The 72,089-nt window shown below is 45.3% G+C and overlaps 1 protein-coding gene across 1 annotated transcript; it reads left to right on the forward strand.

Annotated features, from left to right (window-relative positions):
• Positions 1-15,213: 15,213 nt before the first annotated feature.
• Positions 15,214-53,143, forward strand: LOC139262165 (sodium-dependent phosphate transport protein 2A-like). Its single transcript, XM_070877309.1, has 12 exons — positions 15,214-15,331; positions 17,225-17,422; positions 19,140-19,268; positions 24,782-24,925; positions 32,889-33,000; positions 34,002-34,197; positions 35,381-35,476; positions 39,311-39,431; positions 41,310-41,477; positions 43,019-43,135; positions 45,841-45,965; positions 52,574-53,143. The coding sequence occupies exons 1-12, from the start codon at positions 15,214-15,216 to the stop codon at positions 53,141-53,143; spliced, it is 2,094 nt and encodes a 697-aa protein (XP_070733410.1).
• Positions 53,144-72,089: the final 18,946 nt, after the last annotated feature.

Genomic DNA, 72,089 nt, shown 5'->3' on the forward strand with positions numbered 1-72,089 from the left:
TTGGGATGTCCTGGGGTCATGATAGATGCGATATAAATGCACGGATTTCGTTCTTTCACCTGTTTCAAAATCAGAACAGGTACCTTTCGGCCAAAGTGCTTTGAGCATTCAAATCAACTCCAGCTGAATTAAACAAAAGCTTGGAAAAATGCCAAGGATCCATGCCAAAGTACTGCTTATACAGCAAGAAGGGTGATCTTGTGCCCAGCACACTACCTCATGATCACATTTCTACAACTTGTGGAAGAGTACAGAATGTTGATTTATTTTATGATTCAATCATCCTTCATTATTAAAGTTATTTAGGTGTACAGACCTGGGACTGGGTTCTAACTCCACACAGACCCAGAACTGCCTCGGGTAATAATACTTTCAAGTGTTTTTTTTCTTTTTTGTTGTGTTCCAAGCCCACTCCCTCAAAGGTGCTGACTCACACTGGGGTATGGGACAAACAGGGACTGCAAGTCCTCCAATATCGCATTCAATCTACCCTATACAAATCAGCTCTTGTATCTTCGATCGCACCAAGTCCTGTTCACTAATAACCCCTGTGCTTGCTGACCTATATTAAAATCTTGGGACCGATAATTGCTCTTAGCAAGAAATTGGGGTGGGCACTTCAATATATCCGGAAATTTAGCACTCGGCAGGAGTCGGATGGAAGAGCCAGAAAATTCGTCTCTTTAACTCTGACACCACCTCCCTACGCTTTGGGCTGTTGTTGGAGGAGGTATCGGGTCAGGAGCGGGGCGGTGTCCATCACCGTCACGCTGACCATGTCAGCGCGGTATGATACTGTCAGCGCGATGTGAACAAGCTGCGTCGCGTTGATGCATCGCAATATCCATACCCTTCACTTAAAGGGAAGGGGCACTGGGAGGCCTACGTGAAGCCCACTGGGACACCAGGGAGGGTTTCGGCCATGCTAGTGGCCGGCACCCAAGAGGAGGTGCCAAGCTGCCTGTTGGCGGCCTGGCCGAACAAGTGCCCGCCATTGTTGGGCCGACTCAGTGCAGTACAAGTCAGTCAGGTCAATACTGAGAGGATCTAAATAACCGTACAGTGCGTACATGCCACCATTGTAAGCCTTTCGACCATGGTGGAGATACCAACCAAGAACAGTCCTGCCCTCCCTTGACAACCACGCACATGTACTTTCCAATAGGGATGGCTGTATGTCAATCAGGAGTCGGATTGCTGCCTAATTTTTCCCTCTCTTTGCCAAAAGACCCCTGAAGCCATTGTAGCAGCTCTTACAACTGTCCTCCTGAGATCAGTTATGAGAAATACAGTTTGGAACACATTAAATAAAAAGGCCCATTCCAAATCTTTCCGGCTGGGACAAAAACGATAGCCCAGAAATTCTGTTCCTTCTTGAACAGGAAGTTAGCAAATGGATTGGAAGTTTGGGCAGAATCGGGATCCTCCAATTTTCTGCCCAATTGATTTCACAATGACAAATTCTTTCCACCCGCCTGTGCCGTGGCCTCAGTTTGGGGTTAGGGCATATCTTGGCAGCATTCCTAGACGGTGCCTGACAATCCCACCAATCACACCACCGCAAGGCCCAACAGCACTGTTGCTCGCAGATATCAGCTGTAGGCGCTATGCTGGCCTGCAGGTGGGGTTCACCTGGACTAAATTGGTTTTGAGTTTGCTCACCGCAGTTGGGGGTCAAGTAAGGTTTAATGTACAGAAGGTTTGGAAAGAAAACTGCCCCAACGTCCCAACCATCTGACCAAATTCTTTCCAAGAAGAGAGTGAAATTTCTGAGCTTTAATTTAAATACGTGGCAGACAATTATTTTGAATCTGACTGTCCAAAGAACAGAACGATGGAGGGCTGCTGTGCACTCTGCAAGGCCTCTGATGGCCTCCGCTGGACCACCAGGGCAGCGTGGTACTGGCCTGCAGCCCGGCACCCAAAACGGGGTGCTGTGCTGCACGATGGCGATCCGGACCACGCAAAAATAAGGTAAGTGAGCCAACCCGAGAGTCGGCAAAAATTGTAAGATGGTGGCGCAGGGCACTGGCGACCACCCCTTCAACTTACGCCCCACAGGCAGCTGTCGGCCAGCGCCACTTGACCCGCGAAGTTGCCATTGACATCCGCTCGCACTAGCCTTGCGGACCTTGGAGCAATTTCCCCCGTGGGGCAGTGAGGGGTCAGCGCATGGCACTGAGCATTGCTCCCTTGGGGTTAAAGAGACAGAAAAAGGGGTGAGAGGTGGTGGAAGTCTCTGTCTGTGAGGTACTTCACAGGGTTGCCAGGGTGACAATGAAGGTTCTCAGTTACAATCCTAGTGCCAGCACGATGCCACCAAGCCTGCTTTCTCCCATGACAAGAACAAAGTGGGAGCCCACTGGCTCCGTGGTCTTCACCTCAAAGCTGTCGAGGGGTTTCGTGGTGGTGTTGGCACCTCTGGTGGACTGCCTTGAGTGGGCATTGTGCGCCAATTTGTCCTGCAAGAGGGTAGAGTAAATGAGGGTAATGCAACAGTTGAGGATTATGTGGCAAGTGGCATGGGTGTACAAGGTTGGTAAATTGGAGGAAAAGGTTTTATGGTTGTGCATGCAAGTAATTGGTATAGTTATAATATAGTTTACTGAGTTAGAACCTCTCTTAACCAGAGAGCCCTGTGCAGGGCTAGTTGTGCAGTTGCTTCTTTAAGAGTGTGAAGAATGTGTCTGTGCCCAGGATGGGCAAGAAAGATGAGGAGAGTGCCCAGTGTGTTACCTTGTCATAAAAACAGAACATTCTGGAAATACTCAGCAGGTCAGGCAATGTCCATGGAGAGAGAAACAAAGTTAACATTTCAGATATTAATATTTTGCTTTTGTAATATTTCAGGTCAATGACCTTTCAATAGAACTGGAAAAAGTTAGAAAAGTACAGAAACAGGGAAAGGGGGGAGGGGAGGAAATAACAAAATAAAAGGTCTGCGATAGGGTGGAAGGTAGGAGAGATTAAATGACAGGAGGAATGATGTCGTAAGGCAAAAGAGGGCTGTCATGGGCCAATTAAAGAAACTAATGATGGGCCTAGAGGAGGTGTAATTGGGAATGGCAGAACCATTACCAACAGCTGCTGTCTAAAGAATTGGGAGCTCTGGTTATGATCTGAAATTGTTGAACACAATGTTGAGTCCAGAAGGCTGTAAAATGCATCATCCAAAGATGAGGTATTGTTCCTCAAACTTCATTAGAACAGTGTAAGAGGCCAAGGACAGAGAGGTCAGAGTGGGTGCGGAGCAGAGAATTAAACGGGCAGGCGACCAGAAGCTCGGGGTCATGCTTGTGGACTGAACGGAGATGTTCCGCAAAGCAGTCACTCAATCTGAATTTGGTCTCCCCAATGTAAAGGAGACCCTATCATAAGCAGTGAATACAATATACTAAATTGAAAGAAGTACCAGTAAATCCATGCTTCACCTGGAAGGAGTGTTTGAGCCCTGGATGGTGAGAAGGGAGGAGATAAAAGGGCAGGTGTTACATCTCCTGCACTTGCATGAGAAGGTGTCATGGGAAGGGGAGCAGGTGTTGGGGGTGATTGAAGAGTAGTCCAGGTTGTCACCATGGGAACGATCTGTTAATTCTGTTTCTCTCGCCACAGATGCTGCCTGACCTGCTGAGTGTTTCCAGCATTCCTGTTTTACTTCAGAATTCCAGCATCCACAGTATTTTGCTTTATTATTAATATAACCTTGCCAGTCTGGTGAGGTTGTTGAACTGTGTGGGGCACTGGTCTGCACACATTGGGGGATGGAGGGGCGGGGTTGAGGCAGATAGCCCTCAGTGGCTATGCCACCTCATTGCAGGTGGCATGAGTTCCTGCTAGGTCCCCTGCAGTCAGAATCAGGGGAAGTCATAACGGGGAACAAAGAAATGGCGGACCAATTGAACAAGTACTTTGGTTCGGTATTCACGAAGGAGGACACAAACAACCTTCCGGTTATAAAAGGGGTCGGGGGGTCTAGTAAGGAGGAGGAACTGAGGGAAATCCTTATTAGCCGGGAAATTGTGTTGGGGAAATTGATGGGATTGAAGGCCGATAAATCCCCAGGGCCTGATGGACTGCATCCCAGAGTACTTAAGGAGGTGGCCTTGGAAATAGTGGATGCATTGACAGTCATTTTCCAACATTCCATTGACTCTGCATCAGTTCCTATAGAGTGGAGGGTAGCCAATGTAACCCCACTTTTTAAAAAAGGAGGGAGAGAGAAAACAGGGAATTATAGACCGGTCAGCCTGACATCGGTAGTGGGTAAAATGATGGAATCAATTATTAAGGATGTCATAGCAGTGCATTTGGAAAGAGGTGACATGATAGGTCCAAGTCAGCATGGATTTGTGAAAGGGAAATCATGCTTGACAAATCTTCTGGAATTTTTTGAGGATGTTTCCAGTAGAGTGGACAAGGGAGAACCAGTTGATGTGGTATATTTGGACTTTCAGAAGGCGTTCGACAAGGTCCCACACAAGAGATTGATGTGCAAAGTTAGAGCACATGGGATTGGGGGTAGTGTGCTGACATGGATTGAGAACTGGTTGTCAGACAGGAAGCAAAGAGTAGGAGTAAATGGGTACTTTTCAGAATGGCAGGCAGTGACTAGTGGGGTACCGCAAGGTTCTCTGCTGGGACCCCAGCTGTTTACACTGTACATTAATGATTTAGATGAGGGGATTAAATGTAGTATCTCCAAATTTGCGGATGACACTAAGTTGGGTGGCAGTGTGAGCTGCGAGGAGGATGCTGTGAGGCTGCAGAGAGACTTGGATAGGTTAGGTGAGTGGGCAAATGCATGGCAGATGAAGTATAATGTGGATAAATGTGAGGTTATCCACTTTGGTGGTAAAAACAGAGAGACAGACTATTATCTGAATGGTGACAGATTAGGAAAAGGGGAGGTGCAAAGAGACCTGGGTGTCGTGGTACATCAGTCATTGAAGGTTGGCATGCAGGTGCAGCAGGCGGTTAAGAAAGCAAATGGCATGTTGGCCTTCATAGCAAGGGGATTTGAGTAAAGGGGCAGGGAGGTGTTGCTACAGTTGTACAGGGCATTGGTGAGGCCACACCTGGAGTATTGTGTACAGTTTTGGTCTCCTAACTTGAGGAAGGACATTCTTGCTATTGAGGGAGTGCAGCGAAGGTTCACCAGACTGATTCCCGGGATGGCGGGACTGACCTATCAAGAAAGACTGGATCAACTGGGCTTGTATTCACTGGAGTTCAGAAGAATGAGAGGGGACCTCATAGAAACATTTAAAATTCTGACGGGGTTAGACAGGTTAGATGCAGTTTCTATGTTTCTATTTTCTATGTTTCTATGTTTCTATGTATAAGTGGTCCCCCCACACAAAGGATTCTGTGCCTTCTGCCTTCAATCTCCTTGAGGAAGGCTTCATCAGTGATGTTCTGCGCTCTTCTCCTGGATGGGGTCCTGCCTGACTGCCCTCTGGTACAGATGATGCTTGAGTGGACAGCATTGTGTAAAAGATAATAAAAATATTGGTAAGGCATGTAGTAAAGTTATTGGAGATTGAAGTGTGAGAGTCAAGCACTGTTCCTCTCTTGTCTGGTTATCCTTTTAACATAGAAACATTGAAAATAGGTGCAGGAGTAGGCCATTCGGCCCTTCGAGCCTGCACTGCCATTCAATGAGTTCATGGCTGAACATTCAACTTCAGTATCCCATTCCTGCTTTCTCGCCATACCCCTTGATCCCCTTGGTAGTAAGGACTACATCTAACTCCTTTTTGAATATATTTAGTGAATTGGCCTCAACAACTTTCTGTGGTAGAGAATTCCACAGGTTCACCACTCTCTGGGTGAAGAAGTTTCTCCTCATCTCGGTCCTAAATGGCTTACCCCTTATCCTTAGACTGTGACCCCTGGTTCTGGACTTCCCCAACATTGGGAACATTCTTCCTGCATCTAACCTGTCTAAACCCATCAGAATTTTAAACGTTTCTATGAGATCCCCTCTCATTCTTCTGAACTCCAGTGAATACAAGCCCAGTTGGTCCAGTCTTTCTTGATATGTCAGTCCCGCCATCCCGGGAATCAGTCTGGTGAACCTTCACTGCACTCCCTCAATAGCAAGAATGTCCTTCCTCAAGTTAGGAGACCAAAACTGTGCACAATTCTCCAGGTGTGGCCTCACCAAGGCCCTGTACAACTGTAGCAACACCTCCCTGCCCCTGTACTCAAATCCCCTCGCTATGAAGGCCAACATGCCATTTGCTTTCTTAATCGCCTGCTGTACCTGCATGCCAACCTTCAATGACTGATGTACCATGACACCCAGGTCTCGTTGCACCTCCCCTTTTCCTAATCTGTCACCATTCAGATAATAGTCTGTTTCTCTGTTTTTACCACCAAAGTGGTAATTTTGATGTAGTTCTTGGTCCTGAGCTCCGATTCTCCTTATTGGGTGACCATGGTGGCATTGAACCTACTGTATGGCTATTGCACTCTTTCAATATTGACCTGATTGCCTTGAACTGTATTGTATTGAATGCAGACTACGTGACCCAGAGATTTGCTTACTAACAAGATCTGGCAAGATTCACCAGTTATAGGTAATAGTGCAACCAGAGAAACTGTGCTCTGATGTGGGCCTTCTAATAATGAAGTACAACAACAACTCACATTTAAATAGCACCTATAACATAATAAAACGTCCCAAAGCGCTTCACAGGAACGATTTAACACCAAGCCACATAAGGAGATATTCAGACAGGTACCAAAAACTTGGTCTAGGTTTTAAGGAGCTTCTTAAAGGAGAGAGAGCTAGAGAGGCAGAATGATTTAAGGATGGAATTCCAGAAATTAAGGCCTAGATAGCTGAATGCATGACCGCCAATGGTGGGCCAAAGGAGGTCAGGGTGCCTTAAACGAACACTTTCATAGGAATAACCTGCTAATTTAGAGCTAATTTACAGCTGACCAACTAAAATTATTTGTAAACTTCCAAACTCCAAAAGTAGAATGGTTTTTAACTTCATTCTCTGATGCAACCTAGCGCTCTACCCATCCTCTAATATGTAATTGGCATAATTAACCTTAATCATTGATGTCACAGCTTACCTCAGAGCTGATGCAATGAGTAGAGTTCACATTTTTATCGGCTAACTCAAGAGAGTTCATACTCATGTGTTTTTCCTGGGATTTAGGGAGGCCTTGGTTAATTAAAAAGAATGTTTTAAATTCATATGCATTTTTTTATGATCTCAGGCTATCCCAAAGTGCTTTACAGCTATTTAAGTCATTTTGAAGTGCTGTCACTATTGTAATGTCGGAAATTTGGCAGCAAATTTGTGCACAGCAAGGTCCCACAAACAGCAGTATGATCATGACCAGAAAATGTGTTTGAGTGATATTGGTTGAGGGATAAATATTGTCCAGGACACTGGGAAGAACTCCCTTGCTCTTCATTGAATCGTGCCATGAGATCTTATACATCCATGGGAGAGGGCTGACTGGGCCTCAGTTTAATGTCTCATCCAAAAAACGGAACTTCTGACAGTGCAGCACTCCCTCATGACTGCTTTGAAGTGTCAACCTGGATTAGGTGCTCGTTTCTGGAGTGGGTCTTTAACCCACAATGTTGATGATCAGAGGCAATGGGAATTAAAATTGGGCAGTTTGTATAATGGGCAGCCGATCCATAACCTTAGTTTTGCACCTGGGTGGAGAATTTTTACTCCAATGAATCATATCACAAGATCTCAAAACAAATACAAATGAAGAAGGCCATACAGCTTATCTTGGCTTAGTCATTCAGGAAAAAGAAAAACTTACATTTCCTCCATCATATCATTCAACTGTACCTAGAAAGAATCTAAGATTGTCTCGTTCACTGCGCTACCTGGAAGAGCAATCCAAATATTCATCACTCATTGCTTCAAGCTTGGTTTTCCTGACAGTAGTCCTAAATTTATCAGTTCTTTTCCACCAAACTCTGCCCAAGTCACCACCTCGCTCCATGCCAATCTGTTTGAGTCTTTCTAATCTTGCCTCAGTCCTTTCCAGAACACAGGGATTGCCTGGACAAAGTCACCAATGACATCCAAATTGGGTGATACCATGGCATAAGAACATAAATAGGAACAGGAGTAGGCCATAAGTCCCCTCGAGTCTGCTCCGCCATTTAATAAGATCATGGCTGATCTGATCATGGACTCAGCTCCACTTCCCTGCCCACTCCCCATGACCCCTTATCCCCATATCGTTTAAGAAACTGTCTATTTCTATCTTAAATTTATTCAACGCCCCAGCTTCCACAGCTCTCTGAGGTCGCGAATTCCACAGATTTACAACCCTCTGAGAGAAGAAATTTCTTCTCATCTCAGTTTTAAATGAGCGGCCCCTTATTCTAAGTTCTAATCTCCCCCATCAGTGGAAACATCCTCTCTGCATCCACTTTGTCAAGCCCCCTCTTAATCTTATACGTTTCGATAAGATCACCTCTCATTTTTCTGAATTCCAATGAGTAGAGGCCCAACCTACTCAACCTTTCCTCATAAGTCAACCCCCTCATCCCCAGAATCAACCTAGTGAACCTTCTCTGAACTGCCTCCAAAGCAAGTATATCCTTTCATAGAAACATAGAAACGTAGAAAATAGGTGCAGGAGGAGGCCATTCGGCCCTTCAAGCCTGCACCACCATTCAATATGCTCATGGCTGATCATGCAATTTCAATACCCCACTCCTGCCTTCTCCCCATACCCCCTAATCCCTTTAGCCGTAAGGGCCGCATTTAACTCCCTCTTGAATATATCCAACGAACTGGACTCAACAACTTTCTGCGGTTGAGAATTCCAGAGGTTCACAATTCTCTGGGTGAAAAAGTTTCCCCTCATCTCGGATCTAGATGGCTTATCCCTTATCCTTAGACTGTGACCCCTGCTTCGGACTTCCCCCAATATCGGGAATATTCTTCCTGCATCTAACCTGTCTTCGTAAATATGGAAACCAAAACTGCATGCAGTATTCCAGGTGTGGCCTCACCAATACCTTGTATAGCTGTAGCAAGACTTCCCTGCTTTTATACTCCATCCCTTTTGCAACAAAGGCCAAGATTCCATTGGCCTTCCTGATCACTTGCTGCACCTGCATACTATTCTTTTGTGTTTCATGCACAATTGCCCCCAGGTCCTGCTGTTTTGCAGCACTTTGCAATCTTTCTCCATTGATTTTTTCTGCCAAAGTGCATGCTCTCACACTTTCCAACATTATACTCCATCTGCCAAATTTTTGCCCACTCACTGAGCTTGTCTATGTGCTTTTGCAGATTTTTTGTGTCCTCTGGTATACCATCCCTTTCTGACTTTCCCTCAGTCATCGATTCATTCCATCCTCAACCATACTTTTTACATTAGCCGCTTTTATGGTACTATTCTCTCTTGGTTCAATCTTTTACATGTCCCAAAAGAGCTAGTTCATCTTATCCAATGCCTCAATTTTGTCACCTCCTGTATCTTTGACTCATTTAGTCATCTCTTCACTGCCCCGCAATGACTTCATTTGCAAACGTGGAGTCTTCCTCCATATATAAGCTGATGACACACAACTCCATCTCCTTTTAAGATTGCATCACAACTACCGTACCCAAAATCATGTCCTAGATTAACTCAATGTATAAAAAACAAAATCGTCCACATCAACTCCTGCCAAAAATGTAGCAGCTGGGGATTGCATTCAATCTCCTGTCCCAATCCGTTCATGCAGATTGAATCTGCAGGTTGTCAACCTCAAAGTCCTGTTTGACACTCAGCTGAGCTTCAAACTTAATATCCAATCCATTACTAGGACCAGTTGCCGGACATTGATCACATTTGCCTCTGCTTCATTCTGTCTGATGCTGAAATTTTCATCCATTCTTTATTTATTTCAAGACTTGATTTCATCATAGAAGCATACAGCACAGAAGGAAGCCATTCGGTTCATCGAGCACTCTTCAGCGGAGCACTGAAGGAGTGCAGCATTGGCAAATGTGGCACCTTTGGGATAAGATGTTAAATCAAGGCCCTAATCAGGGTGAGCGAAAAGGAGCTCATGGTATCCTTTCAACTGCAAATTTGTAAAAATGCCGCCTTTAACACCATCAAGGTTTATATGAGCAATGGATTTGGACTCAGTGCACTCCTCCAAGTATCATGGGGGCAAATTTCTGGGCTGTCCGCAGATCTGCTGCCAAAGTTACCACAAATGATTGGTGTAAAATCCAACATTGACCGGGCCATCTGGCTCCCATGTACAACATGGGATCTCAATTTACACTTATTCGTTGCAAAATCCAGTGGCGCTAAACCAGGAACGGAGCAGGAAATGGAACTGCTCCATTATAACTGCCCCCTCTTCCTTCCCCACCAATTTAAGAGAGTTAAATCTCCCCTGTGTGTGGACCAGTTGCCAACGCAAACATACTTTACCTTGCTAACTGCCAAAAAAACATTACATTGCTTCTGTCCATCTGAAGGACTTTCCGAATTAGGCAAGTTGTGTTATTTGCGTCTGAACTGTAATTTGGTAGAACACACAGTCCCAGCTCTCACTGTGTCAGCACTTTCTCCAACAAAAGTTGATTATAAATTAACAATATCCAGCTTCCTAAGCAATGGTTAGTTATTGCAGGTGCACGCTCCACAAGTCTCGCGCTGCAGACTTTGCTCTCTTAGTCCCAGTATAAAAAAAAAGTGTTGAAATTATTTCTTCTCAAACTGGGTCAAGTGTGTGAATGTGAGAGTTCGCATGTGGAAATTTGTTCCAAAACCAGGTAAGGCACAAAGATATATTAGCGAGTCAATGAGTCTTTAAATTGTAGGTTTGATGTTTAATGATGTTTGTATTTGAATTGAAGTTGTTAAAATATTGTCATGAATGTGTATTTATTCCTCCTTTTTATTTGAATAGTGTGTAATGAAAGAAAATAATCAAATCATTCACTTCATCAATGTTCAAGATGTCAATGTAGAATTGGATTAATCATGGGCATTATTTTTACTGAACCTCTCTTAACAGCTTTGTAAGACCCTAGCTGTGCTATTTTAATGCAGTAATTTACTAGGTTAACAATTGAGTTCAATTCATTCAAAGGTGTTATGAAGATAAGATAAAAAATAATACCTGGTACATGGAGGAAATTAACAGAGCTTATAGTGCTGTATGCAAACTGGAGAATAATGAATTAAACATCACGTGGTACTCAGTCTGTGAGGGAACCAACTTGGATTATTAATCTTCCAATACAGCTGTATCCTGAATTTATATTTGAGGTTGGTCGATTCTTATGTGCAGTCTCCCTCTACAGGTGCATTATAAAAGAGGTTGCACTATACTGACTAAAGGCAAAAGCATAATAATATCATTGCACATTCACGATTTATGTTCAGATATAATTATTTATTTAATATGTAAAAGGTAAAATTTACATATCTTTTTTAAGTCATGCGGATTCCTGAAGGAAAATATATTAAACAGCTTGCGATTTTAATGTAGAAAAACATCCCAAGGTGTTTTGCGGAGGGGCAGGAAAGGAGCAGACACATAGCCGACGTGGGAGTCAGGAGAGATGACCGGACTTTTGGTCAGAGATGGATTTTGAGAAGACATTTGAGGATAGCTGGGCAGGTAGAGAGGCCGAGGAGTTTAGGGACTGAGTTTCAGAGAGTAGGTCCAAGGTTATTCTGCTCTGCTTCCAGTGGTGCAGCACACATGCACAAGAAGCCGAAGGTCCAGAGAGCATGGGAGAGAGCATAACACTGGATGGGTTACAGAGGTAGAGAAAAGCAAGATCCTGACTCTCAATTTTAATATATCTCATACCTATGTTAGAGGTATTGCTGAAATTAATTCTCTGTATTGGAATTGTAAGTATATGACCATTTTTTGCTCTGACGAAAACAGTATATAGCAACACTGTCATTTATTTCAGTCATTGTGACCATCACAGGTCCAAAGCAAATCAGTCGCAATCCCGGCATAATATATCCAGGCAAAGACTGAACGACAAAATATTTTATATATCTGAATAAATCTGAATGGGTCCAAATTCCAGATATTCTGAACAATCTAAATTTTGATATGAATTTGGATTATGTTGAGACAGAATGGCCTGTTCTTTCCATGAGCAACAGAGGGGGGGAGGGGAGAGAGGGAGGGGGGGAGGGGAGAGAGGGAGGGGAACAGGGGCGGGTGTCGGGTCGGGGGAGCGGGTGTCGGGTCGGGGGGGGGGGGTGGGGGGAGCGGGCCTCGGGGCGGGGGGGGAGAGCGGGTCTCGGTCGGGGCGGGGAGGAGCGGGTCTCGGGTCTCGGTCGGGGCGGGGGGGAGCGGGTCTCGGGTCTCGGTCGGGGCGGGGTGGAGCGGGTCTCGGGTGTCGGGTCAGGGCGGGGGGGTGGTGTGGGAGCGGGTCTCGGTCGGGGTGGGGGGAGCGGGTCTCGGGTCTCGGGTCGGGTCTGGTCGGCGGGGGGGGGGGGGGGGGAGCGAGTGTCGGGTCTGGTCGCGGGGGGAGCAGGAGCTGGCCGTGGGAGGAGCCTCATTCACGCAGCCCCAGTGAGGCCATTGGGCCAGGGCTAGGGGCTGCGTGCTTCGGGCCCCTCCCACACAGTTCGGCGCCTGGAGCTACTGCACTTGCGTGCCGACTGCAGCGCGCATGTGCAGAGGTCCCAGCACTGTTTTTAGCGCAGGGACCTGGCTCCGCCCCCCCCCCACAGCTCGTGCTGGCTGCGTTGAGTGCCACAGGACCTGTAAGTCGGTGGAGAATACCGAAGATTTTTTTAGGCGCCGTTTTTGGCGCGAAAAACGGGCGCCCAGCTCGGAGAGGCGCCCGTTTTTTTTCTTGTGGAAACTTGGGCCCAATAACACATAATCAAGGTTGACACGTGAGTGCACTACTGAGAGAGCTACACTGTTGCAGATGCCGTCTTTCGCAGGTGGTCCGAAAAGATCCCATGGCACTATTTCAAACAAGAGCAGGGGAGTGCTCCTCTGTGTCCTGGCCAATATTTATCCCTCAATGAGCATCACTAATACAGAATATCTCGTTATTATCACATTGTTGTATGTGGGAGCTTGCTGTGCACAAATTAATGATCTTGTATGCCTTCCCTCCCCCTGTCTCATCAAGAGGACAATTTTGAAACAAGTTTCTCCATCTGTGGAATTGAAATGTAAATATGCCAATTAAGACTTGGCGTGAATCCTTTTAAAAGGCCTCACATCTTCACTAGAGTAAAATAATTGATCCCCAAGAGAGAGAATCAATACCTTTTCTAGTCAGAGTAATTAAAGAGTTCTTTTAAAGTTTTTTTTCTTTGGCCCATTTGGGCCCCAAGAGGACTCTGCTTTGTCTTAGAAGGGAAGAATGGTTCAGGCTGGGGCAGTCTTCCTCTGCTATGCAAATGACCCCATCCCTGGAATTTGGGACAGGGTCTCCTCCCTTGTGTGAGGGTGGCCATTAATGCCAGAAACGTCCACTGTCTTCCACCAATTTCAAGGCTGACTTGTTTGGGTTGAACACTTCAGCGTATCCATTTAAAGGAACGTCATGACATCTTTTCACATCCTCAATGCTCCTCAATCACTTCACAGCTAATGAATTAATTTTTGAAGAGCAGTCGCTATTTTGATGTGGCAACCAATGTGGCAACCAATTTGTGCACAGCAAGGTACCACAAAAATAAAGTAAGTAAAAGAAAGAATGTACATTCAAATAGCATCTTTCACATCCTCAGACGCTTTACAGGCAAGTTTAGAATTGTAGTCACTGTTGTAATGTAGGGAAATGCAGTTGGCAATTTATACACAGCAATATGATAAGGACCAGATCATCTGTTTTACTGATGTTGATTTAGGGGTAAATATTGGCCAGGACACCAGAGAAAACTTCCTTGGTCTTCTTCGAAATAGTGCCATGAGATCTTTTACATTTACCTGAAATGGCAGACATTTGGTTTAACATTTCATCTGAAAGACAGCACCTCGACAGTGCAGCACTCCCTCAGCATTGCAGTGGAGTGTCAGCCTAGATTTTCTGCTCAAATCTCTGGAGTGGGCCTTGACCCCCTAACCCTGACTCAGAGGTGAGGGTGCTACCTACTGAGCCACAGCAAACGGTCATAAGATGCATCCCATAAAATATGCAATATACCCACATTGTACAATATGAATGGTATACATCCCATACAATATGCATGACATACGTCCTATACAATATGCATAATAAATATCCCTTGCAAAATGTTGGTCCTGAAATTGCAGTCGGGGGCTTTCTGCTGGCAATTGCCTCCGACCTGAAACATTTCTACGGAAGTACCTGGTGGTCCGGGAGGTGCCTACAATTCCGGTGGGGAGGTCTTCTCTTCCTGGACTGCGAAGCGCGCTCCCGTCCTCCTGATTCCCATGCAGAAGGTGCAGTCATGTGTAATTGCTCAGCCAATCAGGTACAGTATTCCACAGCTTTTTCATTAATAGCAATGAGAACTCCGTATCTATGAGTTCACATTGCTATTAATGAGAAAAAAAAACAAAGACACTAAACACATGTAATAAAAAATAAAAAACACACCTCACATAAATAAAATTAATTGAAATGAAAGTTAATAAGTGTCTGAGAAATGTTTTTCTGAGTTTTTAAAATTATGGTTAAAAATAAAGGTTATTAAAAATGTTTTTTTTAAATTTATTTAAATTATATTTTTGTATGTTTTTAAACTCTTATGCTTGTAAAAATAAGCTATATGTCTGCTTTTATCAGGCGCAAGAATTCTGAGGACATTTGCTGGGCAAGATATGGGTAAATAGCGCAATCTTGCCCTTGCAAATGTCCTCGCTCCCGAGATGCGGAGGATCTGTAAAACTCCAGCTTGACAGATCGGAAAAGCCGGTTTTCAGCGCATGAGCATTGTGCGCTGAAAACTGGCTTTTCCGATGCCATCCCGGTCGTAGAAACTTTGTACAGACCCGGGGAGGCCGGAATTTCAGGGCCAACATGTTTACTTTGCTTCTAAAGCCAAAGAATTCCTGCAAGTTCCTCAATTTATTTTGTAGAATTATTACAGGGTAGCTTCCAGCAACTTGTTTTCCTTGCAGAACGTGAGCTGGGAGAGGTGTTTCTGACATAATTGCAGTTGCTTCTTTGCCAGGCAGGTCTCGGGAGTGATACTTTTAACAGAATGACATGTCCTTCTTTACTGCAGCCTTGGAGCGAGATGGCATCACATCCCGGAGCCAGTCCAACCAGTCCCAGGAGGGTGCACCACGGACCTCTCTCCCTTCCATGTGGGGGTGCCCCTGAATCCCCCCGGCTGCCGTGTACAATCATCAATGGTATTCAACTCTAGAGGGCGCTCATAGTCAATGAGGACCCTTTTCTACTACAACATTAATAAACAAGATCTATGCCGTGAAACTCTAAGTATGATTATACATATATAAGACGTGTCTGATTATACGTGGTGCAAAGCAAATTAATCTTCTATAAGAATGGAACAGAATACAGGGCCAGGGTGGGAAGAACATAAGAACATAAGAATTAGGAGCAGGAGTTTGGCTCCTTGTGCCTTCTCCGCCATTCAATAAGATCATGGCTGATCTTCTACCTCAACTCTACTTTCCTGCACTATCCCCATATCCCTGGATTCCCTTAATATCCAAAAATCTAGCGATTTCTATCTTGAATATACTCAAAGACTGAGCATCCACAACCTTTTGGGGTAGAGAATTCCAAAGATTCACCACCCTCTGAGTGAAGAAGTTTCTCCTCATCTCAGTCCTAATTGGCCAACCCCTTATTCTGAGAATGTGATCCCTGGTTCTAGACTCCCCAGCCAGGGGAAACATCCTCCCTGCATCTACCCTGTTAAGCCCTATAAGAATGTTGTATGTTTCAATAAGATCACCTCTCATTCTTCTAAACTCGAGAGAATATAGAAGAGGCCACTAGAGTGTGTGTATAAACACTGGCCTAGACATGTTTGGCCAAATGGCCTGTTTCTGTGCTGTAGATTCTATGTAATTCTATATAGAATCATAAAAGTCATGCATATAGTACATGTCCTTCACACTTCACATTGCCACTTCAAAGTGACAAATATGTATAAAAAAGACAGAAAGAGCGGCAGTGATTTCCTGCTGGTTTTGCTGATCTGGGCGAAAGAGCCTCGTCCAAAGGCCAGCGGCTGAGGAATTTACAAGCAGCTGCCAACCTACAAAACCTTCCCTCAGACATTAAAAATACGCATGCGAGGTGAACGAATTGCTGACTACTACAAGTTTATTGGCAAGCAGGGGAATTTCATTCCTATCTAAAAATCGCTGTCATTTCAAAGTTGCAGCTTGACGACCCAGCTGTACGTTCGTTCATTGGAGTGTGTGAGTCACCGTCAGGAGTCAGGTCGGGGCAGGACTGTCGATGGGAATTGAGTTGGGGTGGGATAGTGCTCAGGAGTAGGGATCCCGGCAGATTTTCCCCTCCCTAAAAGGAAAAGGAGAAAGGTTAATATTTATATCGTGTCTTTCATATCCTCAAGACTGCCCAAAGTGCTTTACAGCTAATGAAGCACTTTTTGAAATGCAGTCACTGTTGCAATGTAGGAAACGCGGCCGCCAATTTGCGCACAGCAAGCTTCCGCAAACAGCAAAGACTAGAACATCAGTTTTGGTGGTGCTGGTTGAGGGACAAATATTGGCCAGGACACCAGGGAGAACTCCCCTGCCCCTCTTTGAAATAGAGACATGGAATTATTTATTTCCATCTGAGAGAGCAGAAGGGGCCTTGGTTAATGTGTCATAAGAACATAAGAATTAGGAACAGGAGTAGGCCATCTAGCCCCTCGAGCCTGCTCCGCCATTCAATAGATCCGAAAGATGGGATCAGATCTCAGCACAAATAAGCTCTAAGTCTCAAGTAAACACTGAATAAGCTTGCTCAACCACTGGTGGCAGTCTTTAAATTATTCTAATGTATTCTTATAAAACGCCCTCCCCCCACCCCCCACCCCCAGGCTCTCCCCAATTGGAAACTGCTAATGTTCTGGAAGTGCTGTTCCGCAAGAGCCTGATTTTCCAATCCATATAAATGAATAAATGAAAATTCACGTGACTGGGACCCTTCAATTCCCCAGCCAGTACTCTTGCGAGTGCTACACCACATCGGGAGGGTAAATTAGCCCGTATAATACAAAATGCAACAACTATCATTGTGTCGTTCAAATGTGGCAGGCATGAACGGGGTCGCTGGCACTAAACCGTACCCTCTCCCTGCGGTCGGAGGAGTTCCACACTCGGATCATGGATACCTCTGCCCGGGCTCAACAGTCAACCTGGTGGACAGCATGGACAAGTTTGAGATTGACACGCATTCGGCTAAGGCCTGGGCATTCTCCAAACTGGACAATTCCAACGTCCCTCAATGGCGAGGTAAGTGGTGTGCTATCTGCCTAAGCACCTCAAGGGAACATTCTTCCCGAATGTGGAGTTTGTTTGTTTTTTTGTCGCTTTTTGCTGTTGGACGTGTAATAACTATGTAATGACGGTAAATAGGACCGCTTGTGCAATTGTGCGTTCCCAGGAGTGCGCACAGCAAAAAATAGGCTCTGATATAACGTTAATCGTCATTTAATCAGAGTGCATAGAATGTGCTGGAAATACATGGTGGGTCAGTCAGATTTTGTAAAAGTAAAGGACAGATTAATGTCCAGACTTGAAAAGTGATGAATAAAAAAAGCCCTTATATGGCGTTGATCACAATAAAGAGAAAAAAAGAAAAAAAGCAAGAGGCACAGCAATAGCAACAAAACTTGCATTTATATAGCACATCAACATAATAAAACGTCCCAAGATGCTTCGCAGGAGTGTTATCAAACAAAATTTGACCGAACCACATAATGAGCTATTAGGACAGGTGACCAAAAGTTCGGTTAAAGCAGTAGATTTTAAGAAGCGTTTTAAAGGAGGAGAGAAAGACAGAGAAGTGGCAAGGATTAGGGAGGGAATGCCAGAGCTTAGGGCCTAGGCAGCTGAAGACATGGTCGCCAATGGTGGAGTGATGAAAGTCAAAATTATAGGAGTTAAAGGCTTGAAAATCCTGCTCATTAAAAATGCAGTTCACAAGCCATTCAACACATTAACTCAGTCAGACATCCCATATCTGCAGTTCTTAGGGCATTATCTTTGATTGGTTTCGAGGGACTGCCTATGATGATGATTACCCACGAGCCTTTAGTTGTCCAGGAGGGATTGACAAGCCAGGCTGTGGCTAGGGGAACAACCAAGAAAAAGAAAGAACTACAGGGATAGATCAATAGCTCAAATCTACTAACGAGGAGCAATTAATAGGTTTGATCAGATTAATGACAGAGTTTAGAAGATGAAGAGAGATTTACATTTTGTACATTTTGCAAAGGTAGCTATGGATTTTTTTTTAATTGACTCTCGCGATGTGGGCATTGCTGGCAAGGCCGGCCTTTATTATGGTTCTTGAGGCTGCTGCAGCAGCAGCTGAATACAACTGAGTGACTTGCTAGGCCACTCCAGAGGACAGTTAACAGTCAACCGCATTAGTTCAGGAATAGCATCACATGAATGCCAGACCGGGTAAGGACGGCAGGTTTCCTTCTCTAAGCGACAATGGTGAACCACTTGGATTTTTACGACAATCCAACAGATTCATGGTCACTTTTACTGATCCCAACTTTTTATTTTCAGATTTTTTAAACTACAAATTCTCAAAATTGCTATGGCGGGATTTGTACTCACATCCTTGAGATTATTAGTCCTGGCCTCTGGATTACCAGTCCGGTAACACAGGTTAGGGAGGCAAGAACTTAAAAATCAAAGGTACAGGCAAACAAAGCATTGAGTCAGACATGGCAACAATATGGAAATAGCACAATGAGAATGGTATTGGCTGTATTCAGTGGGAACGTAAGCTCGACAGCCGGGAACATTTCTAATAGACACAAGGCTCCAAATCATGAAGCTGTCTGCTGGTGATGAAGTTGCTGCGCTGTCCTTTACTTTCCCTTGGGCAAAGCATGAATGTGTGCATGGAGCTGACATCAAACCTTGAAATCGTTGAGCCAAGATAATTTTTGACACAACAGATAAGAAACTGAGAAGTGTCTTTGTTTTTCAGAGCTGGATGCAAAAGGGAAAGTGAAATCTGTTCTGAACTCGATGATGAAGAGTCTTCTCCTCTTTAGCTTTCTCTACATGTTTGTGTGCTCTCTCGATGTCCTCAGTGCAGCCTTTCAACTTGCTGGAGGTAATGAATGCTTCATTCTTTACTCTTCAGACCCGAACCCGCATTGCAATTTCTTTCCAAACTCTATGGGGAACAAAGTCAAGATGGTCATTGTTCACAATCAGTATCAAACTACCCTAAACCAGCTGGAAATAATGTAATGGGCCGTATTTTCGGTTTGGACGTTTTTGGGGTGATAATGGCGGCGGGGCGGGAAAGTTAGCGCCCAAGAATAGTTTGCGCCTCAGTAAGTAAGTTTGGCAGCTGAGACCTGAGTCAGAGGGCGCAGCGCTAAGGGAGGCGTTGTACACCTCTTTTAGGCGTTAGGATGGAAAACTCCCGAGCGAAAGAGCTGGGCTGGGAGAGCGCTCTGAGAGATACTTGAGGTGTGGGGGTGTGGGGGGGCGGGGGGGCGAAAGCCTTAAAAAAAACCCACAAAAACATTCCCAAAACATTGCCCATACCACCGCAACACAAACTGCAATTTTTTTTTTAAACAATTACGCTTACCTTAGGAGTCCATGAATTACCTCTTCGCTGTCAGGATCGTTGGATGGCCTGATTTCCCAGGTATTCCCTGCGGGGTGCGCTTTGCGGCATATGGGTCGGGCTGAAGTTCAAACTCGCGCTGGTGTCGCAACCAGGGGTGTTGCACACCGGGCACAGTTCTTCTGGTCAGTGCTGCTCCGCGCCACCGCTAAACCAGACCCGAGGATCGCCCACCCGGACAGAACACCTCACCGCCGCCCTTGCCACCAGTCTGGAACGAAAAACGGAGTGCAGAAGACCTGAAAATCCAGCCCCAACATGTATAAAACGTTAAAAGGATTCGATAGGGTCGACACAGAGAAAGTATTTTCTCTGGTGGGGGCAATCAAGAACACGGGACATCATTATAAAATTAGAGCTCGGCCTTTCAGGAGGGAAATCAGCGAGCACTCTTTCACACAAAGATAGCAGAGATCTGGAACTATCTTCCCCAAAAGGCCGTGGTGCTGGGTCAATTGGAGCTTTCCAGATGATGATAGATTTTTGTTAGGTAAGGCTATTGAGGGATATGGAGTTAAGGATGATGTTGAGGTACAGATCAGCCATGATATAATTGAAAGGCAGAGCAGGTTTGAGGGGCTGAATTGCCTGAATACTCCTGTTCCTATGTACCAATTGGGGCCAGGAATTGGGTGGTGCACTGGATTAGATTGTTTCCATTCACCTTTTGGACCTGGGTCAAAGCTTGGACTGGTGGGATGAAAGTCTTCTTTGGCTTTTGGCTGTAAGGGTCTTGCGTGCAATAATAAAAACATCCTGTGATTTGATCAAATATATTTTTGATTCGTTTAGTTGATTCTTTTGAACCAAACAGACAGCTATTTAAATTCTGCTCAGTCCCGATCGGAAAGTATTTATCAGCCTGTCTTATTCAAATTGGTGAATTTATCTGGAGGTTTCAGAGAGTTAGTAAGGCTAGATCGCTTCCACCATTGGAAGAGAAGAGGAGAATAGAACCATTATGTGAAAATAATTATTTATAGAATAGATGAGCATAGCAGTTTTAAACTGTTTACTATTTTATATTACAATGAGGAGCCAGGCTGCTGTGAAAATCTATGTTGTGTTACTCTGATGGGATCTCTGCTCCACTGCCAGAAGTGCGGTCAAATGGGATTCCTGGCTATCTCCAGCAGAGGACATGGGCCCTGTCCCAAATATCGGGAACGGGTAAGGCGCACCTATAGGGGCTCTGCAGAGGGCCCTCCGACATGAAGAATTGATGTGGAATCAGAGTGGATCCATGTCATTTGAAGAGCCAAGGGGTCTTAACGAGCTGAAGATGAAAGTTTTTAAAAAATAATTCTTTCCCCACATACCCTCACTCCAGAAAAACAATGTTCTCTGGGATTGAATATGTCCTATTTTAGGTGGCTGCCCAGGATGCCTAAATAACGGGCCGAAGGCACCACCGATTGGACAGAGGTCCTCCCACTACTAAATTTTCAGTGTTGGGCCTGATTTACACCTGAAAAACATAGAAACACAGACCCCAAGTTTCCACATGATTTGCTCCTGATTTTTAGGAGCAACTGGTGTAGAACGAAGTATCTTAGAAATCGGAATTCTCCACATTTAGTTTGCTCCAGTTCTAGTCAGTTAGAACAGTTTCACTTTGGAACAGAATTTTTTTTTCAAAAGGGGGCATGTCCGGCCACTTACGCCTGATTTCAAAGTTTCGTGAGTGAAAACTTACTCCAAACTAACTTAGAATGGAGTAAGTGAAGATTTTTGTACGCTCGAAAAAACCTTGTCTACACTTTAGAAAATCAGGCGTAGGTTACAAATCAGGCGTAGGGAATGGTGGGGGGTGGTGTTCAAAGGGAAGTTTACAAACATTAAACACTTCAGTTTTACAAATAAAGAGCCATCATCAATAATAAATGATAAATACATCAATAAATCAACCAATAAATCAATCAAAAAAAATTAATAAGAAATAATGTTTTTTTTAAAATCAATAAATAAAACATTTTCTACTTACCGACTGCAGCACCGGGAGCCCTCCAACAGCGTGCTGGGATGCTCCCCCGCCAGTGTGTCTCTATCTCTCTGTCTGTCTGTGTGTCTCTCATTCTCTGTCTGTCAGTGTCTGTGTTTCTGACAGCGAGGGGAGGGGGAGGAGGAGGGTAAAGGGAGAGAGGGGGGAGCAGAAGGAGGGAAGGGGGAGGGAGGGGGAGAAGGGGGAGGGATGGGAGAGAAGGGGGAGGGATGGGAGAGAAGGGGAGGGATGGGAGAGAAGAGGGAGGGATGGGGGAGAAGGGGGAGGGATGGGGGAGAAGGGGGAGGGATGGGGGAGATGGGGGAGGGATGGGGGAGATGGGGGAGGGATGGGGAGAAGGGGGAGGGATGGGGGAGAAGGGGGAGGGATGGGGGAGATGGGGGAGGGATGGGGGTGATGGGGGAGGGATGGTGGAGATGGGGGAGGGATGGGGGAGATGGGGGAGGGATGGGGGAGAAGGGGGAGGGATGGGGAGAAGGGGGAGGGATGGGGAGAAGGGGGAGGGATGGGGGAGAAGGGGGAGGGATGGGGATAAGGGGGAGGGATGGGGGAGAAGGGGGAGGGAGGGAGGGGAGGAGAAGGGGAGGGAGGGAGGGGGGAGAAGAGGGAGGGAGGGAGGGGGAGAAGGGGGAGGGAGGGAGGGGGAGAAGGGGGAGGAAGGGAGGGGGAGGGGGGGGGAGAAGGGAGATGGGGGGAAAGGAGATGGGGGAGAAAGGAGATGGGGGGGAAGGAGATGGGGGGAAAGAGATGGAGGGGGGAAAGAGATGGAGGGGGGGAAAGAGATGGGGGGGAAGAAGATTGGGGGGGAGGAGATTGGGGGGGAGGAGATTGGGGGGAAGGGGATTGGGGGGAAGGAGATTGGGGGGGAAGGAGATGGGGGGGAGAACGAGATGGGGGGGGAGAACGAGATGGGGGGGAGAACGAGATGGGGGGGAGGAGATGGGGGGAAGGAGATGGGGGGGAAGGAGATTGGGGGGGAAGGAGATTGGGGGGGAAGGAGATTGGGGGGGGAAGGAGATTGGGGGGGTGGGGGGGAAGGAGAAGGGGGAGGGAGGCTGAACGGGCCAGGCCCGAGACTTCGGGCAGGGCCCGTCCCCAGCACCAGATTTACAGGTAGGTGGCATTGGGTCGGGTCGGGGGGGTGGTGGGAGGGAGGTCGGTTCAGTTCGGGTCGGGGGGAGGGAGGGAGGGAGGGAGAGGGAGGTCAGGTCAGGGGGAGGGATGTCAGGTCGGATCCAGTCCGGAGGCCGGAGGGGAGCGGGTGTCGGGTCCGGTCCGGGGGCGGGGGGGGGAGGGTGAACGGGTGTCGGGTCCGGTCCGGGGGTGGGGGGGGAAGCGGGTAGCGGGTGTCGGGTCCGGTCCGGGAGCGGGTGTCGGGTCGGGTCGGGTCCGGGGGCGGGGGGGGTGGGGGGAAGCGGGTGTCGGGTCCGGTCTGGGGGGCGGGGGGCGGGAAGCGGGAGTCGAGTTGGGTCGGGAGGAAGCAGGAGCTGGCCGTGGGAGGAGCCTTATTCACGCAGCCCCAGTGAAGCCATTCGGCCAGGGCTAGGGGCTGCGTGCTTCGGGCCCCTCCCACACAGTTTCGGGCGCCTGGAGCTACTGCACTTGCATGCCCACTGTAGCGCGCATGTGCAGAGGTCCCGGCACTGTTTTCAGTGCAGGGACCTCGCTCCGCCCCCTACAGCTCCTGCTTTGCTGCGCCGAGGGCCAGAGGACCTGCAGGGAGGTGGAGAATACGGAGGGTTTTTTAGGCGCACTTTGTGGTGCGAAAAACGGGCGTCCAGGTCGGGACTGTGCCATTCTAGGTGCGGCTCGAAACTTGGGCCCACAAAAAGTAGGTGCAGGAGTAGGCCATTCGGCCCTTCGAGTCCGCCATTCAATATGATCATGACTGATCATGCAACCTCAGTACCCCACCCTGCCTTCTCTCCATACCCCCTGATCCCTTTAGCCATAAGGGCCACATCTAACTCCCTTTTGAATAAGTCTAACGAACTGGACTCAACAACTTTCTGTGGCAGAGAATGTCACAGGTTCACAACTCTCTGGGTGAAAAAGTTTCTCCCCATCTCGGTCCTATATGGCTTACCCCTGGTCTTTAGACTGTGACCCCTGGTTCTGGACTTCCCCAACATCAGCAAGATTCTTCCTGCATCTAACCTGTCCAGTCCCATCAGAATTTTATAAGTTTCTATGAGATGCCCTCTCATTCTTCTAAATTCCAGTGAGTATAAGCCTAGCTGATCCAGTCTTTCCTTACATGTCAGTCCTGCCATCCCGGGAATCAGACTGGTGAACCTTCGCTGCAATCCCTCAATAGCAAACACATCCTTCCTCAGATTAGGAGACCAAAACTGCACACAATACTCAAGGTGTGGTCTCACAAAGGCCCTGTACAACTGCATTAAGATCTCCCTGCTCCTATACGCAAATCCCCTCGCTATGAAGGCTGGCACGCCATTTGCTTTCTTTACTGCCTTCTGTACCTGCATGCTTACCTTCAATGACTGATGTACCATGTACCCAGGTCTCGTTGCACCTCCCCTTTTATTAATCTGTCACCATTCAGATAATAATCTGCCTTCCTGTTTTTGCCACTAAAATGGATAACCTCACATTTATCCACATTATACTGCAGCTGCCATGCATTTGCCCATTCCCCTAACCTGTCCAAGTCCTCCTGCAGCCTTTTAGCATCCTCCTCGCTGCTCGCACTGCCACCCAGCTTAGTGTCATCTGCAAACTTGGAGATATTACATTCAAAGTATCATCTGCAAACTTGGAGATAAATGGGCGCAATGCATACTAATTCCTTCCCCAAAATCTCTGAGTTAGTTCTCCTTAAATTCTTCCCTTTTTCAAAAGAGAATAAGACCAGTGCAATCGGCAATACATCAAAGATAATTTAGATTAGCCAGCATTACCATGACAGACATGTGTGTGAATATCTTGCTGGATGTGTGCCAATGAGGTCTCTCTTTTTCAGGCAAGGTGGCTGGTGACATTTTTAAAGACAATGCAATCCTGTCGAATCCTGTGGCTGGACTTGTGGTGGGAATCTTGGTCACTGTCCTGGTCCAAAGCTCGAGTACATCAACGTCCATCATTGTCAGCATGGTGTCATCAGGATGTAAGTAGACCAACCCTGCCTATGGGAAGATCAAAACAGCACAAGAAGTAAAGATTTAAGAAGGGAGATAGAGAGATCTTGGCTCATCTTAAATCATTATCGGCCATGAAAACCATTAATAAATATCATAACGTATCTAGACCATGTAATGGTGGTCAGTTTGATGACCCTACCATTGGAAGAACATCAGAAAAAGAGATATCTGCACATTTTTGAACTCATTCTTGTTTCTTTGAAAGAGCCAGCACGGACTCAATGGGCCAAATGGCCTCCTTCTGTGCTATACTATTCTATGATTCTATGACACTTTTATGCTGTAATCTACTTGCCGGAGATGACCCGAGAACAGATGGTTTGAGTAGTTCGCCCCTTGTTGTGATTCCCAGTTCTCGTCTGGTGGCTCCATGAATTTGGGGTTGCTGCCACAACCCCCTATCCCCCATTCATGATGTTGCTGGAGCAGAATTTCATGGTGTCAATGAACAGAAGATTCATGACAAATGTCTGCTCCAACGCTTTCTCCGACCAGTAGCTTAATGGCATTCAGGGAAGCAGGAAATGGAGACAAGAAGACCAAAACCGGCCATGAAATGGCTTTGGTGGTTTTAGGGGATGGATGTCATTGCTTGGTTTGTCATTTTACCAGAGGTGTTAACTCACTAACATAAAAAGTTCATGTCTGCGTTAAAATAATGGGGGGGGGGGGGGGGAAGAATATTTTGGGAGAGCTAAATCCATTGTCTTCGGCCTACACCACGAATTCCAGATCGTTGTCACTGAATCCACCCCCTTCCCCAGCAATTGTCCGAGATTAAACCAAATTGTTTGACCCCGAGCTGAGATACTGACCCTGTATCATGCACAAAGACTGCCTACTTACATCTCCATAATATCACTCACATCTACCCCTGCCTCGGCCCATTGACGCCTTTGACTATTGTAGCTGGTCTCCCATTCTTCACCCTCCGTAAATTTCAGCTCATCTATAACTCTGCTGTCCGTCTCATACCGCCCTCATTAAAACCCATCTCTTCGATCAAGCTTTTGGTCGATCCTCCTATTAGCTTCTTCTTTGTCTTGGTGTCAATTTTTGTTTGATTATGACTCTGTGAAGTGCCTTGGGGGATTTTTCCATGTTAAAGGCGCTGTATAAATGCAAGTTGGTGGATGTTGTTGGTTGCAGTTGTTGGATTTGCTTTTAACTGGCTGACTTCAAATTCTAAGTTAATGTTCAAATTCTTTTTGAATTATCTTACCACATCTTAATCTTTGTTAGATTCCCGTGATGATAAGAACATAAGAAGATAAGAAATAGGAGCAGGAGTAGGCCATACAGCCCCTCAAGCCTGCTCCGCCACTCAATACAATCATGGCTGATCATTGACCTCAACTCCACTTTCCCACCCGATCTCCATATCCCTTGATTCCCCAAGACTCCAAAAATCTATCTATCTCAGCCTTGAATATACGCAGAGACTCAGCATCCACAGCCCGCTGGGGCAGAGAAATTCAAAGATTCACAACCCTCTGAGTGAAGAAATTCCTCTGCATCTCTGTCTTAAATGACCTACCCCTTACCCCAAGACTGTGCCCCCTAGTTCTAGACACTCCAGTCAGGGGAAACAACCTCTCAGCATCTACCCTGTCAATCCCCTTCAGAATCTTGAATGTTTCAATGAGATCACCTCTCATTCTTCTAAACTCCAGAGCGTATAGGCCTACTCTATACAATCTCTCATCATCAGACAGCCATCTCATCCCAGGAATCAATCCAGTGAACCTTTGTTGTACCACCTCAAAGACAAATATATCCTTCTTTAGATAAAGAGAAGAAAACTGTGCACAGTACACCAGATGTGGTCTCACCAAGGCCCTGTACAATTGTAGCAAGACTTCCTTACTCTTGTACTCCAACCCCCTTGCACTAAAGGACAACATGCCATTTGCCTTCGTTATTGCTTGCTGTACCTGTATTTATTGCACAAGAACACCCAAATCTTTCTGAACACCAAAATTTAAAAGTTTCACACCATTTAAAAAACATTCTGTTTTTCTGTTCTTCCTACCAAAGTGAATAACCTCACATTTCTCGACATATTCTGGGACTGTTCTAGAATCTAGGGAATTTTGAAAGATCAAAACCAATGCATCCACTATCTCTGTAGCCACCTCTTTTAGAACCTTAAGATGTAGGCCGTCAGGTCCAGAGGATTTGTCGGCTTTTAGTCCTATTAGTTTCTCTAGTATTTTTTCTCTACTTATCTTAAAGACAGCTAATAACAGATTTAATTTGCTTCAATTGCTGATTTTCTCATTTTAACTTAATTTATAATTTTTATATATTAATTAATATTGTTTAATTATAATTAATTAATTTAATTATACTGATTTTACTATTGTATACCATGTAATTAAAACATTTTTTTTGTTTTTTTCTCCTGTGTCTATCTGTGTGCGCATTTTGGCTGCCGCTTCAGACCCGAGTCTTTAACCTCTTTTTCACTTCCTTCTCCCGCTTTTTCACTCTTTCCCTCAATGGTCAATATCTAACGTGTTGTAAAATTGTTGCGAAGCACCTTGGGCTGTTTTACCACGTTAAAGGTGCTATATAAATAAAAGTTATTATTATTATTGATAATAATTATAATAATTGCATTAAGTTCCTCACCATCATTGGTTCCGCACCATTTTAGGTATGCTTTTTGCATCTTCGACTGTGAAGACATATAAAATATTTGTTTAACATTTCTGCCATTTCCTTATTCCCCATAATAATTTATCCTGTCTCAGCCTCTAAGGGACCAATATTTACTTTTGCTACTCTTATCCTTTTTACATACTTCTAGAAGCGCTTACAATCTATTTTATATTTCTTGTTAGTTTTCTCCCATATTCTATTTATTCCCTTTTTATCAAATTTTTGGTCATCCTTTCCTGGTTTCTGAAATGCTCCTAATCCTCAGGCTTTCTACTATTCTTTAGAACATTATAAGCTTCTTCTTTCAACCTAATGCTATTCTTAACTTCTTTAGTTAGCCACGGATGGATCACTTTTCCTGTGGAGTTTTTGTTTCTCAATGGAATGGATTTTTGTTGAGAATTATGAAATATTTCTTTAAATACTAGCCCCTGCCATACCTTTTATCTATTTTTCCAATCTACCTTAGCCAACTCATCCTTCATACCTATGTAATTGGCTTTTTTAAGTTTAAGACACTAGTTTTGGATTTAGGAAAGTAATTCTCAAACGTAATGTGAAATTCTATCGTATTATGCTCACTCTGTCCCAGAGGATCCCTTACTATGAGATTGCTAATTAACCCGGTCTCATTACACAATACAAGATCTAAAACATCCTGTTCCCTGGTTGGTTCTATGACATATTGTTCTAGGAAACTGTCCTGAATGGATTCCATGAACTCGTCCTCCAGACTAGCTTTGCCAATTTGATTTGTCCAGTCTATATGAAGATTAAAGTCCTCCACAATTATTGCATCACCTTTATTACAAGCTCCTATTATGTTTTGATTAATATTACGTCCAATGGTTACTGTTAGCGGGCCTATATATTACTCCCACCAATATTTTCTGCCCCTTGTTATTCCTTATTTCCACCCATACTGATTCAACTTCCTGATCTTCCCATCCGAGATCCTTTGACTCTACTGTCCTTATGTCATCCTTTATTATCAGGGCTATCCCCTCCTTTTCCATTCTGCCTGACTTTTCAAAACATCAAGTAACCTGGAATATTTGCAACCATGAAACTGTAATGGCTATTAGATCAAACCCATTTACCTAAATTTGTGCCATTAGTTCATCTATCTTGTTACAAATGCTTCAATCATTCAGATAAAGAGCCTTTAATTTAATTTCCCATTATTCCCTGCTTTGAGCTTATTCTCTGCTGCACTGCTACCATTAAACTCTCTGTCCCTTCATGTCACACTCTGCTTATTTTTACCCAAATCGATGATGGGGCTTTTACTTGGCGCTTTATGAAAATATAGATGTTTTCATCACATTCCTTTGTGCAGGTTTACTCATTGAAGGTTTCTAAGGCCCAGGTTTGTTGCTTTGTTAACTTTAACCAAGGGTTTTGTTGAAAAGGTTGAATGAGTTCTTGAAGGATACTGTTATGTAATGATGTGTGTATCGTCCCAGTACCGTAAATGTAATGTAAGCACTATGCCACACCACAGAGGGCGCTGTGGTGGGAAACCTGGTAGTACCTGCAACAAGGGCTATATAAGGCTGACCACTACACCTGGGAGGCACTCTGGAGCTGAACAATAAAGGACGAAGGTCACAGCAGTTAGACTTACACCAGAGTGTGGAGTCAGTGATTTGTGTGCTACATACACCACATTGGCAACGAGGAAGCGGACGAACTCCACGCAACCATGGCTACTCTGGGCTCGCTAAAGGATTTTACCGTGGGCAATGATTGGGAGGCCTTTACGGAAAGGCTCGAGTACTACTTCACAGCAAACGACCTGAAGGAGGACACATACGCAATGAGAGAGAAGCGTAAGGCGATATTGCTCTCCAGTTGTGGAGATGAGGTTTACTGTCTCGTCAGGGATTTGCTGGCACCTGGGAGCGCCAGGGACAAGTCATACGAGGAGCTGACTGAACTCATTCGTGACCAGTTGAAACCGATGGATGAGTATCCTCACGGCCAGATACAAATTTTACCATCACTGCAGAATGAGGGCCAGGATGTCACCAAATATGCTGCGGACCTCAGGAGACTCGCGGCGTCGTGTGATTTTGGCGCACACCTTGACGAGGCTTTGCGGGACGTTTTCGTCATGGGGATTGGCCACGAGGGCCTCCTTCACAAGCTGCTGGCCATGGAACCCACAGTCACTCTGACAAAGGCCATCACCATCAGCCGGGCATATAGACCTCGACTTGCAGCAGCAAGCAAATGATCCACACAGTCTCGAACCCGGCAGGCACTGTCCACAGGATAGCGCCCACCACGGACAAAACTGCAGAACGTGGCTCTGCCCGGGGCAGAGAGCACGGACCTCGGGATCCTGGAACTCAGAGTCCACTGAGGGGGGCCAATCAAGCAGCACCATGCTGGCATTGTGGAGGAAGCCATGGGGCTCACCGGTGCAGGTTTGCGGAGTACACGTGCAATACCTTCCACCTGAAAGGCCACCTTCAGCGTATGTGTAAAAGAAATCAGACTCACCATGTGGCTGAGGAGATGGGAGATGATCCACTGTTCAGCGAGGAGCAGACAGAAGATGATGAGGTGTTGGGACTGTACACGTGTACCGACGATTCACCCCCAGTGATAAGGGAAGTAAAAATCAACGGAGTCCCTGTGAGTATGGAAGTGGACACGGGCTCGGGTCCGTCGTTGATGAGTCGGAGAACTTTTGATAAACTGTGGATTAACCCAGCTGCACGACCCAAGCTGGTCCCGGTCACGGCAAAGCTGCGTACCTACACCAGAGAACTAATACCTGTTCTTGGCAGAGCGGAGATGCAGGTATCCCACGGGGACGAGACGCACGCTTTACCTCTGTGGGTCGTTGCAGGTGATGGGCCGACACTCCTCGGCCGGAGTTGGATGGGGACGGTCCGTGGGAGCTGGGAAGACTTCATCACTCCACAGGCTGCTGCTCCCCGGGGTGCTGCCGTGCCCCGGGTCCCCAGAGAGCAGCGCCGACCGAGCTGGAGCTGCAGCCTCAATCCACCCACAGGCAAGCCCCAGCCCTGGACCTCACACAGAGATCCTGCAGCCTTAGCCCCCACAGGTAAGTCCCAGCCCCGGACCTCAAACAGAGATCCTGCAGCCTCAGCCCCCACAGGCAAGCAGCTCTGCACAGAGGGGCCTAGTGGCGGGGGAGTGAGCCGGCTGGGTGCGAGGGATCCAGGATGGCCAACGGTTCGGAAGAGCCCCGCCGAGGAGCTGTTAGTGTCGGACGGCGGCAGCAGCTGGAGGTCGGCGGCTATGGAGGTCATGGGGGACGCGGCAAGTGAGGCCACTGGAGAGGCCACGACGGCCGCAGGAGAGGCGACAAGTCAGGTGGCAGCGGAGGGGAATGGAGGCTGCGAAGGCGGAGGGCATCCTGAGCGGCGGAGAAGAAGATGGCGGCGGCATCGTGTCGGAGCAGCAGAGCATCAAAAATGGCGGCACCCAAGGAGAAGCCTCGTGGAATCCTCCTGCATCAAAGATGGCGCCTTAAAAAGGAAATGCACCCGGCAGTCTTAAAAGGGCCTTACCAAGAGGTGGTCCCCACAAAGGACTTCTGTAAGGCAGAGCGAGTCTAAAATGAGCTATGTTAATGTGAGATCGTGAATTTATATAAGAATTACTTTTTTAATGCTGAATGGCCACTGTATTTGTGTAAAATAATAGATGAAGTACAATTAATGATAACGGCTAACAAGGAAATCAAGGATCCGTTACCAGTCAATAACCAGTTAATGTACCAGATAATATGTACCATACTAACGCACTGTCTATGCCCACCTGCCTTGCGTTGGACAAGTGTGATGTTTTGTAATGATGTGTGTATCGTTGTCCTGCGTCCTGGGGGGGGGGAAGGTGATGTTATGTAATGATGTGTGTATCGTCCCAGTACCGTAAATGTAATGTAAGCACTATGCCACAGCACAGAGGGCGCTGTGGTGAGAAACCTGGAAGTACCTGCAACAAGGGCTATATAAGGCTGACCACCACACCTGAGAGGCACTCTGGAGCTGAACAATAAAGGACGAAGGTCACAGCAGTTAGATTTACACCAGACCGTGTGGAGTCAGTGATTTGTATGCTACATACACCACAAATCCCATGTTATAGAGGAATATAACTTCCTTAGTTTTAGCGTGTCAATGCAACTGTGCTGAAATCGAGACTCATCTGCTCTAATGCATTGGGGTAAAATTTTGTCTTGGACTTCAATGGATGAGAAAATCAGGCAGAGGATAAAACTGGCTGCCAATTTTCTGTCACCCATTTTGTGCGACCGCCCAATACGAATTTCTAGCCTGTTCTTTCCTCGGACCACAGGACTGTGGCACTCCTTACCTCACTCATTCTTCCCTTTCTCCTACAATCTACAGGCTTTTAAAACCCAAAACCAACTACAACTTCTGGAAATAACTCATCCTCACCAAGTTCCCAGTGAGGGGGCTGTGTTTGAAGAGAGAACGAGAGCAGGTTGGAAATCAGTGCTGCAGAGTGGGATCGGTGAAGCTACCCTTTTCTCCCTCCAGCTCTTGGTGGTTTCTTGTGATGTGGGTCTTGGCCCTTCCTTTAGGTTTCTTAATAAAAATAATTGTGTACTAATAACAGATACATGTGATACATACGGACAGGGAAAGTCCTTCTGGTCTATCCAGCCTATCCCACACAACTGCGATGTGCCTTGAGCATCACAATATATACACTCACCACCACACCAAAAACTATATGATTTCCTGGGAGAGGCGAAAAACCAGATAAATACCCAGGCCAATTCGGGAAAAAAAAATCTGTAAAAATCCTCTCTGACCCCTTTAGGTATTTACTAGTCCAGGACAGCAGTGGACCTGATTAATGTTGTACAGTGCCTACCTATTGTACAATGTGATCTCCGCCCCAGCCAGGAACAGGTCCGTCTCTCGTTTGAAGGAATTCAGCGAATCGGTATCCATCGAATGAGCTGGCAGCCTGTTCCAGAGGTCCACTATTCTCGGAAAACAACCATCTCCTGACATCCAACCTAGTTCTGGCTTTATATGAATTGAGACGGTGAGATATAACTGCATCAGACAGATAACTTGATGATGGTTAATATAAGTTAATATATGCCAACAGATACTGCCAGGAGCATTCCAATGGATCAGGAACATAATGAAGAAGTTTGCCCTCATTTGTAATATTGTATAACTGTTCTACATCTTTGTATACTGAATGCAGGCCAGGTACTGAACTTATATCTTTGATTTTTTCCAGTACTGGGAGTGCGTTCTGCAATTCCTATTATCATGGGATCCAACATTGGGACCTCAGTAACAAACACTATTGTAGCCCTAATGCAAGCTGGAGACAGAAAAGAATTCAAACGGTAAGATAGTCCATTAGTTATGTTGCAGCGATCACAAGCCATTGGGATATCCATCCCAGAAACTATTAGGGGCAGCAGAAACAATCAGGTGTAATAAGGACATGTTGCAATGTGAAAATCAGTGAATAATTGCCGTTGACTATTTAGCGACAATTTATTCAACAGGTAAACCAACTCATTTTGTTTCCAACATCAAAGTTCTCCCCATCTGTCAGGAGACCACTAACTCATACTGGGCGATGGTCCCCTAGGTCCTGGCTGTTCTCCAGTGCCTTTCCCAATTGGCTATCCTTCAGGCCGAAGGATGGAGTTTCCATTTCCCTCAGTTGCAGTGTGCTACGGCACCCATTGTGTGCTCGTATTGGGAAATGGCATGTGAATCCAGCTCACGATTTGGGGTCCATTAAAGCTCCAGTTAACTCTTGAGTGTCAGTGGACATTTTAACCATGGGTGGGGGGGGGCATCCTGTTCCTGTCCTCAGCAAAGTTCGCAAGCAGGGGTCACTAGATAACAATCAAATCATGGAAACCTGGTCTGACCTCCCCTCGAATCTATCAGAGCTGAGGCAAATTGTCTCACCACTGTTGCGGCTCGGATCGGGACAGACCAGAGACTCAAGCCTGGAGCCTTCCAGGTCTAAATAGAGTTCAGGTCTGGCACTTATCTTTGTAATCTTTGGAATTCTCTACCCCAGAGAGCTATGGAAATATATTCAAGGCTTAGATAGTCAGATTCTTGAAATACAGGAAAGTTATGGGGAGCGGGCGGGGAAGTGGAGTTGAGGTCAAGATCCGTTCAGCCATAATCCTATTGAATGGCGGAGCAGGCTTGAGGGGCTGTTTGGCCTACCCCTGCTCCTATTTCTTATGTTCTTATCAATGAGCCATCTGGGAAACAGCTCCAACGTGCTCTGTCATTCAAACTGATCATTCAAGTTTATTTCCAAAATGAAAATCACTTGTCATTCTACATTGCGGCACATTTCTTAAATTAATTACAGGGCTTTCGCAGGCGCCACTGTCCATGATTGCTTCAATTGGCTCTCGGTGCTGGTGCTGCTGCCCATCGAAGTGGCCAGCGATTTCTTGTATCGACTGACTAAGGTCGTGGTGGGCAGCTTCAAAATCCAGACAGGAAAGGATGCACCAAACCTCCTTGGCATCATTACAGATCCATTCACCGACTACATTATACAGGTACGGGCAGCAGCTATCCTACTAATGGCATTTATTACCTATATCATGTACATTGAGTATAATAATATACTGTAGTTTGTTTTTAGTTTTGAATTAGTAGTTGTCCAGTCACAGTACATAAGGCTCATGTGGAGCATAAGCACCAGTATGGACCAGTTGAGCCGAATGGTCTGTTTCTATGCTGTACTTTCTATGTAATAAGCATTTAAAGAAAGTAATGACTGTAGTTCCGATTCCTGTACCGAGCTTATTTCAATAGAATGTTGTAATTTTTGTTAATTACAGGCTGGCATGAGGAACAATTCAAACTTAAACAATGTTGTGCATTTGGTTCACTTTGTATATAACTGACAGCTCCTTTTAACATGTCAATGGTCAGATGATCAAAATCCTGCAAGTCCCCGATATCTCTTTGCTGCGATTTAGGAACAGCTGTTCTGTTCAAACCAAAGAGTTTGTTTCAGCAAAAGAAAAATTGATTTGAATTTCATTTGAGATTTATTTGTCCGCCACAGTGACAAGATATTCAAAGAAAATCATCGCTATGTTTAAAAGTTATTTACAAAAGGATTAGCTTAGTTAACGAGTCATTTTTTTTAAATTGTCCACTCGAAGAGTAAGGTGAAAGGATGTCAACTGGAAATATAGAACTATGTTATATAACTGTTAGTTATGTGCCTTGTTCATCTCTTATTTGATAATGTTGCTTAATATTTTTAACTTTAAATGAAATCCATGATGCTCAACCATTTTAGAAAACTGAAGTGAGATTTTATGAAGGTGGAAAATATTTCCTGTTTTTGAAAGTAATTGCTGGACAGGGTTTAGTGTTTGTTTCTCAGCCATGTTACTAAAAGCTCACCTTGTTACACCCCAAGAGTTCCACGAGTAAAATTGCCCTTACACTGCAACGTACAACTCATTGTGAGCAACACCAGAGGAGATCACCTCGTAAACTCAGCCTTAGACTGCACCCTACAACTCACTGAGCAACACCACGGGAGCTCCACTAATAAAATTGCCCTTACACTGCATCCTGCAACTCACTGAACAAAACCACAGGAGATCAACTCACAAAATCTGTATTCTGTCAATCACCATGAGCAATGCCACAAGAGGTGCACTAGTAATAAGTTAAAGTAATAGAATATTTGGGAAAAATATCTGCATTCTTTTTTTTTAGCTTGATAAATCTGTGATCACCGCAATAGCGATCGGGGATGAAAGTTCCCGGAATAAGAGTCTCGTGAAGATTTGGTGCACCAAAAGGATTGTACAGGTAAAAAAAAGTCACTCAGGCATTGAGAAATGTCAAATACTGCTTCAGCTTTAGGCCTTCTTTACTTTTATATTGCAGGGAGGCAGACTAAATCGACTGTGTGATGTGGCAGAATTCATACATGAGCAATATTAATGTAGTAGGACTATATTAACAGCTATTAGCATTTATGTAGCGACCTTAACACAGAAAGGCATCCGAAGACGTTCCACAGAGGTATGGGGGTAAATAGATTCAACCAAAGAAGGAGAAGTTATGTGAGGTGACCAATGGCTTGCTCAAAGAAGAGGGTTTTAAGGAGCATCTTAATGGAGGAGTGATGGAGCAGGATTAGTGTGGGAATTCCACACAGTGGGGCCCAGTGGCCAAAGGCACTGCTGGCAATTGGTGGGGTGAAGGAAGGGATAGATGCACAAGAGGCCGGAGTCAGAGAGAAACAGAGAGTTGGGGGCATTGTATGCCTGGTGATTATAGAAATAGGAAATAATAAGGCCATAGACTTATTATAGACAAGGCCAAGGATAGTGCTGTAGCTGCTCCCACATATTCTAATTAAAGTTTAGCATGTTACATAGAAACATAGAAAATAGGTGCAGGAGTAGGCCATTCAGCCCTTCGAGCCTGCACCGCCATTCAATAAGATCATGGCTGATCATTCACCTCAGTACCCCTTTCCTGCTTTCTCTCCATACCCCTTGAATATAGCCAATAAACTGGCATCAAAAACTCTCTGCGGTAGGGAATTGCACAGGTTAACAACTCTCTGAGTGAAGAGGTTCCTCCTCATCTCAGTCCTAAATATCCTTAGACTATGTCCCCTGGTTCTCGACTTCCCCAACATCAGGAACATTCTTCCTGCATCTAACCTGTCTAGTCCCGTCAGAATTTTCTATGTTTCTATGAAATCCCCTCTCATCCTTCTAAACTCCAGTGAATACAAGCCCAGTCGATCCAGTCTCTCCTCATACGTCAATCCTGCCATCCCGGGAATCAGTCTGGTGAATCTTCGCTGCACTCCCTCAATAGCAAGAATGTCCTTCCTCAGATTAGGAGACCAAAACTGAACATAATATTTCAGGTGAGGCCTCACTAAGGCCCGTGTACAACTGCAGTAAGACCTCCCTGCTCCTATACTCAAGTCCCCTAGCTATGAAGGCCAACATACCATTTGCCTTCTTCACCGCTTGCTGTACCTGCGTGCCAATTTTCAATGACTGATGTACCATGACACCCAGGTCTCGTTGCACCTCCCCTTTTCCTAATCTGCCACCATTCAGATAGTATTCTGCCTTCATGTTTTTGCCACATTTTTCTCATATTTATCGACATTATAGTGCATCTGCCACACGTTTGCCCACTCACCTAACCCGTCCAATTCAACCTGAAGCCTTTTAGCATCCTCCTCACAGCTCACACCGCCACCCAGCTTAGTATCATCTGCAAACTTGGAGATATTACACTCAATTCCCTCATCCAAATCATTAATGTATATTGTAAATAGCTGGGATCCCAGCACTGAGCCCAGCGGCACCCCACTAGTCACTGCCTGCCATTCTGAAAAGGACCCATTTATCCCGACTCTCTGCTTCCTGTCTGCCAACCAATTCTCTATCCACGTCAGTACATTAATACCATGTGCTTTAATTTTGCACACCAACCTCTTGTGTGGGACCTTATCAAAAGCTTTTTGAAAGTCTAAATGCACCACATCCACTGGTTCTCCCTTGTCTACTCTATTAGTTACATCCTCAAAAAATGCTAGAAGATTTGTCAAGCAGGATTTCCCTTTCATAAATCCATGCTGACTTGGACCGATTCCGTGACTGCTTTCCAAATGTGCTGCTATTTCATCTTTAATAATTGGCTCTGATATTTTCCCCACTACTGATGTCAGGCTAACTGGTCTATAATTACTTGTTTTCTCTCTCCTTCCTTTCTTAAAAAGTGGTGTTACATTAGCTATCCTCCATAGGAGCTGATCCAGAGTCAATAGACTGTTGGAAAATGGTCACCAATGCATCCACTATTTCTAGGGCTACTTCCTTAAGTACTCTGGGATGCAGACTCTCAGGCCCCGGGGATTTATCGGCCTTCAATCCCATCAATTTCCCTAACACAATTTCCCGCCTAATAAGGATTTCCTTCAGTTCCTCCTTCTCACTCGACCCTTGGTCCCCTGGTATTTCCGGAAGGCTATTTGTGTCTTCCTTCGTGAAGACAGAACCAAAGTATTTGTTTAACTGGTCCGCCATTTCTTTGTTCCCCATTATAAATTCACCTGAATCTGACTGAAAGGGACCTACGTTTGTTTTCACTAATCTTTTTCTCTTCACATATCTATAGAAACTTTTCAGTCAGGTGAGTTCAATTCTCTAGGCAGATTATTTTCCTGTTGGCCACTGAATTGTGTATCCATTTTCCCTTCCTCCTCCTTGTTTTTGCACTAAAAAATCTTTCAACTGTTTTCCCATCTGTGACTTTATGTCACATGATTTGCCTTCACATCAATCTTCATTCTCCTCGCTATTCATTTGCTAAAAAAAAGTCTTTAGAGAGTTGTTTGCTTTTAGCCATTTGAAATTATATATTTTTTTAGAACAAGATACTCTGGCCATCAAACTCAGGAAAGAGAAAGAAAGTGGGAAACGGAGAGAAAGTGAAAGAAAAAAAGTGGGGAGAAAGAAAGAAAAAGAAAGGCAAATCCTTGTGATGTTGGGCTTTAGAGAAATAAGGTGCAGACTGACTGGAATGGATTAAATAGAAAAATATTAATAAAATAAAAAAGGGCAGTGAGAATGGGAAAGAGAATCAAGGAAACAATGATGGGGAACAGAATGATTTCAATTACAATTGTTCTGTGGTTTTTATTTCTGTATTTATTAATTCATGTTACCATGATAAAAGTAGAGAGACATTAGGATGACGTCATTTGTGTTTAGCCCACTCGCTGAGCTGAAAATGAACAAACCCTTCAGCCCAGGGAGGCTGCCATATCCCTGGACGTAAATTAGATGAATTATCAGTTACTCACCTGATGAAATAAAACTAATATAATATAATGAATATAATATATACTGAAAGGTGCACTAATTGTTATATAGCAATATTGAACCAAAAAGCATGTGATGACCATGCCAACATCTCAGAAGTAATCATATTCTATATACCATTTTTTTCAAATAGTCCTCAGTTCTGGGGTTACATTCAATGGGTGCTTGCATTGGTCTCTTTAGAAGAAAGAAAGAATTTGCAGTTATATATAGCGCCTTTCAGAACCTCGGGATGTTCCAAAGCACTGAAGTACTTTGGAACTGTTGTCACTGTTGTAAGGTAGGCAAACATGGCCACCAATTCATGCACAGCAAAGTCCCACAAACAGCAGTGAGGTAAATAATCATTATTTATCTCTTTACCTCATCACCTTTGTGAGATAGAGTGAGTCTTTCGCTTAGTGGTGGCATTCTTTCCCCTGAGACAGAAGGTACAGGGTTCAAAATCCACGACAGACAGTCATGGCAAGTGGAGATCAGAGCTCCTGGCTCATAAAACATTAGACAAGAGGTAACATAAACTAGTGTAGGACAAATTTAGAACTGATATCAAATGTTTAGAATTTCAGACAACACATGGTAGGGGCAAAAACATTCCTTCGTCCCTTCCTTCGAAGTGGCAGCTGGATGCTATGGTGGTGGGATTGTGGGTTCATTCTGGGTAGGTGAGCTAACTTGAACTGAATGAATATCCTCATCCATATCTAACTCATGATGGAAACCACCTTAAACCCGAGTGTTGCAGACCTCTTGGTATGTGCTGCTAATGAGCTCTTGCTTACAGCTGCAGGACAACATCACCGTGGACGGTTTGGAGAAGTGCACATCACCAGAATCGTGCTGGCAAGACAAGAACTACACCTGGACCTTAGTCAACAGAACGTATGAAGTAAACTTTGTGAAATGTAAGTGTGAAAATAGTTAGTGGAAGTTGATGCTGGTTTACATATTAATGCAAATGTATACTTTACTTAAAAGGAGCAAACAGTTGACAGTGGTTTTGGTGATCTAGCTGTTGAGTAATAATAAAGAATTGTAGTTGCACTTGTCGAGTGCCTTACAATGTCACAATATGGTTTAATATATTTCACCTGTGTGCACATTCCCACACATATGCACACACACAGACATGTACATTCACATACATATGCACACACATGCATAAAAACATATATATGTAAACACACATGCATATACATATGCACACGCTTGCATATATTATATACGCTCTCTATTATTCTGTTGACTTCACAGCAGTATCTATGGAGCAGAACAACGAGAGAGTTTGAGACTTAGGAACTTCTTCGTCATGCACTATATGAAATCCATCCTCTTGGTGCTCTTCGCTCTCCGATGGCTCAATGGGGAAATGTAGCACCCGGCATGCTACTGAGCTTTACAGAGCAGGAGAGAATGTTCTGATCTCAGGTCTGTGCTGAGTTAACTGACTTTACCCAGTTGGCAGTGGAGGTGCTGAAATCAGAGAGGAATGTCAGTCAGGTTCAAAACCCAGTCAACGTTCTGTGCCAGCTGCTTGCTAATGGGATTGTGTGGATGTTGAGGTGAGGATTGGATCGGCCTCAGCTGAATTCCTGTTCTTTCTGACCTCCCACCCATCCCCCACTACCGAAAACCCGCTGTTTACACATGAATAATGCCCAGTAGAGTGAATTGCAGAGGGGTGGCTAAATAATTATCTAAGTATATGCCTTCAGAAAAAGAGTGGAACTGGTGGGACCAGTCTGTCATTGTACATCAAGTTGTCAAGAAAGAGAGGAGCATTTTGTTGTAGTTAAAGAATGTAGTAAATCCCACATCATTTATGGAAAAGCGATGTGCCCAACTCAATTACATTTATGTTAAACTGATCACTTATACAATGTATAATGGATTGATTTCAATGCAAGTTTAAAATGAGTTCTTAAGATGCTTTTATCAAAAGCGGGTAAATGGAGTTGAGGCACAGATCTAATTGAAGTGAACATAAATGGATTTAAGGGGAAGCTAGAAATGTGCATAAGGGAGAAAGGAATAGAAGGATATGTTGATAGGGTGAGATGAAGTTAGGTGGGAGGAGACTAGCGTGGAGAATAAACACTGGCATAGACTAGTTGGGCCGAATGGCCTGTTTGAGCTGCACAATTCTATGTAATTATATGAATGGTGGAACAGGCTTGAAGGGCTGAATGTCCTACTCTTAATCATATGATCCCATACTCCTATCTGAGTGGAGTACCATTGATTGCTGATGTGAGAGTCTCACGCTGACCAACGGCGCTCACAAGTATAGCCAATCAAATCTCTAGACCAACAGAATTGGAGACTCACTTCTTCATGAGTCTGCCAATCTGCCATTGGGGCAACAAACTCCTCCTGTGTCCTACTAAACATACCGATACAGCTCAGCGTGTCAGCACTCTCTGTATCAAGATGCAGAAATAGCATTGTGATTCGAGCACGGTGACACACAGGGCTGACTCAGCGTTGAGTGACGTGGCCTGCCCACTGCATCAGGCTGTAAGATTCTCAGGCTCACTCCTAAATGGGTCTGTGTGTGTGTGTGTGTGTTTGTGTGTGTGTTTGTGTGAACAAAAGCATCTTTAGTTATACAATACTGGGACTCACTGCACCATTCAGCAGTTGTAATCACAGAACAGGAAGTGGGTCATTTGATTTTTCAGGTATTTGAGGATGGCATTGCTTCAACTTTCATCAGTGCAGGAGCCACATGCCTTAATTGGGAATGATTGCTTGATCTGCCAATGTTTATGCCTTGTTTCCAGGTAACCATTTGTTTGTGAACTCCACCATGCCCGATCTGGTGGTGGGCCTGATCCTGCTGGCTGGCTCCCTGGTGGTTCTCTGCACATGCCTGGTCCTGATTGTCAAGTTGCTGAATTCTATGCTGAGGGGACAGGTTGCCAAAGCCATCAAAAAAATCATTAACACCGGTGAGCCACTGACTGCAGTTGAAGGGTTGAGTTCCCTGGTGTGATTATTGTACTTTTAATGGATTTGTTTGTGCCAGGCGAACAGCTCACACAATCGAGCCTTGCCATTTCTTCAGAGCAAAAGTTTAGCAAGCCTAATTCAAATTGAAATAAAACCAAGAAACATTCAGCAGATCTGGCAGCAGGTGTGAGAGGAAAGTAGCGTTGAATTTCAAGATCGATGATACTTTGTCAGATCAGAGAACAGATAATGAAGGGTTAGTCATGAAACATTAACTCTACCATCGTCTCTCCACAGATGCTGACCGACCTACTGAACGTTTCCAGTGGTTTCAGTTTTTATTTCAGATTTCCAGCCTCTGTGGTACTTTGCTCTTTGTCTAATCAGAACTGAGCTGAGAGTATCGCAGGTTAGCATCTTAACAAATAGAAGACTGGCCTCTTTGCCATGAACTGCTCACCAATCCAAATATGCCCGTCAGAAGCTTGATAGGTGAGGCTCAGTTCAAGGCCAATTGGATTGAGGCCAATTTTAACAATACTCAGTTGTCAATCCTCATTGCCAGGAAGTTAGACTATTGTGGCAGTGGGAAAGGAACGTCCTACCGCTCTCTCTGATATTGGCTACACAATATTTTTATATCTCTTGTGTGCTTACCTCCAACTAAGAGTTAACATTACAAGTGAGTGGGAGTGTGCTGCGAGAGGTTGCGGTGTCTCACGGATAGGGTGGCGTTTACATCAAGCTCGTAAACTGCCTGACAGAAAACAGAAGGCACCAATAGCTACGTCACTACAGAAGGTCAGAAAAGGGTCTCATGGTACTTCATTCATTAAGGATAAAACTCCACATATGGGAGCAGTAATTTCTCTTGCCATTACATATAGAGTCATTGTAATTGTGTTCAAAAGAACAGAGTATCCCTACATATAATGACCAGAGCGATTTAGCCCATGCACGCACCTTCAACCCCCCACCTCACCCACCCTTGTAGTCAACATGTGTTGGGCAACAAGAACGGCAGGTTCTCGCACTTACAGAAGAAGCTGGCTGTTCTAGTGTCAAATGAATAGTAACTCAGCAGGAATGTGTGAAATGTGTCATAAGAATTCCATGGGGCAAAATCCTGGAATTCCCTACCTTACAGCCCTTTGGGATAATCATCACCATATGGAGTGCAGCAGTTCAAGAAGAAGACCCATCACCACCTTCTCAAAGGCAACTAGGGATGGGAAATAAATGCAGGCCTAGCCAGTGACACCCACATCCTGAAAACTAACAATAAAAACATATTAACAAAAAATAGTTCTACATAGCTGATTTACATTGGAGGAAAACTGCCCTGGTTCTAAGGACATTTCCAGTATTCATCAATGGAAACCAATTAGTTACTGAGACTCATCACTGCCTGAGGAGTCCACCAGATACTGACTGTTATTGACATGTCTTGCAATAAGCTGAGGTATGACAGGAAAGTGCTGATGTTCTGAAGGATCCCAGACGGACCCTATTTCATGCCATGTCCTCTGTTTGATTTCAGATTTCCCATACCCGTTTGGCTGGTTGGCAGGGTATCTGGCCATGGTGGTGGGGGCTGGCATTACTTTTGTTGTCCAAAGCAGCTCTGTGTTTACTTCGGCCATCACTCCCCTCATCGGTAAGTTGATATGTGACAAGTCAGGCCAGCCTTCTGGCAGCCAATCCATGGACGTCGTTAGAATCATAGAATAGTAGAGCACAGAAGGTGTTTCCTCATCTTCCCCCAATTCTTTTGCCATTATCTTAAATCTGTGACCTCTGGTTATCGATCATCCTGTGGTAACAGTTGTTCCTTATTTACTCTCTTAAAACCTTTCATAATTCTGAATAGCTCAAGTAAATCCTCTGTTAACCTTCTCTGCTCTCAGGAGAACAATCCCAGCTTCTCTAGTTTCTCACATAGCCGAAGTCCTTCATCCCTGATATCATTCTGGTATATCTCCTTTTCATCCTCACCAAGGCCTTGACATTCTTCCTGCCTAGAATTGGACACCATTCTCTAGCTGATGCTTAACCAGTGATTTATAAATGATTAGCATAACTTCCTTGCTTTTGTCATTTACACCTCAATTTATAATGCCCAGGATCCCATATGCTATTTTAACAACCTTAACAATTTTTCCTGCCACCTTAAAAGATTTGTATATTTGAACCCTCAGGTCTCTCTGTTCCTGCACCCCGTTTAAAATTGAACCAGGGTTAACTATTTTCATTCTCACCTCTGAGTCAGAAAGTTGTGGGTTCAAGTCCCACTTCAGAGATTTAAGCACATAATCTAGGCTGACGATTCAGTGCAGTTCTGAGGGAGGTCCTGCACTGTCAGAGGAGCCGCTTTTCAGATGACTTTTTAAACCAAGGCTCCGTCTGCCCTCTCAGGTGAACATAAAAGATCCCATGGAACTACTCTGAAGATGAGCTGAGGAATTTCCGTTGGTACCCTAGCGAATATATATCCCTCAACCAATACCTAAAACAGATGACCAGGTCATTTATTTCATTGTGGGAGCTTGCTGTGTGTGTTTTTGCTGCATTACATCAGTGACTACACTTCAAAAGCTCTTTCTTTATTTCTATCTCTTTCTTTCTTTCATCCCACCATCTCTGCTTCGGTCCTGTGTGTGACCTTTTCCTGAATGGGGCCCATTCTATCACTGCCCAAGAATACCGATGGCCTACCCAACCCAATCCCACCACTGCCACACTTTCTTTTACTTTGTGCACATTCAATACCTCAGTCTTGAACACCTTGTCGTTCTAAGCTGATGCCTAACATTCTCCTTGCACAGTGTATTCAAGGAGGTATCCAGCCTATCCTTCTATACCTTCCCCAACAAAAGACTGCCTCACACATGCTCCTTTCCACAGCCATGACCCAACCTTCCTCCTTGGTTTACATGGATGCTCTTTTTCATGTATCCTTCACATCCCCCTTTAGCCTGACATACAATTTCCTGAGCATATAAAAACTATAGTTATAAGGGTGAAAACCCAGATTGCTAAACTGGATAATTGGATAAGATTAGCGGGCGGGTGAGGTAGGGTCTGCAATATGTTGGATGGTACTGCCATTCTCACGGGTTCCTTAGTTGCAATACCCCTGATAACTAACGAGCTTGACATCAGCTTTCTAAAAACAGTGATTGTGCTCATTATAGGGCCTTGGTGAGACCACACTTAGAGTACTGCATACAGTTTTGATCTCCTTACTAGGAGGATATACTTGCCTTAGAGGGGGTGCAGTGAAGGTTCACTAAATTGATTCCTGGGATGACAGGGTTATTCTCTGTAGTCTAGAAGAATGAGAGATGCTCTCTTTGAAACATAAAATTGGTAGCGGCCTTTAAACGGTAGATGCTGAGCAGCTGTTTCCGCTGGCTACAGATTCTAGAACTAGGGACAAGGTCTCAGAAATTGGACTGAAATGAGAAGAAATGACTTCACTCTTAGGAATCTTAGGAATTCTCTACCCTATGCTGAGTCGTTGAGTATATTCAAGACTAAGATCGATAGATTGTTGGACACTAGGGGAATTGAGGGATTATGGGGAGAGGGCGGGAAAGTGGAGTTGATGTAAAAGATCAGCCATGATCTTATTGAATGGCAGAGCTGGCTCAATAGGCCATAAGGCCTACGCCTGCTCCTAATTCTTATGGTCTTATGTTCTTAAAAAGGGGAGCGCATGGAAGGACGAGAAAAAGGTAATGAAAGTGACGATCTGAGGATATTGGATATTCATAAACAACATGAGATTCCATAGTGCCGGGATTTTTAGGGAGCCAGCCTCTGGGAAGATAGAAAGGCATCATAACAGGCATGGCACAGCACTCCCAGGCTGCAAGTCCATGAAAAGGACAGGACATTTTAATTTTTTTTTTAAGTTCGCAGGCCTGTGAGATAATTTGATCTTCCTGAAATCGATTCAACACCTCTGCAGGCAGTTAAAATTTAAATCCATTTCCCTGCACACCAAAACAATGCTGGACCCCAGGAAGGCACAGGTTTTCCTCGTACACAGCTAGGGCACCAATGACACGAATTATTCTGTATTCCCCTGTCACTTGTGACAGAAAACCACAGAGGTGATGTGTGGAAACCAGACTGTTGACAGAATGTCTCCCAGAACAAATTTTCTGCTGACCTGCTGGAGTGAAACCGGACTGCAGTGGAAAATCCTGACCTCAGATCTTATATCACTGAACACTAAGGCTTCTTGGGCCTGTATACTTTAAATACTTGATAAGCCAATAGTTTCTGTGTGTACCATTTGATCAGTTGGATTGTGTTGAACTGGGTCTACTTGTGGTGTTGTTTCATATTGTCTAGGTATTGGGGTGATCAGTATTGAACGTGCCTATCCTTTGACCTTGGGATCCAATATTGGCACCACCACCACTGCAGTCTTGGCAGCTTTGGCCAGCCCAGGTGACACGTTACCAAGTGCTTTCCAGGTAAAACAAAATCTTTCCCACTAACTTACAGTATTCTATATTCGGATGAACACAAAAGTCGCAATACACATAGGGCTACTTGAGGTTTACATATTTCATCCAATTTACCCTCTGTTTTCCCCTCCTCCTTTCCTGGAGGTGCTTACTTAGGCTGAGGCAGGGTTCCACAGGGTGCTGGCAGCCCTCTGACACCTTATCCAAGTGTCCACCTTGCCAGTGAGCTTCAGCAGGTTTTCGACCATGGACGCCCAACACACCATGTTCCAACACACACACTTTCCAGCAGAGGTCAATAGATGGTGCTGAAGCCCAGTGGATTATAACTCTCCTTAGATTAAGAGTGCTGTGGCTATTTGTAGTTCCTTTTTTTTAATTGGCTGAGGCAGTGCATGCAACACAGACTGAGGATCGAATGTGAAACCTTCTGTATCTTACTGACTTTGCTCACATCTTCCTGCATCTTCAAATTGACCATTTATAAAGGCTTAGTTAATGTAAAGCATCTTGTAGTTGAACCAACAAAGCCAGCCATTCAGCCCAGTGAAACTAAATGTGATGTAATTGAAAAATGCATCACTGATGGAGCAAGTGATTTTTTATTAAGCCGGTTTGCTCAGGTACCCACACTTTTATTGCCCCAAGAACTGTCCATGTGAAACAGTGATACCTGGGTAGCAAACAACACTGTCAGCTATGGCTCAGTCGGTAGCACTCTTGCCTCTAGAACAGGATGTCATGGATTCAAACCCCACTCCAGAGGCTCGAATACATAAACCAGGCTGATACTTCAGTGCAGCATTGAGGGTGTGCTGCACTGTCATGGTGCCTTCTCTCAGATGAGATATTAATCAAAGCCCTATCTTGTGATTCAAGGTGGATAGCAGGGGAATTCTCCCAGCATCCTGACCTGTATTTATCTCTCAATCAATACCATTATAACAGATTATCTGGTCATTTAACCCATTGGTGTTTGTGGGATCTAGCTGTGCACAAATTGGTTGCCGCATTTCTCTACAAAACAACAGTCGCTACAATTCAAAAGTACTTCATTAGCTGTGATGCGCTTTGGGGTGTGCTGAGGATATGAAGAACATTGTTTGCTTGCAAATTATTTCTTTTCTCTGTTTTCCATTGTACTACGGAGTTCCCCGATGTTACATCTTTTACCTGAGCAAGTGCAGTAGAACAGCCATTGTACTACTGACTGCATAACTGTCGTGGTACTGAGTACAATGTCGGCTCATCCAGAGATAATCCACAATTATCTGCTCAACTTTTATCTGGTGACTTGTGCAGATCAACCCTTCCCAACTACAAATGACGAGTGCATAGCCTATAAGGAAAGAAGGTACAGGAAACAGTGTAAATTAAACTGCAGGATAATGGAGCATGTGTTGAAGATGGCAAAAGGCAATTTTAGGACTGATTTCAAGAAGTTCTTCTTCACATGAAGAGACAACAAGACTTGGAATTGACTTCCACGCAAGGCAGTGGAGGCAAAAACTAAGACGTATTTGGTTATGGTGATGAGGGGGCAACTGTAGGTTCTTTCTGGATGAATGAGCTCGTATGAACCTTTAGTCATCTGTATCTATCTCGTGAGCTTGTTATTTGCAGGTCTGCTCTTTAAAACGCTGTAAATATGTTGGGTAAGGGTATCAAGGAATATGGAGCCAAGGCGGGAAAATGGAGTTGAGGTGCAGATCAGCTATGACCTAATTGAATGGTGAAGCAGGCTCGAGGAGCTAAATGGCCTACTCCTGTTCCTAATGTTTCTATGAAGGAGTGATTCCAGCTGTGGAATAGCGCTCATAGGGAGCAAATCTTGGGAAATCTAGGATGCACAGCCCAGTTTTTCATTCATTGCTCGGAGGTAGACTGACCAAGCCTCGAGTACAATCCTGACCTGGTCCCAGCACACAGCCACATTGTAGGGGTGAGTGTTATCACTGAAAGTGGTGAATGAAACGGATAGATAGCCTTGCTGCCATCTTGAAATGTATCCTGCCGGTGATTTAATGCTCACCACCTCACCCAGTGATAAGTTAAATAAATGTAAATAAAAACAGAACATTGTGCAATTGCAACAGCAATTCAGTCAACTTCTCCAGAGAGAAAAGGCCGGTTAATGTTTTGGGTGTATACCCATTGCATTTTGAAGTAAAGTGGTTGAGGTGGTTCTTTTGGGAGAGTAACAAATTGTTTGTGGGAAATGAAAAAGAAATTGCCACAAAAAGAATTTCCAGTTCCCCTTTTTTTGGGGGGGGGGTGCGGGGTTTAGGCACTAAAAAGAGAAATTATACAAGTGCCACCTGGCTAAAAGGGAGGGGACACTAAAATAAAATTAAAATTTGGTTGCCGGGCTGATGATGCACTCCAGTCTCTTCGGCGCCCACCTCTCGCGGAAGGCTGCGAGCGTAACGATAGACACCGCGTGCTCCATCTCCAGGGACACCCTGGCTCGGATGTAACCGCAGAAGAGAGGCAGGCAGTTGGGCTGAACGACCCCCTTGACCACCCGCTGCCTAGACCGGCTGATGGAGGAATTGCCACAACTCTTTTGTTGCAAAACAAAAATAAACATTAAATCAAGTGCCCGGGAGGCACTCCAAACAGTTTGCAAGTGCCCTTTTTTTTGTTTTTGTTTTTTTATGGGCAATAAAACCACAAATTATACAAGTGCTCCCTGGCTAATATGGGAGGGGGACACTAAAACTCGGTAATAAAACAAATTAAACTTTAAAACATATGAAATCAAATTAAAATTTGGTTGCCAGGGGTAATGATGCACTCCAGTCCCTCCGGCGCCCACCTCTCGCGGAAGGCCGCAAGCGTACCAGTGGACACTGCGTGCTCCATTTCCAGGGACACCCTGGCTCAGACGTAACCCGTGAAAGAGAGGCAGGCAGTCGGGCTGAACAGCCCCCTCGACCGCCCGCTGCCTGGACCGGCTGATGGAGAAATTGTCACAACTCTTTTGATTGGAGAACAAAATTAAACAGTTAAATCAAGTGCCCCCCTGATCTGGGGGACACTCCAAACACTTATCAAGGCCCTTTTTTTGTTTTTTTTTTGGGGTGTGGGGGGGTGTTTTGTGTTTTTTGTGAGGTTTTTGGAGGTTTTTTGGGCACTAAAAACATACGTTATACAAGTGCCCCCTATAAAAGGGGAGGGAGACACTAAAACCCAGCAATAAAACAAATTAAACTTTAAAACATATAAAATCAAATTAAAATTTGGTTGTCGGGGGTCATGATGCACTCCAGTCTCTCCGGCGCCCATCTCTCGCGGAAGGCCGCGAGCGTACCAGTGGACACCGCGTGTTCCATCTCCAGGGACACCCTGGCCCGGATGTAGGCGCGGAAGAGAGTCAGGCAGTCAGGCTGAACGACCCCCTCGACCGCCCGCTGCCTGGACCGGCTGATGGAGAAATTGCCACAACTCTTTTGGGGGGGGGGATAAAATAAACATTAAATCAAGTGCCCCCCTGATCTGGGGGACACTCCAGACACTTTTAACTGCCCTTTTAAGAAGTTTTTTAGTTTTTTTTGTGGGTTTTTTTGTGATTTTTTTTTTGGAGCATTAAAATCATATATTTTACAAATGCCCCCTATAAAAGGGGAGGGGGACACTAAAACCGGCAATTAAAACAAATTAAACTTTAGAACATATAAAATCAAATTAAAATTTGGTTGCCGGAGGTAACGATGCACTCCAGTCCCTCCGGTGCTCACCTCTCGCGGAAGGGCGCGAGCGTACTGGTGGACACCGCGTGCTCCATCTCCAAGGACACCCTGGCCCGGATGTAGGTGCGGAAGAGAGGCAGGCAGTCGGGCTGAACGACCCCCTCGACTGCCCGCTGCCTGGACGGGCTGATGGCCCCCTTGGCCGTGCCCAGGAGCAGTCCTACGAGGAGGCCCTTGGACCTACCCGCTCCCCTCCGCCCAGGGTGCCCAAAGATCAGGAGTGTGGGACTGAAGTGCAGCCAGAAATTGAGGAGCAGCCCATTTAAATAGTGGAACAGGGGCTGCAACCTCGCACACTCCATAAAAACATGGAACACGGACTCTTCCAGACCGCAGAAATTGCAGGCATTATGGGAGCCCGTGAACAGACTTAAAAATTTATTGCACGGGACTGCTCCGTGCACCACCCTCCAGGCGAAGTCCCCGACAAACAGTGGGAGGACTCCCGCGTAGAGTGTACTCCATCGGGGACCCCCGCCTCCTCCGGACGGCAAGATGGTACGCCATGGCGTGTCCGGATGGCAGACGAGGATGGCAAGGTTGAGAGTGTGCAGGAGCAGACCGTATAGGAAACCCCTCCGCGCAGAACTGAAAAGCACGGAGGGGATTTCCCCGAGGCGGCTCAAGTTGTGAGGCGCCGGCTCCCGAGGGAGGTTCCGGGGTTTGGCGCCGATGAGGAATTCCATCTGGACGGGGGTCAGTTCGGACGGGATCTCCCCACGTGCTTGAGCCTCCTCGACACACCTAACGGAGTCGAGACCCAGAGCTGTTTTTAGCGACTCGATGGTTTCGGCCGCGCGGCGGACGTCGGCCGAATTTAGGCGCCGCCCCAGTGTGTCTGGTGCCATCCAGCCCGCTCCTCCGCCATCGAGCAGGTCCCTGACCCTGGTCACCTCACCAGCCACAGCCCTCTCGTCCGATCGCCACCTAAAACCTCAGTCGTGGAGGTACGGATTCCCGAGCAGCGGCTCCTGCAGGACAGCCGCCACTCCAGCCGGTGGAGAGCTGCGCTTGGAGGAGACTTTGTTCCAGATCCTGGTGAGTTCCTTGTAAAAGACAGGCAGCTCCTGGACGGCGGTCCTGACGCCCCCCCAAGCTCACAAACAGGAGCTGCGTGTCGTAGTTGAGGCCGTGCTGCTAGCGGAAGAAATACGTCACCAGCGCACGCCATCTAGGAGGGGGCTCGACGTAAAGGTATCTCTGCAGGGTCTGACGATGGATAGTCGCTAGCTGGGCACCGACGCACACCAACGACTGACTGCCCTCCCGAAGCGGGAGACTCAAGACCGCAGCAGAGACCCAGTCCACCAGCTTCTTCTGTATCTTGGCAACAAATGCAGGGCGAGGGGTCAAAGTGACCAGCCGATACCACAGCATAGCGGCCACCAGCTGGTTTATGACTAGCGCTCGACCCCTGTAGGACAGCACTCGGAGCAGTCCTGTCCAGCGCCCTAAGCGAGCGGCGACCTTGGCCTCCAGCTCTTGCCAGTTCACCGGCCAGGCTTCCTCGTCGGGGCTAAGGTAGACTCCCAGATAGAGGAGATGGGTCGTGCTCCAGGCAAAAGGCCTGAGCTCCTCCGGTAGGAAGTCCACCCGCCACTGACCCACCAGGAGTCCGGAACATTTCTCCCAGTTGATCCTGGCAGAGGATGCGGCCGAGTAAATCTCCTGGCACTCTCGCATCCTCCGCAGGTCAGCGAGATCCTCTACCGTGAGGAGCACATTATCGGCGTAAGCCGAGAGGACGACCTCCACGCCCGGCCCTTGCAGAGCCAGTCCCGTCAACCTCATCCGCAGGAGGCGCAGGAAAGGCTCCACACAGATGGCATATAACTGGCCGGACATGGGGCATCGCTGGCGCACACCTCTCCCAAAGTGAAGGGGCGCCGTCAAGGACCCGTTAACCTTAATCAGACACTCTGCGGCGGCATACAAAAGTCGGATCCGGGCGACGAAATGCGTCCCGAACCCGAGAGCGCGCAGAGTTCCGAACAGATAGTCGTGATCCACCCTGTCGAACGCCTTCTCTTGGTCAAGGGATAGGAAGGCGACCGACAGACCAGCCTCCTGGGAATGATGGATGAGGTCCCGGACCAGATGGATTTTATCGTGGATTGTCCGGCCCGGGTAGGACTGGTCGGGGTGGATCATGTGGTCCAGCACGGCGCCAAAGCGAGCAGACATCACCCTGGCGAAGATTTTGTAGTCCGTGCTGAGGAGGGAGACCGGGCGCCAGTTCTTAAGTAGGCGGAGATCGCCCTTCTTAGGCAGCAGGACGATGACTGCCCTGCGCCAAGAGAGAGGCATCTCCCCGGTCGCCAGACTTTCCCCCATTACCCGCGCGTAGTCACCCCCCAGGACGTCCCAGAATGCCCTGTGGAACTCTACGGTCAGCCCGTCCAGCCCCGGGGCTTTTCCCCTCGAGAGCCGGTCGAGGGAGAAATTGCCACAAATCTCTTGCTAGCAAAAAAACAGCTGATCTATCAAGATGGTAATGGAGACAGAATTGGGCCTCATGTCTGGGTCAGTTGTAGACTAATTGATAGCGATTAATTGCCCTGATTAGTCAATTATTCCATTATCACCGTAGCATGCAACTACCAGAATGGTAGAAGGCGAACTGGACTGACCATGGTCCTTCACCGTCTATCAATTCCTATGTTCCTACACATGAAACGTTAACCTGTCTTTCCTCTTTACAGATGTTTTTCTCTTTACATGTGCTTGTTATGTTTCCAGCATTTGCAGTCTCTCTTCATCTTGAAAATGATTTTGCACAGTGCCAATCTTGGTTCAATTAGACATGCCTTTGCCTAAATAATGATGAGCGTCTATTTACATTCAAACTCTTTCTTTTTACAGATCGCCCTTTCCCACTTCTTTTTCAATATCGCTGGGATTATACTGTGGTACCCAATTCCAATCACTCGCTTCCCCATCCGCATGGCAAAGACCTTGGGAGAACGAACTGCCAAGTACCGATGGTTTGCTGTTTTATATCTGATCATCTGCTTCCTTCTGCTCCCCTCGCTTATCTTTGGCCTCTCCATGGCTGGTTGGCAGGTTCTGATAGGCGTAGGTGCCCCCTTTCTGGGCATTCTGATCTTCATAGGCATCACCAACGTCTTGCAAACACGCAGCCCCAGCTATCTGCCCAAGAAGCTCCAGTCGTGGGACTTCCTCCCGATCTGGATGCACTCCTTGAAGCCGATGGACAGCGTCGTAACCAATGCCGCCCTCTGCTGCACGGACCACTGCATTTGTTCTGACAAGACAGAAACGCGGGAGGGTGCGAGCCACAGCGAGAAATCGCCACAGTTGAAGGTGAAGGCGGCCTGCGACCCAACCATCGCCTACTTGGAAGAAATGCCAGTCGGAGCTTCGTCTCCCATATTAAACGGATTGCCTGTGCTGGACATCACGCAGCTGTAGCACCAGATCGAATTCCCTCTTGTTCCCATGACATTTTTCAAAGCTTGCAGAGTTCTTCTTTCATCCCAGCCCCGCCCTCCTCCACACACTCGCCCCTCCTCTCCCCCCACCCCTCCCAGAATAGTGCATGTACGTTTCTGAAAGTCTTTGGGTGGTGTTTGCTCTTCGTGTTTCGAACGTGTGAACAAATGTGTCTGGAAGTGTCAGCGATATTAGTAGACGGATTCTTACTGCAATTCACCTGACAATTTCCTTGCAAGTTTAGCAGAGGACTTATCCTATTCAAAGAGAACAGTCTGTTAAAATGGCAGACAGACGAACACTAAACATCTGCCGGTTGGGTCGCCAACTGTGGTTGGCCATCTGCCTGAAGGTTTCACCACATGACCTACTGCCTCTAACTGTCCCACCCATCAAACAGACTTTCTCCATCATTTCCAAAATCTTTGAACACTTTTTTTATTAGTTATAAAAGAAAATTAAAAAATCCATGCAAATTCTTTTATTGTCCCAAGGATCTTTCTCCGTGGGTTGCTCGCAGCAGTATCCGGGCGATTAACCTTTAATTCCTGGAGACTCCAGGGCAATCCTGGAGTGTTGGCAACCTTTCCGCCCGTTGATGTCAGAAGCAGTGATTTCTAACCTGGTGCATAGGATTGCAGTGAAGTAGAAATTGTACATAGCTGCTTGATGATACCATCCTTTCCTACGTCAAAATAAAAAAGATACAAGACTAGAAATGACTGCTGGTGATATCAGCGAATGAGCTCGGTGTGAGGTCGCTCTGCTAGAAAAGCCTGCCCCACAACCTGCGCCACCCCCCCACACACACTCCCACCCCCCCCCCCACCACACAACCTCCACCCCACCCCCCCACACTCTTCCCCGCCCCCCCCCCCACACACACACTCTCCGCCACCCCCCCCTTGAAGTAAATGATTGACATCTCGATTGCAATAGTGCAAGGGTAGGGGGGGGGGTGGGAAATGTTGATGAATCATCTAGGGTGGGTTCACTGATCCCACAATGGAAGGATTTGATAATAGGGGAAAAATTTGTGCAATTTGGGGCCCACTTTTGGGTCTAAATTCCCAGGTCGTGCCCAAGGAAGATAACTAACTGCAGGCCCAAGGCTACAGCATTGTAGCCCGATCTCCGACTCATGCACCCTTCACACCATGGTTTGCCGTCGGAAGCTTGGGTGCTGTGAATATTCCTCCTTCAGAATTCATCCATTCATCGCCAACTGTAATTACTAGCCATAAGGAACGAGCATTATTGCCCAATTTTGCTTTGTATCGATTTGTATTGGATAGGCTCAACCCCTAGCAACACCATCACTTGCCATGGAAACAGCCATCCCAGAAACGCCTCTAATTAAGAAAGGAGGGACTCAGAAACAGGAGACGACAGACCAGTTAACCTAACGTCTGTCATTGGGAAAATGCTGGAGTCCATCAATAAGGAAGTAGCAGGACATTAAGAAAATCATAATACAGTCAAGCAGAGTCAGCATGGTTTTAAGAAAGGGAAATCATGTTTGACAAATCTGCTGGAGTTCTTTGAGGATGTAATGGATAAAGGATAACCAGTTGATGTCGTTTATTTGGATTTCCAGAAAGCATTCGATAAGGTGCCACATAGAAACATAGAAACATAGAAAATAGGTGCAGGAGTAGGCCATTCGGCCCTTCGAGCCTGCACCGCCATTTAATGAGTTCATGGCTGAACATGCAACCTCAGTACCCCATTCCTGCTTTCTCGCCATACCCCTTTATCCACCTAGTAGTAAGGACTATATTTAACTCGTTTTTGAATATATTTAGTGAATTGGCCTCAACAACTTTCTGTGGTAGAGAATTCCACAGGTTCACCACTCTCTGGGTGAAGAAGTTTCTCCTCATCTCAGTCCAAAATGGCTTATCCCTTATCCTTAGACTGTGACCCCTGGTGCTGGACTTCCCCAACATTGGGAACATTCTTCCTGCATCTAACCTGTCTAAACCCGTCAGAATTTTAAACGTTTCTATGAGATCCCCTCTCATTCTTCTGAACTCCAATGAATACAAGCCCAGTTGATCCAGTCTTTCTTGATATGTCAGTCCCGCCATCCTGGGAATCAGTCTGGTGAACCTTCGCTGCACTCCCTCAATAGCAAGAATGTCCTTCCTCAAGTTAGGAGACCAAAACTGTACACAATACTCCAGGTGTGGCCTCACCAAGGCCCTGTACAACTGTAGCAATATCTCCCTGCCCCTGTACTCAAACCCCTCGCTATGAAGGCCAACATGCCATTTGCTTTCTTAACCGCCTGCTGTACCTGCATGCCAACCTTCAATGACTGATGTACCATGACACCCAGGTCTCGTTGCACCTCCCCTTTTCCTAATCTGTCACCATTCAGATAATAGTCTGTCTCTCTGTTTTTACCACCAAAGTCGAACCTCACATTTATCCACATTATACTTCATCTGCCATGCATTTGCCCACTCACCTAACCTATCCAAGTCACTCTGCAGCCTCATAGCATCCTCCTTGCAGCTCACACTGCCACCCAACTGAGTGTCATCCGCAAATTTGGAGATACTACATTTAATCCCCTCGTCCAAATCATTAATGTACAATGTAAACAGCTGGGGCCCCAGCACAGAACCTTGCGGTACCCCACTAGTCACTGCCTGCCATTCTGAAAAGTACCCATTTACTCCTACTCTTTGCTTCCTGTCTGACAACCAGTTCTCAATCCATGTCAGCACACTACCCCCAATCCCATGTGCTTGAACTTTGCACATTAATCTCCTGTGTGGGACCTTGTCGAAAGCCTTCTGAAAGTCCAAATATACCACATCAACTGGTTCTCCCTTGTCCACTCTACTAGAAACATCCTCAAAAAATTCCAGAAGATTTGTCAAGCATGATTTCCCTTTCACAAATCCATGCTGACTTAGACCTATCATGTCACCTCTTTCCAAATGCGCTGCTATGACATCCTCAATAATTGATTCCATCATTTTACCCACTACTGATGTCAGGCTGACTGGTCTATAATTCCCTGTTTTCTCTCTCCCTCCTTTTTCAAAAAGTGGGGTTACATTGGCTACCCTCCACTCCATAGGAACTGATCCAGAGTCTATGGAATGTTGGAAAATGACTGTCAATGCATCCGCTATTTCCAAGGCCACCTCCTTAAGTAATCTGGGATGCAGTCCATCAGGCCCTGGGGATTTATCGGCCTTCAATCCCATCAATTTCCCCAACACAATTTCCTGACTAATAAGGATTTCCCTCAGTTCCTCCTTCTTACTAGACCCTCTGACCCCTTTTATATCCAGAAGGTTGTTTGTGTCCTCCTTAGTGAATACCGAACAAAAGTACTTGTTCAATTGGTCTGCCATTTCTTTGTTCCCCATTATGACTTCCCTGATTCTGATTGCAGGGGACCTACATTTGTCTTTACTAACCTTTTTCTCTTTACATATCTATAGAAACTTTTTCAGTCCGTCTTAATGTTCCCTGCAAGCTTCTTCTCGTACTCTATTTTCCCTGCCCTAATCAAACCCTTTGTCCTCCTCTGCTGAGTTCTAAATTTTCCCAGTCCCCAGGTTCACTGCTATTTCTGGCCAATTTGTATGCCACATCCTTGGCTTTAATACCATCCATGATTTCCCTTGATAGCCACGGTTGAGCCACCTTCCTTTTTTTTTTACGCCAGACAGGTATGTACAATTGTTGTAGTTCATCCATGCGGTCTCTAAATGTCTGCCATTGCCCATCCACTGTCAACCCCTTAAGTATCATTCGCCAATCTATCCTAGCCAATTCACGCCTCATACCTTCAAAGTTATCCTTCTTTAAGTTCTGGACCATGGTCTCTGAATTAACTGTTTCATTCTCCATCCTAATGTAGAATTCCACCATATTATGGTCACTCTGCCCCAAGGGGCCTCGCACAACGAGATTACTAATTAATCCTCTCTCATTACACAGCACCCAGTCTAAGATGGTCTCCCCACTAGTTGGTTCCTCGACATATTGGTCTAGAAAACCATCCCTTATGCACTCCAGGAAATCCTCCTCCACCGTATTGCTTCCAGTTTGGTTAGCCCAATCTATATGCATATTAAGGTTACCCATGATAACTGCTGCACCCTTATTGCACGCACCCCTAATTTCCTGTTTGATGCCCTCCCCAACATCACTACTACTGTTTGGAGGTCTGTACACAACTCCCACTAACGTTTTTTGCCCTTTGGTGTTCTGCAGCTCTACCCATATAGATTCCACATCATCCAAGCTAATGTCCTTCCTAACTATTGCATTAATTTCCTCTTTAACCAGCAATGCTACCCCACCTCCTTTTCCTTTTATTCTATCCTTCCTGAATGTTGAATACCCATGGATGTTGAGTTCCCAGCCCTGATCATCCTGGAGCCACGTCTCTGTAATCCCAATCACATCATATCCGTTAACATCTATTTGCACAGTTAATTCATCCACCTTATTACGGATACTCCCTGCATTAAGACACACTGCCTTCAGGTTCGTTTTTTTAACACCCTTTGTCCTTTTAGCATTATGACGTAGTGTGGCCCTTTTTGTTTCTTGCCTTTGTTTACTCGGCCTTCCACTATTGCTTTTTACCTTTCTACCATCTGTTTCTGACTCCATATTACTTCGCCCTATCTCACTGCATAGGTTCCCATCCCCTGGGAAACATAAAAGATTACTGCACAAGATAAAAGCTCACCTGGTTGGGGGTAATATATTAGCATGGATAGAGGATTGGCTAACTAACAGAAAACAGAGAGTCAGGATAAATGGGTCATTTTCAGGTTGGTAAACTGTAACTCGTGGGGTGCCGCAGGGATCAGTGCTGGGGCCTCAACTATTTCCAATTTATATTAATGACTTGGATGAAGGGACAGAGTGTAACGTAGCCAAATTTTCTGATGATACAAAGGTAGGTGGGGAAGTAAGTTGTGAGGATGATGCAAAGAATCTACAAAGGGATATAGATAGGCTCAATAAGTGGACACAAATATGGCAGATGGACTATAATGTGGGCAAATGTGAGGTTCTACACTTTGGTAGGAAAAATAAAAAATCTAATTATAATTTAAATGGGGAGTGATTACAAAATGCTGTAGTACATAGGGATCTGGGGGTTCTTGTGCATGAAATGCAAAATGTTAGCATGCAGGTACAGCAAATAATCAGGAAGGCAAATAGAATGCTGGCCTTTATTGCAAGAGGATGGAGTATAAAAGTAGAGAAGTCCTGCTACAACTGTACAGGGCATTGGTGAGACTACACCTGGAGTGCTGCATACAATTTTGGTCTCCTTATTTTAGGAAGGATATACTTGCACTGGATGCAGTTCAGAGAAGGCTCATGTGGTTTATTCCTGAGATGAAGGGGTTTTCATATGAGGAAAGTTTGAGTAGGTTGGGCCTATAGTCCTTGAAGTTTAGAAGAATGAGAGGTGATCTTATTGAAACATATAAGATTCTGAGGGGGCTTGACAGAGTACATGCAGAGAGGATGTTTCCCCTCATGGGGGAAATCAGAACTAGGGGGCATAGTTTCAGAATAAGGGGTCACCCATTTAAAACACTAATGAGGAGGAATTTCTTCTCCCAGAGGGTCGTGAATCTTTGGAATTCTCTACCCCAGAGAGCAGTGGAGGCTGGGTATTTGAATACATTTAAGGTGGAGATAGACAGATATTTGAGCGATAAGGGAGTCAAGGGTTATGAGGAGCGGGCGGGGAAGTGGAGTTGAGGCCAGGATCAAATCAGCCATGATCTTATTGAATGGCGGATCAGGCTCGAGGATCCAAATGGCCTAATCCTGCTCCTATTTCTTATGTTCTTATGAAAGAATTGAGACTCTGTTCCAATTTGCGATCAATTTCTGGCCTTGATTAAGAGTTTTCATGCTACAAGCTGAGCAATTAAAGGGCAGTGATCTAGGTTCGCTTGAGCTAGTGATCCCAGAACCTCATTCACTTATGTGATATCTCACATAGGTGAACACACTGCTTCCTAAACTCTAACACCAGCTGTGATTCGTTTCCACACAGGGTCACCACTTGTTGAGTGAAGTCACACTGTGCACTGTTAGTGTACGATAATTAACCTGTGTATATGGAATTCCTTGTCCTTTATTTTAATTGAGACATTGGGGATGAAATTAATCCTGGGCGGTACTGCAAAATGGGCGATATCGAATCAGTAGCCCGTTTTATACCCCACACGATTTGCTTTTCCACTGAAGTCAATGGGTGGGCTGTAAAACAGGCTGCTGATTTGTCATTTCACCTTTTGTGCTCCTAGCCAAGACCGCCACTGCACCCCCACATTAATCCTTAACGGACAATGATACTTCAGACAAATGCATTCAATGCTCAAGTTATGACAGACAGTGCAATTTCACTCCCTTGGATCTGCTGCAACTGACTCCCATCCAAGAGTATTCAGGTGTTTACAAGCCAGTTAACCAGCAAACGATCACCGGCCAGAGGTTGCCGACTTAAGGAGAAGGACAGCAGAATACAACAATCATTGGAAAAGCAATAGAGGAAAGAAACTTGAGGGGTAATTTTGCAAGTCTTTACTTCCAGCGTGGAGCCTTGCTCGACAGAGAGCAGACAGTCAGAGTGAAGGACCTGATTCATGGCGCTCTCAATTTACCCCACATATTAAAATAAATGGCCGGAAAATGGGGAAACTGCAGATCGAAGGTGCTGCATTGCTCACTCTGGTCTCCGATCCCTTCGAGTGAGACTCCTCTCGGGGACACAGAGTCACCCTAAGTTTAACATACGTTGCCCCAAGTGAGTTCCTTTCTTTCTGGAGTATTCTGCATTCTTCTGAAAATGTTATGGACAACAAACGTTTCCTAAACATTCTGCCTTTCCTAGGTGATCTTGCGTTAATCAGTCCAGTTCTATTAGTCTGTTTGAATATATTGTTATATTGTGGACATGTTTTGTACTTTATACAGATATAGAGGCTTTTATTTCAAGTCTTTCTATATTTTTCTTGATGCTGATATGGTGAAGTGCGAGAGAAGCCGATGAATTTGGAGGTACTGCTAACTACCCTGGCTAGAATACAAACATCTGTGGTCTGGTAATCCAAACATCCTCCCAATACAATGAGCGTAATTTTCACCTTCACCACCTAAGCAGTAATCTGTTGCGCTCTCAGTGTAGAACTGGCCTGATTTTCATTCCATGGGAGATTACCGCCCAGTGAATATAAAAATTACTCTCAGTGTAACTAAATCTGAGTATTAATTAATTCTTCTCTAGGTGGCCTAACTTCCTGATGTGGTCCTTAAATATCATGAATGAGGAATCTTAATTCATAACCTATCTCCTTGCACTCTCTGGTATTTCCTGGATTATGTTTAACACCAAAGCTTAAGTTAAAGTTCATTAATGTGTAAAGCATTTTGATACAATGATCTTCTGGTTAATGACGTGCAAATATTAATAACATTTCCATTTATATAGTACCTTATGTTGAAATTACCCAAAGGATTTCACATTTGCGGTTATGTAGTTAAGCAGGACAACCATTTTGTCCCAGCAATGTCCTGCAGTCTTAAGATGAATGAGCAGTTATCTGTATTTTGGTGCTGTTAGTTGAGGGTTAAATGTTGGCCAAGACTCTGGGAGAACTGCCTGCCCTTCTTTAAGTAATGCTGTGAGTTTTTTTTAACTAAACCTATTGAAACAGGCCATGGTTTGACATTACTCCTCCCTCAGTACCACACTGGAATGTTAACCAGTGGGAGTTAGATTATGGCCCTTACACCTAAAGGGATCGAGGGGTATGGAGAGAAAGCAGGAAAGGGGTACTGAAGGAATGATCAGCCATGATCTCATTGAATGGTGGTGCAGGCTCGAAGGGCCGAATGGCCTACTCCTGCACCTATTTTCTATGTTTCTATGTTAACCGAGATGAGCTCAAGCCTTGATGTGGGCCTCAAAGCCGCACCTTACTGACTCAGAGGCCAGCAGCTGAGCCTAACTGACACACCCTGTGATCCTTTCACTCCACTTTATATCTTCATGAGCTCTTGTTGAGTCCCCTAAATATAATTGTGATACGACAAGGGACCCTACAAATATTGGCACAATCCACGGGACAGCCTGCAAAGAAATGACATATTCTCACGACCTGACCTCTGAAAGATAAATGTCAGTTGCCCAAAGGGAGCGGTGCAATCATTGCAGAAAGCATATTTTCTCTGTGTACAGCAACAGAAATAACACGTTGTACAAAACAAATGCGGAATTCTGAAGGCACCATTTTCACAATGCAGAGTGGGCCTTAAACCCAGATGGGCAGAAAGCCGATGGCTTCATGGATCCCCAAGCATCATCTGGCCAACTCGCTAATGTCTGTGCTCCACAAAAGATTTTGCTGGCTTTTCCACCAATCATTGCCTGGTTGGATCGGCACAGAGGCTCGTTTTAGCAACAATGCCTTGCCGTTCTGTTTTGAGGCCCTTACCCATTTTGCATTCTCCTTAAGTGAATAGGTTAGAACTTCAGCTCCAGGAGTTTTTGGAGACAGCTGCCGTTCCTTCCCCTGGCTGATATTAATAATGCCATTTTTACCTCCTCATACCAATGGTTAGAAAATTGTGGGTAGTGCAGCCGTCCACCTGCCAATGCCATGATGGGTTCGGAAAGTTTCACCCATTTGTATCCATTTCAGACCAGGTCAGCTGGTTTGTTTTTCTCCCTAAATCTGACACTGCCTCTATAAAAGCACCCATTATGATGAAACTCCATTAAAATAACAGTCATAAAAATATTGTTACCTCCAAACTTGACTATTCCAATGTTCTTCTGGCCTGCCTGTCTCCCTTCTTCCACCAACAATAAACTTGAGCTCATCCGAAGCTCTGCTGCCCCTATCCTACATAAAAACATAAGAAATACAAGTAGGAGTAGGCCAACTGGCCCCTCGAGCCTGCTCCGCCATTCGATAAGATCATGGCTGATCTGATCATGGACTCAGCTCCACTTCCCTGCCCGCTCCCCATAACCTTTTACTCCCTTATCTCTCAAAAATCTGCCTATCTCCGCCTTAAATATATTCAATGACCCAATCTCCACAGCTCTTTGAGGCAGAGAATTCCATAGATTTACAGCCCTCTGAGAGAAGAAATTCCTTCTTAGCTCAGTATTAAATGGACGTCCCCTTATTCTGAGACTATGTCCCCTAGTTTTAGTTTCCACTATGAGTGGAAATATCCTCCCGGCATCCATCTTGTTGAGCCCTCTCATTATGTTATATATGTTTCGATAAGATCCTGTCCCACACCATGTCCCGTTTACCAATCACCCCTGGTGCTCGCCAGTCTACATTAGCTCCTAGGTCCGCTAACGCTTTGAATTTAAAATTCCCATCCTTGTGTTGAAATTTCTCCATGGTCACGACCTTCACTATCTCCGTAACCTCCTGCAGCACTACAACACTCGTACAACTCTGCGTTCCTCCAACTCTGACCTCTTGCCCTTCAACCACTTTCTTCACCCCACCATTGATGGCCATACCTTCAGCTGTCTCAACCTTGGCCTCAGAATCCCCTCACTAAAGCTTTCCACCTCGCTCTCCTTTAAAACACTCCATAAAATCTATCTCTTGCCTTGCCTAATAGCTCGGTGTCAACTTTTGTATGATTACGCTCCTGTGAAGCGTCTTGAGATGATTTACTACGTTATAGGGCCTATGTAAATGCAAGTTGTTGTTGTAAGAACATATTGTTTTAAAATAACACAATGGTAAAAATACACAAATGATTAATTGGCTGCTGTTCTAATCCTAGAGGTAGTATATATTAACAGAGTGCACAGTGCAGTGTGATAAGGAGCCAATCAATCCTAGGCTCTGAACACTGATATAAAAACTATATGAATTATATATTTGATGAATTATTTAATATTTCTGCCACTCCTCTCCTGGAGGCAATGACGCCTCAATAGAGTTATTGTCTCGAGACGATATTGGGCACCTAACCCAACAGGCCCTTCTTTAACTGTGAGCCGAGACAGTGCTGGTCAGCAACCTGCTCAACTGCAGGAGGAGGTTGCGGGTTAGAAATGAGTCCGGATCTGTTTTTGGGAGCCTGTATTCGGGGTTTCGCGAGCAGGGCGCACCTAAACTGAGAAGTTCAAGGATGCATGGAAATCAGTCCAATTTCCCCAGCGTGCCTTGCCAGCAGCGCCCCTCAGATATGTCCCGGGAGGGGTGATAGTGACTGCTGTCGAGTCCGGGGAGCACTCCACAGGAACAATTTTTAAAATAAATGAATAAGTTTTGCACAAGCTACCTATGTTTGGCGGCCACTGAGGCTGCTGAAAATTCCTGAGTGGGGCAGGTGTCAAAGACAACTTTCTAAAAGGGATCCTCAATGAGCATTCGGCCCTTCAGTAACATACTCAAGGATATCTCTTTTTTTTTTGCCCAATCTGCCTTTCATCCATGGAATGATATCCTAGCAAGGGTTGGAGCCAACAGGAACAAAGGGGAGAAAAGAGTGGAAGAAATGATATTGACTTGGGGAAAATCAAGGTTCATAGGCTATCGTGGGCGATATTAATGGCTGAAAATTGCACTAATGTACAAACATATGAGGAGAGCTATACAACATGGCTCAGCAATGGTCACCTTATCACTCAATCAGTGTAATCTCATGCACCACCCCATCCCTGATGCTAACCACTCTATCTGCTTTATTATCAGTGGCTCAGTGGTAGCGGACTCACCTCCAAGTCAGGAGGTTGTTAGTTTAAGTCCCATTTCCGAGACTTGAGCACATAATCCAGACTGACACTGCAGTGCTTTGCTGAGGGAGTGTTGCACTGCCGGAGGTGCAATCTTTTGATTGAAATCTTAAACAGTTTGCCCACTTAGCCGGAAGTAAACAATCGCACGGCACTATTAGAAAAAGAGCATGGGAGTTCTCCCTGGTGTCCTGGCCAACATTTATCCCTCCACCAACATCACTAAAACACATTATTTGGTCATTACCTCATTGTTGTTTGTGGGAGCTAGCTGTGTGCAAAATTGCCAGACGTGTTTCCTGCATTACAACACTGACTTCATTTCAAAAGTACTGCATTGGATGTCCTTTTTGACATCCTGAGAGCTTTTTTTCTTTTATTCAAATGTTAGTAGTTTGTTTATTAATTTAACACAAGTGTTAGCCCATTTATTTAAAATGAGTTAACCCTTGTTCTAAAATAACAGCCCGAGAAATGTTATGCAAGCCCCTAAACTCCGCTGTCGGCCATATCCACTTCTGGACTGTAATCGTTCATAATATTGCCTTCCCTTTATCTGAGAAGGTTGAACAGATGTGATGTAACCTGTGGCGTTTTGTACAAGAGGCTCATTTGTGGTAAACAGCAGATTTGGATTTGGGATCGTAGTAATTGAAACCTTCGCTGCGTAGCTTTCAAAGGTATAAAAGGTGCTAACATTCAATAAGGTGCTGCAAAAGCCAATGAAAGCAACGTGTAAGCTTCGGGAGGAAAAATGAGCTGTGTATTTTGTAAAGGGAATTGGGGTTTTTGCCGTATTCAGTGTTTATGGTATAAATATTTAAAGGATTGAATTGAATCACAATTTGTAAGGGAAGTATATTGAAATAAAGCTGGTCTGAGTCTTTGTATGACTATGTACATTTATTTGGGAACTTGTTTTTCTTCAGTTTAAAAATACAATTAAGTATAATCATCCTTTCCTGAAGGTGTTGAGATTTGGTTGAAAGGGTATCCAATGTCTTCCCATACATTGGCTGAGTTTCCACTCTTCATGTGATTGTTCAATCATAAAGGGCGCCACAGCCAAGCCAAATCCGGTCTCCGCTCCAAGCTTACACTAACGCACTTTCCAGCTGAATAGCAGTCAGGAGTGGGAACCCTGGGCTAATTTTCTTCTCCATAGCCCAGGGTCCCTGTGGCCAACTGAAGTGACCTTGCCATCACCCAACCTGGGGTATTCTGGTCTACACTTTACCTCAACCATCTGCCAACAAGAGAGAGACTCTGCTATTTCAAAATGCGTTACAAGCCACACTGCTTTACTTAGTGAGTTGAAATGTTAAAGAAAATTGCTCACCTATTTCAGAAGCTAATACCTCCACTGGCAGAAGAACTTTAACGAACTGATTACTGTTGCTTGAAGGAGTTTGTGCAGTCTTATTTCTGCAGTACCCATTCTCCTCAGCAGGTGGCACTGCAGCACCTCATACCAAATCAGCAGATCGACTCAGAAAACAGTACCAAGGAGAACTGCAATCAGAACATGTACATTGATTCCGAGTTAAGGTCTTTATAAAACACTGCCTATGGTTGGCAATGTTAACTAAAACCAAGCTAATAGGGCTCATAGGACTGCAAAAGACCATTTTGCTTATCTAGCTGACTGCAGAATTCAAGGGAACAGTTCACAATCCAAGTCCAGTGGGCCTTCACTTATTTTCCCGACTCATCCCTGTCCCACTTCCTCTTAAAATTACTGATATTAGCAGTTTTGATTTCTCCTCTGCACAGATAATTCCAAACAGTAACAACTTGTGTTTACATAGCACCTTTAATGTAGAAAAAGCATCCCAAGATGCTTCACAGAGGTATAACCAAAAAACAAAATGGACACTGAGCCAAAGAGGGAGATGTTAGGAGCGGTGACCTAAATCTTAGTTAAAAGATAGCTTTTAAGGAGGGTCTTAAAGAAGGAGAGGGAGGCGGCTACGTGGAGTGGTTTAGGGAGGCAATTTCTAGAGTGTGGGTCCAAGGCAGCTGAAAGCACAGCCGCCAATAGTGAGGTGAAGGAAAAGGGGGTGCACAAGAGGCAGGAGTCAGGGGAATAGAAAGTTTGGGTGGTGGTGGGGGCTGTTGTCGGGATGGAGGACGTTACAGTGATATTGAGGAGCAGGACCATGGCAGTATTTTAGCACGAGGATAAGAATTTTAAATTTGTGTTGTTGGGGGAACCAAGATCTAGAAGGGCAAGGGTGATAAGTGAGCAGGACCTGGTGCAGCTTTAGATACGGACAGCAGAGTTTTAAATGAATTGGATTTTATCAAGGATGGGGGAAGCACTAGGACTTTTGGTTTGTCAAGCTTAGTACTATCCCCTGTGGTCCATTTACCTGCTCAGTCATCAAGGAACTTTTTACTAATGCTGTGATGAGGCACTGGTGGAAAACAGTGAGACATGAACACAATCAGGAAAGTGATCTGAAACAGTTATGCGTCTGATCTAAGATTTCTAGTCAATCCAATCCAATCCCAACCAACCAACCTAGTCAATCCAATCCATCTCATCCCAATCTAACCCAGCCCAATCTAATCCCATCCAACCTAACCAATCCAATCTAATCTAATCCAATCCAATCCAACCAACGTAGCCAACCCAATCCAATCCAATCCACCCCAACCCAATCTAATCCAATCCAATCCAACCTAACCAACCCAACTGAGTCTAATCCAATCTAACCCAACCCAACCCAATCTAATCCAATCCAAACTAACCAACCCAACCCTATCTAATCTGATTCAATCCAAATCAAATCTAAGGCTATGCAACCCAAAACAGGATCTTAGAGGTGTGCCCTAGTCTGTGCTGCAACTTTGGAAGTTTCGACAGCACATTCATCTCACCTTGTGCACCATGAAATTGATAAACCATCAGAATTATCAACAAAGGGAAATCCTACATTTGAGACTTTCAGTCACAACTATTTTGTTGTAACCTAATAATCAAGTTCCCCCTGAATAAAGGGGGGTGCACACTCCAAACATTTTTCAAGTGTCCCCTTGTTTTTTTTGGGGGGGGGCACTAAGAACTCAAATTATACAAGTGCCCCCTGGCTAAAAAGGGGTGGGGACACTAAAACTGACACAATAAACAAATTAAATTTTGGACATTACATCAAATCAAAATTTGGTTGCCGGGGGTGATGATGCACTCCAGTCCCCCCGGTGCCCACCTCTCATGGAAGGCCGCAAGCGTACTGGTGGACACCGCGTGCTCCATCTCCAGGGACACCCTGGCTCGGATGTAAACGCGGAAGAGACTTTCAGCCACAAGCTGACTACATGTCAGATAATTCATCTGACAGCAAAAACATTGAAATTAATATGTGCAGTTAGTAATGAAGATGTGAGATGCTATTTTAAGCAAAACATCCACTTGTGTAAACCCATCTTTCAATGCAGGCAAGCTACAACAGAAAACATTGATCCATTTCTTAAGAGCGTGGCACAGCGCAATTTTAAAACAACAGTTTAACACAGCCGGCTCTGCAGGTAGCCTATCTGTGCTTCAATCCCAGCTCACTGCCCTCTTACCACAAATAAACTAATCTGAGTGACTTGCTCTCTTCAATTATCGCTACTGCAACTGAGTTTCGTCTCCTGGCAACTATAGAAATGCTTTCAACCTATCAGAATTCAGCTGGAAGAATTCAGCAACATAAAAGCAGTTGGTTAAAAGCCCTACCACTAAAGGTTACCTCACAAATTAGACATCCCGCTGTCCTGACAGTGAAATTTTAATGACTAAAAAGAACTACCTTGGCAGCTATTTTTAATTATTAACAATGACAAGAAGGAGACTCGAGTGGAAGGCATGGATCCCTGTCTCTAGTAAATATACAGTGTTACACATGTGTCAAAAAGATTATACTCAGTATTAGAGTGAGTAAGGGGAGATTTGAAAAAGTGCCAGAGAAGAATAGGAGACTCATCACTTTCAATGAGTAGATGATGTCGAGAAGCAATGAGAAAAGAAAGCAGAATACTGGGGAACAGAAACAGTTTTCCTTCACAGAGATTGTGCTGAGGATGTACAACAAAAGAAGTAGCTCACATTTATACAGCACCTTTCACTATCTCAGGATGTCCCAACACGCTTCACAGACAATGAAGTATTTTTGAAGTACAACCGCTGTTGTAATCTAGTCAAACTCAGCAGTCTATTTTCACACTGCAAAGTCCCACAAGTAGCAATGAAATAACTGACCAAATATTCTGATTTTAGGAATGTTGGTTGAGGGATAAATATTGTCTAAAATAACTCCATTGCTCTTCTTCGATAGTGCTACGGGATCTTGTACATCCACCTGAAAAGGCAAACTAAGCCTCGGTTTAACGTCTCATCTGAAAGACACTACCTCTGACAGTGCAGCACTCCCTCATTATTGCACTGCAGTGTTAGTCTCGAATATGTGCTCCAGTCTCTGGAGTAAAGTTTAAATCAGCAGTGGCACCTGCTGAAAACATGGTTGACACTGCTCAGAATGAACTTCAAATTTATTATTCCATTTTGGTGACCTATCTCAGGAAGGATGTACAAAAGAGCAACAAGTTAAGTCCCTAAAGTAAAGGGTAAGGTTGATGATGAAAGGTCAGAGATACCTGGGAGATGAAAGCTGTCCACACCAGCAATGTGAAACAGGCTATTCCACCCATTCATAGTGAAGTGGAGGCCCGAATTACATCGCATCTGACTTTCTTTTCCATTGAAGTCAAATGGTGGGTAAAAATGGGCCTCTTATTCCCTATGAGCCTGTTTCACGCTACTAGAGTAGACCAATTTCATCCCTTTAGGTGCCTCTGATCTTTCTTCATCAGCCATATACTTTACATTCGGGATTAGTCTTGTAGCTCTGTGCTGCACCCTTTCCATGAGGGGGTCATCAAAATTGAATAGTCGACTTGACTGCATTTGCCAACATATGTGACTATTTTGAATTTTTGACTTAAAACACGGTAAGGGATGTTAGTGCTGGAAAATGGAGAACTTCTCATTTCAGTTAGCGTATCCGTGTAAGGCAATCAGTCAGGTTAGATGCTGAGTAAAGCTCTTTCTGTTCTTTCCACCACCCAGGTTCATTTTCAAGCTCAGTCCAGGCCCCTCTACTGTAGCACTGCAACAGTTATCAGTTACCCTGCCTGCTATTCTAGAGCCATTCCAAGTGGGACTGTCAATTTCTACCAAGTAGTTAGCACGGAAACAAACTATTCTGCCCAACCATGTTTACCCTCCACATGAGCAAATAGTCCTCACCAATTTACCCACCCTGTTCCCATATTCCTTCATCCCCTTTTCCTTCATCCACCTGACCAATTTAATTGTGAATGTTGACACAGTTTCTGCCTCAACCACTGGTCCTGGAAGTGAATTCCATAGCCTCTCAACTCTCTGTGTGAAGAAGTTTCTTCTGCTCTCTGTTGTCAATCTCGTACATTTAATCTTCTGGCCCCTCGTTCCAGATCCCTCAACTTCTAGAAACAGTTAACTTATATCTACCCTGTCCAACCCTTTCAGAATTTACTCATTCCTTCTTCCTCATTCTATCACATCCTGAAATTAAAATTTAGGATCACCACCCACTGTCCAGACCCCAGACCAGATTCTTGCATTGAGGGCTGTTAGGTATACATGATGGCCTACTGGTGGGACCTTCAGCAATAAGTGGGAGCCCCCAGCCAATGACCCCCCAGGAGGATCAGCGATGTTGCTGCTGAAGTGGGAGGAGATATTAAAGTGGCCAGAGGGCCCAAGGACTGGAATGGGTCATTCATTGAAGGCCTACAAAGAGAGTGAGAATTTCAGCAGGTAAGTAGTTGGAGGATGAGGAGGCCCCTATTGATTGTATCCATTCCTGTCATTATCCTGGGCCTACCACTATAGTTCACCTGCAGTCCAAAGGAACAGAGACTAACGGGAGGAACAAGGCCCAGTTGAAGGTCCCTCCTTCCCTCAACCTCCCTCCTACCCGTCCTCTGGGCATTGGCATTGGGCAGGTGGGGAAGGGGCAGCTATCAGCAGCTCCAGGGTGGACCAGGAGAGGGAACTTCAGCTCAGAGCGGTAGCTTTCACTGTTCAACATCGGCCCCTTTCCCATCGCCATCCCCTCTGATTTCAGACAGGATAGTGACGCAAAATCCAACCCTTTAATATTGAACGTGTCGCTGGAGCAGAATGCATAAATAGTAACTGTTCATAGCTGCTCTCTCACTGAATCTTCCAACCCTCTATATGACATTAAGATCTCCTTCAGACTAATGGCTGGGATTGGAAGGAATATACTCCAAGGGTTTCCTTTGAAGATAACATCACTAATAAAGCCTGTTCAGTTCATTAGAGCTGCACTGGGCTGTGAGATAAAAGACTTGCTTAAAGTCGTGTTCTCAGTAGAGAGCACATGTAGTCAGCAGCTATTAAGGAACAAGATATTTGGCAGATGTTGAATCCATTAGGGTCCATCCTCGCAGAACAGTATTGTTGTTTCTTAACAAAAATTAAATTACCAGTGACTTCCTCCATCTCATTCAAAGAACATGGAAACTAGTCTAAATTGGATATAAATGCTCGCACAATGGACTGCAATTTGAACTGAAGATTTTTATTCCATTCCAGCATTACAAAAGAAGAAGAAACTTTGTAATCTGGAAAATAAATGGTTACTGAGCTGTGAGAGAGTTGTAGGAGGTCACAGAGATAGGGAAGAGTGAGGCCACAGAACGATTTAAATGCAAGAATGAGAATTTAAAATATTAAATATCTCTAGGGATATATTTTCACTTTTCTGGAGATCCTAAGTATATATCTATTTATGAATGCGAGCAAAAAGAGTGTGTGCATCTGTTTTCCAATCTCTCAAAATCTTGGTGCCCTGTATGTTTGCTCCATCAATTTGCACCTGGACTCCTTGGGGCCGAAATTGGGTACCGCTGTTTATGAGGCGGTGTCACCGGCTGAGAGGATTTTTTATCGCCAGGCATTAGGCACGAGCCCGAAACACGAACTTCAGTTTTTCTGCCTGAAAAGTGGATTGCAGCATAAAATCATGGCATTGCATGCTACTCTGCAGACAGTAAGTGGCGTTAAGTGGGCATTTAAGCGGGGCCTCAATATCCGGGCATTAGGCAATATTTGGAGCTGCGCCACAGACATAATAGCACCACCTGGATTCCATTGAGGCGTTGATTGGGTGCCTCAATGCCTCGTGGGTATATTCGCTTCCTACGCACTTACTCAGACCGTGAGAATGACAGACCCAGCAGCAGCTCGTCAGCGTGCCCACCAGTTCTCAGTCACCGCCGTGGATGCACTCCCTGGTGCCTTGAAGAGGCGGCGGGAGTTGCTCAGGACAGAGGCTGGGAGGAGACCACAACCACAAACCTACAGACGGCTATGGAGGGAAATCGCAGAATGACTGCGAGTGACACGGTGGTCAGGACAGCCACTCAATACCAGAAAACGTGACACGGCTGGTGAGGGTGAGTATCTTAAATCTTAAACATCACCATGCTAAGCTCTGAGCTCAATGTGCACTCGCTGCTCAATGTAGTGTCTGGAAATCCATGCTCTACCTGCAAGGTTCCCATGTGAAGCCTCACCACTGCAAGGACCTGCATGCACTGTTAACATTGCTGCTCGGTTCTGCAGACCCACCCCTCATGTTGTTGACTCCTCAGTCTTCATATGCATCTCAAAGACGGTAGCCTCTCTATTATTGTTAGATCCTGGTCCCCTAATTCAAACATTGCCACAGCAAGTCCATGCAGTGAATGGACGTTAACTCGAGCTGTGAAGACTCTCAGTTACATCTACTAAACTATGTAAGGCACTTGGGACACACTGATAGAAAGGCTTTAACTCAGACATTCTCTTTAATCTTACAGGTGAAGCTTGAACACAACCGCAGGAAGCACATGAGAACTGGAGGAGGGGTCTCTGAACTCCAGGGCCTGACTGTATTGGAGGAACACATCTCGGCCCTGATGGGCATTCAACTTGGTGCATTGGCGGTGGAGGAGGCCGAACCCCCTGGGGACAGTGACGGTATGTTGAGTTCCTTTGCAGTGTCCTGGAGGCCACTTAGGCCTGATTCCACAATCCACCAG

Source organism: Pristiophorus japonicus, chromosome 4, assembly GCF_044704955.1.
Source record: "Pristiophorus japonicus isolate sPriJap1 chromosome 4, sPriJap1.hap1, whole genome shotgun sequence".
NCBI classification, from domain to species: domain Eukaryota; kingdom Metazoa; phylum Chordata; class Chondrichthyes; family Pristiophoridae; genus Pristiophorus; species Pristiophorus japonicus.

Coding starts and splice junctions, on each gene's coding strand:
- LOC139262165 (XM_070877309.1), top strand. CDS start 15,214: ATGGCATCACATCCCGGAGCCAGTCCAACCAGTCCCAGGAGGGTGCAC. Junction 17,423..19,139: donor CAACGTCCCTCAATGGCGAG/GTAAGTGGTGTG, acceptor TTTGTTTTTCAG/AGCTGGATGCAAAAGGGAAA. Junction 19,269..24,781: donor AGCCTTTCAACTTGCTGGAG/GTAATGAATGCT, acceptor TCTCTTTTTCAG/GCAAGGTGGCTGGTGACATT.